This window comes from Tachypleus tridentatus, chromosome 12, assembly GCF_004210375.1.
Source record: "Tachypleus tridentatus isolate NWPU-2018 chromosome 12, ASM421037v1, whole genome shotgun sequence".
Classification (NCBI taxonomy): Eukaryota; Metazoa; Arthropoda; class Merostomata; order Xiphosura; family Limulidae; genus Tachypleus; species Tachypleus tridentatus.
In genome coordinates, this window is record NC_134836.1 from 10,964,410 (window position 1) to 11,036,498 (window position 72,089).

At 33.0% G+C, this 72,089-nt stretch overlaps 1 protein-coding gene and 1 long non-coding RNA gene across 2 annotated transcripts; both read right to left on the minus strand.

The window, feature by feature from the left end:
- Window positions 1-1,384: 1,384 nt before the first annotated feature.
- LOC143235390 (protein PTHB1-like) lies at window positions 1,385-42,985 on the minus strand. The gene is made up of 23 exons (XM_076473503.1): window positions 42,889-42,985; window positions 38,615-38,799; window positions 37,566-37,728; window positions 37,351-37,415; window positions 36,152-36,265; window positions 33,090-33,264; window positions 32,403-32,481; window positions 29,090-29,177; window positions 18,503-18,598; window positions 17,613-17,742; window positions 16,880-17,055; window positions 16,546-16,619; window positions 13,392-13,451; window positions 12,486-12,687; window positions 12,144-12,284; window positions 11,702-11,797; window positions 11,157-11,329; window positions 10,643-10,795; window positions 9,170-9,352; window positions 8,104-8,305; window positions 7,116-7,280; window positions 6,362-6,468; window positions 1,385-2,543 (listed from the first exon to the last, which is right to left on the minus strand). The coding sequence occupies exons 2-22, from the start codon at window positions 38,724-38,726 to the stop codon at window positions 6,374-6,376; spliced, it is 2,742 nt and encodes a 913-aa protein (XP_076329618.1). The 5' UTR covers window positions 38,727-38,799; window positions 42,889-42,985; the 3' UTR covers window positions 1,385-2,543; window positions 6,362-6,373.
- Window positions 42,986-51,268: 8,283 nt separating this feature from the next.
- Window positions 51,269-57,953, minus strand: LOC143235102 (uncharacterized). Its single transcript, XR_013018918.1, has 3 exons — window positions 57,893-57,953; window positions 53,451-53,485; window positions 51,269-51,896 (listed from the first exon to the last, which is right to left on the minus strand). It is a non-coding gene; the product is annotated as an uncharacterized LOC143235102 (long non-coding RNA).
- Between the last annotated feature and the right edge of the window lie 14,136 nt (window positions 57,954-72,089).

Below are 72,089 nucleotides of genomic sequence, written 5' to 3' on the forward strand. Positions count from 1 at the left end.
AATATCAAACCACAAGCTCCAGAAACATTTTTTTTTTTTAGCATATACTGTGACTCAGTTTCTCTTTGAATTTCATCAAGTACTTTAAACAGGGCTGCAACTATTCTTAACATTATTATCAATAGCACTAATTTTAATGCAAACAAGTGACCAAATTAATTCTTTAATTTCCAAAAGTGCCATTTAATACACAACAAAGATTGTAAAGTGACACTCACCTATACTCTTAAGATATTTATGTACTACTGAACATAAAGACATGGTCCCACCAGTATTGATTATGGCTATTATTTACAACAAAAGTTTGTTTCACAAGTAAAAAAAATAATATCACTTTCCTTCTACTTATTTTGTTGCCTTCAGTTCTATCTCCATAACTAAGAGCGACTAACAATTCACGTATTGATTGTTAAACAGGTAAAGTTGAACTAAGACTTGTACTTTAATATTCTTGTGGTTGTCTGAAATAATCTGTCAGGAAACCTAAGTTTTACGATAGATAACAAAAATATGATCTTCTTGAATTACAAAACATGACAAAAACAGTTGTATTCTGCAAGTTATAAACCTATAACTATTTTAAAAATTAAAAAGAATCTAGCTGAGGTTTTAAATTTAATTTGTTAAGACTGATAATACGCTTCAGTAACAACCAAGATTACTTGAAAATATGTACATTTCATAAATATTTTAAATCAATGAAGAAACAGCAAAATTCAGAGAACTGTGCACTTAGAGGATGGCACCTGGTAGGACGGCTGCTGATCTGATCATGCTCTGAAATGTATATAGATTAAAATCAACTCTTGTTTCTACGACAGCATAATTACATATATTCTCAAAGCATCCTTATATTATAAGAACTTCACTTATTGTTTTAAATTTCTGAACTACTGTCCTTCATTTATGGCAAAACAATATGATAAAAAAGGCTCAATCTATTCAGAAACTTGTAAACAATTATTATAGAATAAATGAGCTGATGACTAAAATTGAAGGAACTTAAATAAAAGTCATTTCTCAATTTAAATCTACATGGTACATTGATGATAAACCAATCATATAGTGATCAACTGTATAGTGATAAAAATAAACATCCTAAACTGTTGTTGCACAAAGTGAATCTAAACAACACACTGATGTTGGACAAACTGTATAATGATGAAAAATGAACATCCTAAACCCTTGTTGCACAAAATGAATCTCTATGGCATATTGATATCAGACTAACTGTATATTTTCAAACAATAGAACATCCAAAACCCTTGTTCCACAAGGTCATCCAACCACTTGAGACTGTAGTTGTCCAATGTACGGATATAAGTAAGGTAGATTAAATTGTAGTCATGGATCAAATATACTAGTAACAGATTGAATATCAGACTAACAACAGAATATAATTTTATTCTTCAGTTTGCCTCTAAATAATACAAATCAGCGGCATTATTTAATAAAATTATAAATTATTACATACTAGTAACTTAACCTTACAAACAAATGTGATATGCTTTTGTAACATTCAAAATATACAAACATAATATATCCTAATATTGCCAAACATGAGGAGATCTGTTACATGTTGAGAATGCCAAATGTTACTACACCTGTTATATCCTTACATTGAGAAACATTAGTAGATTTGTTACATCTTAACAATACTAAACATGACTAGACATGAAACATTCTAACAATACCGAACATGAGTAGACCTGATACATCATAACAATACCCGAGTAAACCTTATATGTTTTCACAACACTAAACATGACTAGATCTGATGTATTCTAACACAGCATTTCTTAAAGTGTGGTCCAAGGACCCCTTCAGGGGGGTCTGCAAGGTCAAAACTATTTCATAATATAATTCCTTCAATGAAACGTTTTTGAACCGAGCGAGAGAATGAGAGTGAAAAAGGGAAATAATTTCTTAGTACGTTTTCAGTCTTGGAGAAGGAAGGTTGTGTCTTCAAGTTCTAAGATTTCATTCTCATGTTTTTGCATATATAAGCGATATTATTTTGGATCAAACTTTTTATTGAATTTATCTGTGATTTAAATGAATTTTAATCTGTATGATCAATAAATATGGACTTTCTCTATTCTAGAAATAAATACATATAAAAATTATACTTAAGCTTGAATAAATTGAAATCTAACACTAATAGAAAAATTTAGAAGGAGAGATATAAGTGCAGAGAGGAATCAGACAGCAAACAGTTGTTCAATCGTTTGAGAAGTAAGTACACTTTGTTGTGTTATTTTGCAATAATATTTAAAAAAATGATTTAGAAACATTTCTAAATTTTTAAATTGTATCTAAATCTTTTATAATTTAATTATATTTTATTCTAAAGCAAAAATTTATAAAATATTTTTCTTATATTTAAGGATGGATCATTGGCTTAAAAAAGGGAGATTAGAAGACTCGTTTTCTCAACACACAGCAGCACCATCTACGTCCAAAGATGCTGAAAAAGATGAAACTGACATATCAGTCTCTGACTCATAGAAGGGAGAAATCTACTCCAAAGAAACTGGGCAAAGCTGTAAATAAGAAACAAAAATATGATTAAAGCTATCTTTCCCTCAGCTTTATAGATGTTAATAAATTACCATGCTGTGTCTTATGTAACAGAACATTTTAAAATAGTATTATGGTGCCAGTTAAGTTGCAGCATCATTTTAAGACCAATTGTTCAGAGTTTAAAGAAAAAGGAACTGAATATTTTAAATGCAGATGTGATCAGCTCTTTAAAAGCCAAAAATTATTTATTAAAGCTTTTCACACTAGAAATAAAAAAAAGCCACTGAAGTATCTTACAGGGTAAGTTATCGTATTTCATTGGTTGGAGAAGCACACACAATAGCTGAGAGACTAATAAAGTGCTGTACAGTTGACATTGCTGAATGTATGATGGATGAAAAGTCAGTAAAAGAAATCACAGCAGTGCCACTTTCCAACAGTACAGTAACTCACTGAATTAAAGAATTAGCTGCACACATGAAGACTGAGTTAATAACTCGTCTGCAGAATTGTACTTTTGCCTTAAAAATAGATGCATCTACAGACTTCTTTGGACTTGCCATTTTGCTTGTATTCGTCTAGTATCAGCACCAACTAACAATCGAAGAAGATATTTTACGTAAAATTTTGCCAACAAACACAACTGGTGCTGAGATATACAATGTGTTGAATAACGTTTTTAATCTCTTGGTTTATCCTGGAACAACTGTGTTGACATTTGCACTGATGGTGCAAAAGCAATGGTGGGTAAAACTGCTGGCTTCTTAGCACAAATCAAAGTAGTGGGACTAAATTCTACTAGTATTCATTGTATTCTTTGCTGCCATGCACTTGTGGTTAAAAAAAATAAATCTTGGCCCTTGAGTGCATGTCTTTTTAATATTCTGTGTGACGAAATGGGAAGCTTGCACAAAGCATCACTGCTGCATACAGAAGTACGATGGTTGTCTCGAGGAAAGAACTTGTGTGATTGTTTGAGTTGCGAGCTGAACTAGCTGATTGTTTTCATATAACACTATTTTTACTTGAAAGAATGACTGACAGACAAACTACAGTTATTCCGACTTGGATACTTGGCAGGCATTTTCTCGAAAATGAACGAAGCAAGCTTGTCACTCCAAGGAAAACAACTGACAGTATTTGTTGCCAATGATGAAATTTGAGCCTTTAAGCAAGTCAGAATTTTGAACAACTTGTATCTGCCATCCTGAGCTTAACAGCTTCCCAATACTAAAAGATTTTTTTGACAAGATTAGTGGTGGTATTAACAAATGTAATTTTTGATATTATATAATGAAATTTGTCAACATCTGTAAGATCTGAATAACTCAGTGAACCAATATTTTCCAAATGACCAATGCATGATGCTACAAAATCATACATGGGTAAAAGATCCATTTAAAGTACAGGACAGACCAATGGATTTTAATGTAACAGAGTACAAAAAGTTCAGTTATAGGGTTTCAGATTCCACATTGCAACTAACATTTGAGAACTTCCACTTATCAAGTTTTGGTGTAGTATCAAAGAAGAATATTCACAATTATCTGAAAAAGATGTTAAAATACACCTCCCTTTTCCAACTACATATCTGTGAGGCCGGATTTTCTTCATATGCTTCAACCAAAACAACATATTTCAAAAGATTGAATGCAGAAGCAGATATGAGAAACCAGCTGCTTTCTATTAAGCCAGACATTAAAGAGATTTGCAAAAATGTAAAACAGTGCCACTCTACTCACTAAAGATGTTTTTTGTTTTGGAAAATATAGTTAGTTTTCATAAAAATATGTTACGATTAATGCGTAATGGGTTTATTATTGTTATTTTTAAATGAATTAATAAATAAATATTTAAAAAAGCTGTCAGTTTTAATTTTTAATAAGATAAATATTGATACATGTAACCCCCATATATACGAAAGCTCTTTGGGGGTCCTCAGTCATTTTTAGGAGGGTAAAGGGGTCCTAAGACCAAAAAGTTTGAGAACCACTGTTCTAACAATACCCAACATGAGTAGATCTGATACATTCTCACAATACTAAACATGACTAGATCTGATACATTCTAATAATACTAAACATGACTAGATCTGATACATTCTCACAATACTAAATATGACTAAACCTGAGACATTCTAATAAAACCCAACATTAATAGATCTTGTATGTTCTCACAACAACCATGACTAGATATCACACATTACCACAATACTAAATAAACATGGATAGATTGCATATATTCTCACACTACTAAACAGGACTGGACCCGATACATAATAACAATACAAAACATGAATAGATATGGTATGTGTTCACAATACTAAATATGACTAGACCCAACACATTCTAACAATATTAAACATGACTAAACTTGATAATTCTAACAATACTTAAGAGTAGACATGATATGTTCAAACAATATTAAACCTCACTATATCTGATATGTGATACCCTATGTGCAAACAGACCATAACAGTGCCAAATAAGAGTACTTCTGATATACCAGAAACATTGTAACACTCTAGAATTAGGCAGGATTAGTCTACTGAGGCCAAACTTGCTAGGAAAAGTAATAGCTTTCTCAACAAAGATTTATTAAACAATCGTTTCTTTAAATTATACATTAAAAAAACTAGAATAAATTTTCATAAGATTAACATTTTTCTTACCCCATTCTATAAACATGTTTACAACCAGAAAATCTTTTTACTGATGATACCATAACCCACTTACACTTGCTGTGACACACAGTTTGAAAACCACAAGCTTCTAGGCTTATAAGCACACAGTAAAAAGACTGTTTCATATCCTTACAAATAAATATAATTATATATATATAAAAAGACACCTAGTTCAGAATTAAGTTCCTGACAGTAAATGCATTCTATAATACAGTGGCTAACTTAGTATGTGTGTTTGGTTATACAGTGGCTAACTTAGTAAAGGTGTTTGATAATACAGTGGTCTAACTTAGTATGTTTGGTTATACAGTGGCTAACTTACATAAAAAAGTTTCTTGCAGTTTCTTATTTATTTATACTAGAACCAATCAATAAATTTAAATGAAAAAACTCAAAGCAAAATTTGACAAAACAGCCAACCAGTCAACTAAGCAATGACGTTTTTGTGATGGAAAGTTCAAATTTTAATGAGTGCTACAGATAATGTTTTGTAATTGTCACGTTTTGTTATGATTGTAGCTTAAGACACCAGATTTTTAATTTAAAGAAACAACTTTGTACTAGTTAGTACACTTTTGCTTTACTGTATAAATGTGATGCTTTTACCACACTGTGTGATTGTTTGTCAGGAAGATTTCTTAAAAACAGCTGAATGGATTTCGATGAAAGTTAGCATACATTTGGAATGTGAGCTACCTCAGAAGAGATTCCCTTTGTAGGGTCAAAGTCACATGAAGATCATATAAATAATAAAAAAAAACCTCTATTAACATAAGAGTTGATTTTTCACAATAATTTTTCTCTTAGAACTCAGTTAAAAATATTGGACTTTGATGAAACTTGGTTGGCATATGTAGAATATTATTCCTCACTGTTCTGCCAAAAATGGCCTGTGTACATTGATAACAATGGACAAACAGACATATTTTCATATCTCTTGAGAGCTGAAAATAATCAACACTGTGATGGAGGTATGTGCTCAACTGAATGATCCTCAAGTTTACTGTGTTATACCTTTTGAAATAATTTTTTTCTATGCAGGAAAAGTTGCTTATCTGTATGATAAATAATGCAAGCATAAACATAAACTACAGTTTAAAAATCAGAATGGAGGAGGTATAGGTATCTATGGTACATGAATGTAATGCCACACACCTTTAACTGAACTCAAAAGAAAGAATCATCATCAATGTCATCCTCATTTTTAGGTCCTTCAATAACCGCTTTACCTGCATCTTCAGAACTATTAGTTGGTGTGTTTTCTGGGAAAAAAAAATTCATTAGCAAATATACTCAGAATAATACATTTCCAAGAAATAAAGTAATATTAAGATCGCTATCACTTCAACAAATATTAATCATTTGATTTCAAGATAGTTTACATTGTTTACTATAACAAGCACTAATTTGACTTGTTTTTCAGAAGTAATTCCAGATTAACTTTCTCTAATATCAGATACTTTAATACATCAATCACAGAAATATCTGCATTACCCATCGAACTAGAGATGGCCAAAATAAAAAGTTTAGACTTATAATTATTCAAGTTAGGTCACAACAATTTGTATAAAAACAAATTTTACAGAGCATCACACACACTTTCTATAAATATTAAATCAAACACTAGAAAAAAAATCAACACAAAATCCTAATACAAACAAGTACCAATAAATTTCACTTCCAAAAGTCTTCTGACATGCAGCATTCTGTATTTTCTCCAGTTCTAAACAAATTATTCATCTCATGTCAGCAGAGTCCCTTTAAAACAAATTGTAAAATACCTGCTATATAGAGTTAGGAAACTTATGTGGTAGAATTAGTACACCTACAATTATAAACCAGTCACATCTAGAAAACAAAAGCTTTTTTTTAGACACAGACAGTGAAGACTGAAGTATAATGGCTTTACCTATCACAGCTGCAAGAGTTAATTCATTTACATTTCTTTCTTTTAATGCAGAATGTTGAGTCCTGTCTCCAGAAGCACTTTTCCTCTCTCCAAATCTGCTTCCCAGAGGAGTATCTGTATCCTCCTCCTGTATCTCTGTATCAGTTCCTTGGAGTTGGTCCTCACCTACAGAAAAAAATTATGTTTCACCAACAATAATACATTATAGCCCTCTACTGGTACAATCAACAGAAAACTATCCATTTCTTCAACTGGTAAATGTTGATGTTAACAGAACCAAAAAAATTCTTGCATATTTAATATTTTTGATTCAGAATGGATAGCACATAGGTTTTACAATAAGTTGTAAACTTTACAAATAACTAGTAAATAATTTTTCCTCTATAAAAGAAAATCATGTCAGCTCACAGGCAGGAAACAAGTAAAATTCATTAAGCTATTCAGGTAAGTAATTACAGAAAACATCATACCTCATTCTCTGGATATTTAAGAAGCGTTATTGCATATAAATACAAATACACTGGGAGAGTTTAATAAATATATTATGTTGTTAAATACAGATAGGTCAACTACTCTGTCCTCCACATGAAATTTCTAAATACACTTTGTTGTTAAACACAGATAGGACAACTGCTCTGTCCTTCACTTGAAGATACTGAGTATACCATGTTGTTAAATATAGATAAGTGAACTACCCTGTCATTCACTTCAAGCTGTAGAGTATACTGTGTAGTTATATAGATATGTCAATTATTCTTTCCTTCACTTGAAGCTAGTGAGCATACTGAGTTGTTAAATACAGATAAGTGAACTACTCTGTCATTCACTTGAAGCTACTAAGTATACTGAGTTGTTAAATTCACATACATATACAAAATATCTCAACTCTTTTCAAAAGTGTCTTGAGTCATGCATTTTAACAAACATTCATACTTTAAATGTTATATAAGAGATGATATTAGTGACATGATAGTTTAATAGCACTCACTCTCAACCTTAGCTGCAGGCTCAAGACGAAGATGTCCTCCTTTATTAACTCGATCCACCAAGGTCGAAATGTGTTTTTTCAACTTTACGATATCTTTGGGAATAGTAAGGGATGGAGTAGATGCATGCATTTCTTTTCCTGGACGAGCTAAACAAGTTCGTAGAAGATAACTCACTGCTACATCTGTCTTTTCCTCCCATCCCTACCAAGTAAAGTAGATTTATGTAAGACATCCAATAAACCCTCCACATTTCCACAGCACATATGAAAAGATGCTCTCAAAACATATGACAGAAATTGAACAGGTGGTATTTACAATCATCAGACTAAACACTACATTTATTACAAAAATTACTTCATGTAATTAATCACAAGAAACATGTTCTTTTAGCTTTTCAAATAAAATTATTAAAAATGTTCTAAAATGCAGAAAAACAAACTATTAAAGTAAAAAGTTTTGAGTACTTTACAAATCCTTTCAAACACAAAAATATTACTTTCAGAATTACCAACCGTTGGAAGTTTAAAATAACTTGTTAGTTGAGAAATGAGCAAAGTTTTTTGCATTTGTAGAGCACATAAATCTTAGCATGTGAAAGCACAACAGTGTCTAATCTTATGTAAACATCTACAGTTTGTAACGTCTGAGCACGTGCAAACAAGAAATTCTCCAACATGATATCACCATCTCAAGTTTGTGATGTCTGAGTATGCAAAACAACAGTAAAAATTTCTATTTTATGTTAACATTTGAAGTTTGGAATATCTGAGTATATGAAACAACAACAGTTTTTTTTTCTGATGCAAGTATTTGGTGTTTTACAATTGAAGACTTCTAAAGATTTCTGTTTGAGAAAACAGAATCACCTACAAGGAAATTAAAGTGTAAAGAGAAAGAAATGACCAACAGAATGTTGGTGAACTGTAGAATTCTTGAAAAAAGATTTGAGAAAAAAAAAAGCCTTTTTATGAAAATCAACCACCAATAATTCAAATCCAGATTTTTTTTCATTAAAACTGTAAATACCATATACACTTGATTTCAGTATAGAACGTTTTATCTTACTTCATCACAGTCAGCATGAGCATTAGGGGTCAGAGCAGCCTGAAGTACACTGAACTCTTCATCAGACATATGAATGGTAAGTCGGAACAATGTCAGGACTAGGAAAGTGCTACAGCTGAGACTACAGCTTGAGGCTTCAAGAGATCGTAGGTTATCTTCTGCTGTCTCAGTTAATGACAATATCTGTGAAGAAAAGAAATTACAAACTTAGCTAAATCACAGCAACTGTTACAAAAACACTATTATAGACATATCCAATTACTGGATCTGTACAAAACCACACCACTACTGACTCAGCTGCACCAGAGGTTATGGAAATATTACACAGACTTGGCCAATAACAGCATCTGGGAATTTGTTACATACCACCAAAAAATACCAAGGAAATTAGTGAGAAACTTTACAGTGAAATTAAGATTTCAGCTCTTAATCAAATTATAATTATGGATGATTTTTATTTCAGGCATATTGATTGAGAAATGTTAAGAGTCAAACTATGATGGAGAAATGTTTTTGGAAACAGTTCAAGATTGTTTTCTTCACCAATTAGTCAAGGAACCTACCAGAGACAATACTAGTTTAGATTTATTGTTAACTTCAAATACAGAAATGATTGAGATGGTGGAAATTAGGGAATATCTGGGTGCAAGTGACCATTGCTGTATTAGATTTGATGTCTTGCTACATGTGGAGATAAGGAATAATGATATTTTGGTTATAAACTGCAAAAAGCACATTTTGAAGGAACATGATAAAAATTATTTGTTATGAATTGGGCAATTGAGTTATTTAGAAACACTGAACAGATGTGGAAAATGTTTCAATGTGAACATGTTCCTTATAGAAAGAAAATGGTAGCTCAAAGAGAGTTTAAGAGATAAAATTCCATGTAGACCCCTACTGCATAATCTCATGTATACCCCTACTGCATAATCTCATGTAGATCCTACTACAGTATTATTCCATGTAGACTCACTACTGCATAATACCACGTTGACCCACTTCTGCATAATACCATTTTGACCCACTTCTGCATAATACCACTTTGACCCAATTCTGTATAATCCCATGTGGACCCAATACTGTATAATTCTATGTGGATTCACTACTGCATAATTCCACGTGGACCCAATGCTGTATAATCCCACGTGGACCCAATGCTGTATAATCCCACGTGGACCTAATGCTGTATAATCCCACGTGGACCTAATGCTGTATAATCCCACGTGGACCTAATGCTGTATAATCCCATGTGGACCTAATGCTGTATAATCCCACGTGGACCTACTACTCTGTAATATTTATAAATAAATAACTTACACAACATAATTTTGTCAACAGTTTACATCATATTTCCTGATAACTTATTCAACATTCAGTTGTCCATTAGACTGTGATTCATGAATATATAAGCATTTATGAAAATGTCAAAATGAAAAAGAATCTGTAACCTAGTTGATTATTTTCGTTTACCTGTCTGTGAGTGGCTTCTAGAAGGGAGTCAATATTATTTAAAGGTGTGGGTGTTTTATCCTTCATTTTCGTAAGTAGTCGTTTCTGCACGGCTCGATACTGAGCTGCTTGTTGACCTAATAGTTCTTGTGATTTTTGCAATGAATATCGACACTGAGAAAAGAAAACAAATATCTTGGGAACAGTTTCAAAGATACTAAAAACTGAGTATAACTTAAGTTAATAAGCAGCAAATAGTTACAAAGAACAAGATATTATGTGTTGGTGACCAGTAATTAAGAACCAGTTTTTCATTAATTGGGCACTTTCTAAAATAATACCTAGGCCTACACAAAAAATTAACAACAGTTTTTTCTGTTATGTTTTTCTTTCCTGACAAAAAAGTTTTCAGGTATGTTAAATTTACAAAAAATAATATGGAATTAAAATATTAAACTGTAGAATTCACAATAATTAGTTTCTGAATATCATAAACATAATGAAACAATTAATCAAAATATATCAAAAATTTTACCTCCAAGTGTTCTTTTATAACTTCAAAATACTCTTGCAGCGGAATATTTGAAGAATATGACAACTTAACATCACTTCCACTACCACGTTTGAAATGTCTGTTTAGCCGTTTCATTAACTCAGAGATTAAAAGCCACAAAGCAGGAAAGCTGTCACTCTGTAATCTATAACGCTCTGAAAAACAACAGTTCTTTGCACATGCTTCTTAACTTAATGATAATACAGAACTCTCAAAACCATTATCACTATTCCACAGCTTTTCTGTACAAATGCAAAATACTACGAGCAAGTACAAACCTTTTTGGTCATGACATAAAATGTTCAACACATACTAAAATAAAACTTCATATTGAAAAATCTGAGCTATATCATAAAAGTAAGTAAATTTTTACAAATAAGTCATCTTGGCAAAAAAATATATCACCAAAGAAAAACATCTAAACCAAAGAAAATGTGAACATTTAATAAATAAGTTACTCAATAAAACTAGATATTTGGACATGATGATATTTAATAATCATGTTTATCTTAAAATATTATACTTACGAGAAGTTTTTGAAGCAAGTACTGTGACTTGCTGACCACCAAGAAATTCAAATCCCATGGCATTACTGGTAGTGGTTGAAGAATCACCCAGAACATCTAACAAAGAGACAGACAGAGCATTACTGTTATTGGTTCAAGAATCACCCATAACATCTAATAAAGACACACATAGAGAAAGCAATACAACTATTGGTTGAAGAATCACCCATAGCATCTAAAAAGAGAGACAAACAGAGTACAGTATATATTTTTCTGTCATTTCAAAATACGTAATACAAACAGAATCAGAGAGAGACCAAAACTGTATTCATTAATCTTACATCCATTTAAAAACTAACAGTACAAAAGCAATTTCATGAGATAAGTAACCATCATGGTTAACCAAACAACAAGTTATATTCCTCACAGTCTAAGAGGTATGTAGGTAAAAGTGATTTTTCACCTGGAAATAAATCGTTGATGGCAACTGCTGGTTTGTTGGTGTCAACTGTTAACTTGTGAGTAGCACTCTTCTCTGGTGGACAAGGCTTTACAACCAATCGAAGAGGGAGGTCTGCAGAACTTTCAGTGATTCTCGGAGCTCCTGGATACAACAATTGATAACTGAAGTGTTATTTTATTAGAGGCTGAAAAAGTTTGATCTAAGTGAGGCAATTAAAGAATAGCACAAAAAAACAAAATACTATATCAAGTACTTCTAAGATGTAGTTTCTGATGGGATGGCAAGTGAGAAATATCTGTGAAATCAACAAACATTGAACTTATTTAGGAATCAATCCCTTACCTCCACTGTTAATGTATGCAACCAAAACTCTTAACTTCAAGCTCGCAGGTATGTGAAAATCTTCCATTCTTACTGAAACCATGGTTTGAAAGAATTCTGATACTGATCCAAAACTAAAGACTTTCTGTGAAACAACCAGAGGCCTTTGAACATCAAACATAAGTCTCACATCTCTTACTGTTGTTGTTGTCTTTATCTGCACCTAAGTTAAACATTATATACACTTAAGTTCTGGATAGAGGCCTTTGCACAATGTTAAAAAAAACCAATAAAAATTAATCTAAAAATGAGTAAATATAATTTATCTGCAAACTGTTTATTATTCCAATATCAATTGGTAAGCAATGTCTATTTTGCTGGATATTTCTTATAAAACTGCACTGACTTCAATGTTTACATACACATCAGTTACTAACCACATAAAACTAGCTGTGTTTACATACACGTCCATCACAGAGCACAGAAAACTAGTTGTTTATATACGCATCTGTCATTATTCATAAAACCCTAGCAGTATTTACATAAACATCAGTAACTTAACATAAATAACTAGCTTTATTTACACAAATCAGTCACTGACCACAAAAAGTGTGTGTTTACATACGCATCACTCACTGACCACAGACAAATAGCTTTATTTACTTGCATTAGTCACTAATCAAGAACTAGCTGTATTGATACATACAGCAACCATTGGCCATATAGAACACATATACACTACACTTTCAACATGTTGATCAGTCTTCTGATATGGTGAACAGAGTAATATTTTGTTTTGTTTTTACTGCTTACAGAACCAAATTACTTCCTACTGTTAATTAAACCATACCATAGCTTAGAGAAGGAAAAACATTTCTCTTTATTCCATGCTAGAAATTGTTATTAAAGAAAAATTTATCACCATACCTTTACTGTTACTACTGGTGCATTCTCTTGTTCATCTGATTCATAATTTTCATCCACTGGCTACACCATTAAAAGAAAACATTATGTTTCTTGGGTTCCTGTTCCAACATACTTAGTACAGCTAGATGCTTACATTCTATTACCACAGTTTAACACATTTGTATGCATACTTTATAATTGTTTTGTTAGGTTACTGCTAAACATTTCTGTAACTATACCAGTTTAATCTAATTCACATCATGACAACTGTTATTTATGTAATGGAACTATCTGAACAACACCTCATCCAGTTCTGGCAATGTGCAGAAAGTCATGACATCAGTGGATATTGATGATATAGTGTGGTTGTTCACATTATTTTACATTCTTATTTGCTTTCAATCATACGTTCTTAAAACGTATTGAAAAATTATAAAAAACATTCACATGAATAACAACCAAAGATACATCAAACTGTTTCATTACACTAACCTTCACCTACACATGCTGTTACAAGTGTCCAATACAAACATCCCATTTTAACCCTCACCTATACATGGTTATTCTGTTACACATACCCATTATAAATGTCCTATTAACTCTCACCAATATACGGTAACACTTTTTGCACATTACTAATTGACTGACTAGACACGAGGTATCTCAAAACAAAATCTCAATGTTCTTCATCTTCTCCCATTTAGAGTTTTGACTCTCACTGTCTACTGCAAAAAACTGTTAATTAAATGATTATAAACAATGCAATGAAATGTAAAATAAATAAAGATTCTATAAAGTGTTTAAAAGGTTTGAAACAGCTTATTTGACTCTCACTACAGGCTTGTTCAAATTACCCAAGTTCATGACTCAATATTGATGTTCAGTGTGTCCATATTATAACTTTTAATAAGTTTTGTGTATCTTCATAAAAGTTTAAAAGCTTTCAGTAACCATTACAATTCTTTCATACACAAAAAATTTAAATTTTTAATGAAATATTTTCACAATTTTCTCCAATTGTTGCCTGCTCAAAATATAAAGTGGTTTTTATGTTAAGATTAAAAATACCTTTCTTTGCATGAAAATAGTCAAATTTCAAATATTTTTTTCAGTAAACTTTAACATCTTATCTATCATTTACTCTACCCTAACTCTATGAAGTGTCCAAATTGACCAACCTTGTAACCACTATAAAAATATGAAATAAATGTAAATTATTCTTTTTTTCATCGTGGAATTATTTCAAGTTGTGTCATGAAACTACATCTGTTTATTGTAAATAGTTTAAAGCTTGTAACAGTATACATGTTTCTACTTAAGTTTTGTTTTGTTGTCCTTTAGATCATGACTGACTAATAACCCCACTACAAAGATTGGAAATCACTTAGCTAACATGTGGCTCACATTTCAAATTGAATAATGCACGAGCATACATTGTGAAATATTTTATATTATTATTTTGTCTTTATTTTATCTAATCAAACCTCTTGCATTTCTAATTCTTACATTTTAGATACTTTTATCATAATAAATAAAGAAAACACATGAAAAACAAGAAATATAGTACTTACCTGGGTGTTGTTGTTGTTGTTGTCAATGAAATTTAACATTACTTTTTTATACTGATGCTACTGTTGCACTAAACAATGTTTTATTTAATTAAATAATACACCTAAGAAATAATAATACACACAAAACAGACAGTATTCTTTACTCATAATAAGTTTTCTAGTTTTATAACTGTGCAATGAAAGTCATAAAACTTCAGCTGAGCTAGACAATGTGTTTCCTATGGGAATAAAACAATCTGGTATAATATGACATTTGATATATTAAAACTGTGCTTCCCTTGGTTATAAATAATATAGTAGTTAGCATAAAAAAAAACTTTGCAATTTCTGAAAGAGAGGAAGTGACAGATGGGCATGACAAGAGTGGTCTGATGTGACAGATCGGCATGACAAGAGTGGTCTGATGTGACAGATCGGCATGACAAGAGTGGTCTGATGTGACAGATCGGCATGACAAGAGTGGTCTGATGTGACAGATCGGCATGACAAGAGTGGTCTGATGTGACAGATGGGCATGACAAGAGTGGTCTGATGTGACAGATAGTCATGACAAGAGTGGTCTGATGTGACAGATGGGCATGACAAGAGTGGTCTGATGTGACAGATGGGCATGACAAGAGTGGTCTGATGTGACAGATGGGCATGACAAGAGTGGTCTGATGTGACAGATCGGCATGACAAGAGTGGTCTGATGTGACAGATGGGCATGACAAGAGTGGTCTGATGACAGATGGGCATGACAAAGTGGTCTGATGTGACAGAATAGTCATGACAAGAGTGGTCTGATGTGACAGATGGGCATGACAAGAGTGGTCTGATGTGACAGATGGGCATGACAAGAGTGGTCTGATGTGACAGATCGGCATGACAAGAGTGGTCTGATGACAGATGGAGCATGACAAGAGTGGTCTGATGTGACAGATGGGCATGACAAGAGTGGTCTGATGTGACAGATAGGCATGACAAGAGTGGTCTGATGTGACAGATGGGCATGACAAGAGTGGTCTGATGTGACAGATCGGCATGACAAGAGTGGTCTGATGTGACAGATGGGCATGACAAGAGTGGTCTGATGTGACAGATGGGCATGACAAGAGTGGTCTGATGTGACAGATGGGCATGACAAGAGTGGTCTGATGTGACAGATCGGCATGACAAGAGTGGTCTGATGTGACAGATGGGCATGACAAGAGTGGTCTGATGTGACAGATGGGCATGACAAGAGTGGTCTGATTTTTTTAACTTAAGGGTTTGTAACCAAATAAGATTGAAGACTATAAACTTTATGCTATGCCTGCATAATAAATATATTATAAAGCATAATTTACCTCAAATCCTCTACTTCTTTGAAGTCTAGTAAATAAATTAGAGATGAGACCAAGAGAACAAATGTAACAATTCTCATAATTGAGGGAAAGAGTATTTTTCAAAAATATTTCCATGTAAAATAAAGAACTCAAAACTTATATAATATTAAAACTTGATATGTTAGCTACATTTTGACACTAAGTATATTTCACATACAATATAAAGCAGTTTAATCAAATTTTGAAAGTGACATTCACAGAAAAAAGTACCTGTATGGAGGAACTTAAAAAACTTACAACAATGTCCACCTGAGAAGCTACAGCAATGTGTACAGTGAGTTCCTGTTCTAACCGTGTACTTCCAGGGAATTCTGTACAAACAGAACACAACAAAACATCACTTTGAACTGAACAAATGATTTCAACCAAGAGTTTACTAGTTAATAAGGTACCTAGTGAATTCTAAGTGCATAAAGATTAAACTATTTTGTAGAAGAACAAACAAAAGACAACTTAATTTACTTTAACTTAGTGTACTTGAGATGAAGTGAAGACATGTACAAGTTCAAATATTTTTATTTAATCATATTGTAGCAAAACATCAGTTCCAACTGTTTCATGGGAAGCTTACTTTGACTAGAATTTTTTATAATCTTCTTTAGTTCTTGCATTTCTTGTTCTGCTTCTTCAAAATCAATTTCTCGAGATTCGGTTGATGGAGCAATAAAGAGTGAAGGATCAGTACCAAGGTAGCAACATAGTAAATCTCCAGACTCTGACAGAATAACCACCACACCTTTGATATCGCTGAAGAGAAGCATAACATTAACATCATGATCTATTTCATGCTATACAAAAGCTCACCAAACATGAACACCACCCTTCCCACCTTGTAGTCTCCAAGGAGGAATACAGGACATTGTTATCACAACATATTTTAAACACAAAAAAACTCCAAGCCTTGACAGAATAACAACCATGAAGAAAAAGCGCATAACTACCTAATTTTTATAAGCAGCAAACTTCAAAATTCAAATTGTATTGAATTCTTTAGAGAAAACTTCTAGCATTGTTAAGATTTTATACCTCCTTAAGTCACATATACTCTACTTTTCACTCTCAAGATTACTGTAGTAAACACATTGACAATGTCTACTCCACACAAAGGAACATGTTTATCTTCTTTACATTTATGGTGCTGATTTATTTTATACAACATTACAAGTTACAAAGTCAGATAGTCTTTTATCACACTTAAAGACTTCTGGAGCAAATACATAATTAAATATCTGTTCTATAAAATGGAACAAGTTTACACTGTTTACCTTGTCAATTAAAAACTTAAGTGTTTTTTGTTTACTCACATAAAATTTGCCCGTTGAATACAAACTGGTACGAATGGTACTTGGGCAGCCCAACGTAAGGTCATGTCTTCGTATACTAGCAATGTTTTGGTATGTGTTGCTACTAAGTTAAAAATACTATCTTCCTTGGCTGAAATCAAAACACAAACTTAATTCAATTTTTCAGATTAATGAAAAACAAAACTGTTAAATTAGTTCATTTGTTTTAGAACATTTAAATATGAACAACAAAGTTAAACAGTTTAACAATCCCTTTAATGGAAAGGAAAGCTCTTAATACACTTTTATGACAATACTGCATTAGGGAAATCAAAAAAGAAAACAACATGTATAACCAAGGCAGAAACTACTAGTGATAAAATATTTGCAAAAGCAGGTGCTACTGAACCTAACAACTGAGAAAGATACCCTACATGCTTCAAGCAAAGTACAAGGAACTTACTGAAACTCAAATGATAAACTGTCTGCTCAATTACAAAATGAGTAAACTTAATTTAAATTCAACATTACATTTGTAGTTGCATAACAAACATGTCTTGTTGAAAACACTGCAGACCTAAGCTATTCTTGATGACAAGAAACCCACTTGAAATAAAAATGTATCTCAAAATGGCTGGTATGGGTAATAATACTTATTGATAAGGAGAGAACAACATTGTTACTTATTTAATTACAAAATAAACATGTCTAGTTGACATATTTTACACAGTAAAATCATGAACAATATAGATGAGGTATTAATGTGTAATTTAGCTATTCCACTATTAAATTTGTACTCTAACTTTTCAACCTGAATAAAATTATTTATGAAATAACATAAAAATAAATTAGAAGGAATCAGTAGCAAAAATTCTTCTGTTCTTATATGTTGAAATAAAAACAAAACTTACAGCTCTCATAGGGAAGAAAGCAACTTGGATTATAATCAACCTTTTTCATGTAGCGTAAAATTCCACTTTCTTTAAAAGCAAATATGTTTCTTTCTCCTAAAAAGAAGTAAAGAAACACAAGAAAAAACAGAAACTTCTACCAAAGTACAAAACATTATCTGTATTTTCTTCCTTCAAAATCAAACTATATATGTTCAGATTCAGTTTGGCTTAAATTTTATTAATGTGTTTACTTTGGATAAAATAAAAAATATAAGAATGAAATTTTCTAACTTTAATTTTAATTTATTTTATCTACAAACTAAAAATCTTGTTTCTTCCATTTGCATACATAAAGTATATCAATTCTTTTCCAAATATGTGGCCTTTTTACATGCTTGTTTCTCAATAATAGCTCAAATAGTTTGAAAATAGAATATTTTAAAGCTTGCAAAACAAAACTCAAACAAACTGAAAGCTTTATAATATCATAATATATTATCTGGAAGGTGAGGTTGGTTTCAGTTGAGCTTCCTTCCTTTCTTCTATGGATTATGAGTTTCAAAATGTTTAGTTATTAAACCATAAACTATTTTAGTTGAAACTAAGCCTCAGTTTAAAGAGTAGTGTGTGTGTGTGTGTATGTGTGGGAGTTCATTGAAACAGCTTTACCCTATAAGGAGATAAGCAAGATAAAGTAGAATAAATACAGCAGTTCTTGTTATAAAGTAGGCATTAACTCATTGACTGTGACCATATCACTGCTTGTAAGAACTTGTGAAACCTAGCTTCAAGTCCATTGGCTTTCTGCATTTTGCATAATGACCAGATATATAGTGTTGTAAGCTACATTTTCAATGGTTTAATTTAGATGTTTGAAGATGAATGACATCAGTATCAAACAAGTTTATAAAAGTAGTCCTAGAATATTCAAATATGTTAGTGATTAAAAGACTTTGTTTGCAAAGTGTCTAGAAACAAAGCTAAATTATAAATATAGGAATCAGTGAGACATTAATTCAGTTTTTCAGTTAAAAGAGTGCCAGTATTTTGATCAGTGTTAGGCACTGTATATATTCAACAACTTGGTTGTTCAACCCATACTATATAAATATCAATATGCATGTTTATATTTGTTCATCATTCTTCAAATTACACATCACCAGACATGACAAAGTGATAGAAGATGGCATGTCTTGACCCATATCAAATTTTGAAAAACTATCAATATTGGATGTCTCTAAGCACTAAAATGCTTAAAATTCTTGAAAACAGTTTGTCTTTCTTTTCAGTATTGGTAACTTTATGTATTTTTATTGCACTTTTAATGCTATTTTTTGTTAAGAAAAGCAAAAAACAACAGAAGCACAATTTCCTGTCCTTTCTTACAAATAATTTTTTATTTCACCCATCCAATAGACATGTACTCCCAGACAATACTAAAACTGTCATAACATTATTAGAGTATATCACTGCTGAATTTGAAAGTGAAAACTATATATGTGAAGTCAGGCCTACAACTGTGTATAATAAACAGTAGTCTGTAGCCAACATTAAGGAACAGATAAGCTAAGTTGCTATCATTAAGTACTTTAGATCTATCCTTATTTTCACAACATACTCCAAAAGTACCCATCCAATTTTAAAAACAACAACAGCTACATCTGGTGGTTGTTTTTATTTCATAATAAAATGTAAATATACCAAAAGAAGCACCAAGTTCAGAAGCTGTACTGCTACTGGTATAGAAAGAGTTAGTCAACTACCAAGTCTGAACATATACAAAAACCAGGATAGAAAGGATTAGTCAAGTACTAAGTGTAGAAGCTGTACAAACAGCAAGATAAAAAGGGTTAGTCAAGGACCAAGTTCTGAAACTGAAAATGTTAGAGAAAGCAAGTTACACAGCTGTTACTACTGGGGTTAAAATAATTCAAACTTATCACTTACCCAAAGGGCAAGTGAACCATCATAATTGACTTGCCCACTGCTGGTAAAGCTTGCCCTAAATATTCAAGAGGAAATAGCTTACTTTGCACCATATTTTAAGGGTCTTACAAGGATTTTAGTGAATAAATCAATATTTGTTACTACTTTTAGGTGATTATTTCTTTATCAGACATTACACACTTGATCAGAATAAATCAAACCATGTAAAAATCTTCAAGAATGAGAGAGAAAACAAATTTTAAGCATATGATATTTACTGTTCTACTTTTAACATAGTCTAGTGTTATGAGCTTTTGTGAGTTATTCACTGTCTACTGAACCTGAAGTCAAAGCAACTTCATCTGTCCAGCCAGGTGAGTTAGAATCATATAAGGTTATCTAGAGAATCAGATGAAGTCAAAGCTATCTTGTATTTCTTCTGAGGCTCATATGGTCTTACACATGGCTACTTAACTTGCTTCCCAGCTGACAGCCACATTAGTGTAGCAAAGTCAGGATCATAGTTCACTACCACTTAATTTGTCAATTGAAGATACACAAGATTACTGACTGTACTTGGTGGACCAGTCTCATCTTATTCATCAGGACTGCATTTAAACATTTCAGTACTGATTGGCAGCACTAGAATCAAAGAGCATATCTAGCCACCTGTGTTTGACATTCCTTAGAATCCTTTCTCATAAACCTAGATAGCGTACAGTGGGGTACTGTTCTTATTGGAAGCTCTCCAGCACTTTTTCTGTGCATTATTTCTGCTCCTCTCACACATAGTGACAATTTCTCACTTCCAGGATCTGCATGAAATGTGTGGTAAGTTGTTCCTGGCCATAAAACCTAAATGCTTCTATATCCACAGGCCAACTGGATGGGTCAAGAATTCTGGCTGTTATAAAAACATTATCATTGATGCCTGAAAATCTGCCATTATAAGCATACAGTATTTTTTGAGCTGAATATGGTTGGTTGGTTGTTGGTAAAATTATTAAAATTTGTAAAACGGTGTGTCAGTTCCAGATAAAAGAAAACAACACACTAAAAACCTGTGACCAAACTTTAGTCTAGTTAGAACAACTTCTTTCCGATCCTTATGGAAACAAGACGCCCAAAGTCCAATAACGTTTTATCTGGTAAAGCTTGTTTTCATGTTGCTCACTCCAAGTTGTTGGCCAACCAGCATGGAGCTGAGTCTTGAATATTGGACCACAGCCCATGTATGGAACAGGTAGAGCTGTGACAATGCCAGAGCAGACAGACTTAGCTGAGGTGTCAGCGAGCTCATTCCCATGAATACCGTAGCCTGGTATCCAGAAGAACTGGATAGAAGTAGATGTTAAAGAAAAATGCAACAGTCAGTTTTGAAAATTGCCAAGAACAGGGTGAAAACTAATATGAAGCAATTCCAGGGCCAGTAGAGAACTAAGTGAGTTGGTATAAATAGTGCAATTCAAATACTTTTTACCTTCTTTGTGATCAAGGGCAAGGGAAATGGTGAACAGTTTCCCAGTGAACACAGAAGCTGTAGAGGGGATTCTGCACTCAACCACCAAACTACAACAAACCATGGCAGAGCCCACACAGAGTAACCTGATTTCAAGCTATCCGTATAAATGGGAAAGAAAGGATCGTTCAAAAAATGTTTGGTAAATAAAAGACAGTACTTCCAATTGGGAGTATCTGCTTTTCTTATATGACTCAAAGAATGGCCACATTTGGGGATGGCAATAAGGTATGGTGGGATGGGCTGACCAGTGGATACAGCAATATTATCCAAGGACAGACCCAATTCATCCAATTGTGCCTAGATACGAAGGCCAAAAGGAACAATGGCAAATTGTCTGTTCTAAAAAAACATGGCACACCGAGGAATGAAAACACAATTAAAGGTGGGATGTTGTGGTAAGGATCGAAGTTTTGAAGCATACAGTAAAGACAGTTGCAAATGGTGGAGGTGAAGAGGCAGTTCATGAGAATCTGCATACAAACTCTGAACTGGGTAAGTGCAGAAAGCCTCTGTGCAGAACTGAAGCTCATAATAATAAATGGGGTCCAGCATCTTCAAGGCTGAGGTCCCAGTAGACACACAGTCCAGTGATCCATAGTCTAGTTTAAATTGAATGAGAGCATGATATATTTGTTGCACAGAACATCAATCTGCTACCCAAGAGGTGGAAGAGAAGACATGGAGGATGCTCAGTGCCCATGATCATGACATGTAGCTAATTGATGTGAGGAATGACATTCAGCTTACAATCAAAGATAAGCCCCAACAACTTTGCCTCAGGGACCACAAGAACAACGACATCACAAAGATGGAGCTTGGGATCAGAGTGTATACCTTGTTGGTGGCAAAAGTACATGCAAATAGTTTCAGAGAGAGAGAAGTTAAAACCGTTTGCTATATTCTATTTCAGTAAACAACTGATGGCAGTCTGTAGCTGCCACTCAATAAATATCATGTTTGAAGACTGACACGAGGTGTGGAAGTCATCGACATAGAGCCCATTTGCAACAGTAAGAGGGGGTTGTTCAGTAATGGCATTACTCTTTATACCAAAAAATGTGACACTCTAGACACAGCCCTGAGAGAATCCAAGTTCCTGGAGGAAAGAACAGGAAAGTGTCAAACCCATACAAACTTGGAGTTGCCCACACATTAAAAATCTTTTAATAAAAATGGGAACATGGCTATGGAACTCGTATAAGTTGAAGTCTTGCAAAATGCCATACCTCCACACAGTATCATAAGCCTTCTCAAGGTCAGAGAATACTGACACAAGATGTTGTCGCTTCAGAGAGAGACTTCTCTGATTGATGTTTCAAGTCAAATCAGGTGGTCCACTGTGGAATGCTGTCATTAAAACACACACTGGGTGGGCAAGAGGAGATTGTTTGATTCGAGGAACCAAACAAGACCAGCATTAACCATCCTCTTTTAGGTCTTACAGAAACAGCTTATCAAAGCAACTGGATGGTAGTTTGAAGGAATCTTGGAGTATCTCCCAGGCTTCAAGAAAAGTAGGATTACAGCCTGGTGCCACACATCAGGAAAAATTTTCTCCTGCCAGATCCAGTTAAAAACAACCAGAAGAATAGCAAGAGAAGCAGGAGAGAGATGGCACAACATCTCATAGTGTACATCATCAGGTGTGACTGATGTAGTGCCAGACTAATGAAGAGCCAGCTTGAATTCCACCAGTGTAAAGGGGTGATTATAGTCATAGAGGCGACCAGCCTAAAAGGAAAGAAGCGATTGCTCTGCCTGAGTCTTGATGGCTAAAAAGTTGGAAAATGAAGCAGAAGTGCTAAATACCTGGTAAAAGCTTTCATCAAGAGTATCAGTGATGCTCTGTGCCTCAGCAACTTCCTGGACATGAAAGAGCAAGATCAAGAGGGGGACAGAATTATACTGCCCACTGACCTTCCAAATTTTGTCCCATATAACTTTGGAACTGGTGGTAGAAGAGATGCTGGTTGTGAACTTAATCCAAGACTTCTTCTGGCTCTGAGGTCTTACCTGCTGAGAAGGTGCATGGAACTGCTGAAAAAGGATGCAGTCTGAAAGTATGGGATACCTATGAAAGGTATCCCAGGCCTGTTTTTGAGACTTCTGTGCCATATGTCAGGCAGGGTTCTACCACGGATGTGGATGCCATGGAAAACGTTTTGAGAATTTGGGAAAACATTGAGCAGCTGCCTGGATAATATAGTCAGTCACTGCTACCATGAAGTCGTCTATTGATGACTTACAGATGATGGCAAGATCAAGTTCTGTGGAAGCAGTGAAAGGGGGCCAGTTGGTTTGATCCAGCTTCTACCAGGGCATGCAGATTAGGTGGTAATGATCACGGCCAGTCTCTCTCAAAACAATAGGAACATGACCATTACCCAGATGGTTACTGTCAACCTTCCATGAAAAGTAGGAGAACAGTGAAGGGGAGAAGACTGAGGGATCAAAAGCAGTAAAAGACTGACTAGGTGCATGAAAATAAGTATAAGAACCAGTACTGAAGACAGAAAGGTTGTGATCTAAGTGCATATGCTCTACAGAGTGACCCCCTCATATCAATATCAGCACCTCCCCAGAGAGGATTATGTCCATTAAAGTCCCCCAGAATTAAAAAGGGCAACAGCAACTGTTCAACCAGAGCATCAAGGTCTGATTGATCATAGGTCTCTCCAGGAGACAGGTAGAGAGAACAGTGGTGGCTACAGTCTCCAAGGGTGTGTCTAGTGGCAAAGACAGGGTAGACACAAGCTGATAGATCAGCAGTGCCCCCCCCCCATGCATTCGTCCATCACACAACCTGTCATTTCTGTACAAAGAAAACTGCTGAAAGGCAACTGCATCGACAGGTTTCAGAAATGTTTCCTGTAAGGAAAAACACACAAGATGGTAAGAATTAATCAGTGCTTTGATGTCATTCAGATTAGGATGTAAACCTTGACAGTTCCATTGTATCAAAGTGGCCATATTTACTTATGTATACACAAATTGGGTGAAGAGCTTTTCTGTTTTTGACTATGTCTTGTTTTCTTTATTTTCTTTATTCAAGGAGATATATTGACCTCCGTGTATCCTGCCCTGGGCCGATTGGGCAGGTCTTTGTTGTTGGAAAAAGATTCCAGCAACTGAGGGCATGAATGAATGATCGTTTTGCATCTTGGGGACCAGAGAAGAAGATGGACCCGAGGAAGCACCTGTACCCAAAACCAAAGGAAGTGGATCCAGGGATCTGCTGGAAGGAATGGTAGGGACAGAGATGGATGTTGACATTGATTCATCAACATTCTTTACCATGGAAAGCAAAATACTTTTTCACATGGTTTGAGAACGATTTTTTTGGAGGCAGAGCAAGATCCATTCACAATCCCATTGTAGCTGTGGAACAAAGCGCAACAGCATATGTCTGATATGGAGTGGTGGACAGTGACTTTTGTGCCTCAGAGTTAGAAATGTTGTGAATCATTTTCAAACACTGTACATCTTTAACTTCCACCCTCCTAGGGCATGAACGAAAGTAAGATGGGTGAGAGACATTACAACTTAGGCAATGAGGGCCTATTTTACAATCACAAGCATTGTGGTCCTTGCCACTGCAATGAGCACGCATCAAGGAACTATAACATGATGTCTTTGAGTGAGCGACTGAACTGCTGGTACTGGATACATCTGAGAGGGTTCAGAATATATAGCCTTACCTTGCAATTAAGATAACCTACCTTGATGGTGGCAGATGGACGTGGTGATGTAAATGTCAAAATGAGGACATTGGTCAGCATCATAATTCCATCTTTGCAAGTGGAGATACGTCTCACTGAAAGAACTCCTGGGGTGAAGGCACTAGCAAGGATCTCTGACTTGGGGATGTTCTTCAAACCCCTCTCAGCAATAACTCCTCATGATGAATTCAAAGTAGCATTGGGAGTAACCTTTATGGGTATATCCCCAATGGCCTTTGAATTCAAGAGGAGTTCACTGTGTTTAGGAGTTGATGCTTTCATCAATATGTCATCAAAATGAAGCTTTTTCACTGACCTAGGAGAGCCAGCAAGTCCCTCTTGTCCCTTCTGAATAAAAAAAAAGGGCAACACTTGCCCTAAAGATTTGTTTGATAGAGTGTAATATCAGAAAATGAGGTATAGGTGTTGAAGAAGTTGAAGATTGTTGTTCAGAATCTTCAAGACGTGATCATTTACCAATGGTCTGTTTTTTCAGTATATTTTTTTAAAATTTGATTAGGGGGATCCATAATAAAGAAAGAATGTTTCGGTGCTCATGGAGCCCTACGAGGGGAACAATACAGTGCCAAACAAGGACACTGCAGCACTTCCAGGTTTTCATGAGCACTATTCCCAAACACCAACATCAGATACAATGTTTACAACACCTATTAAGAACATCCAACACTGGTACTTGGTTAATCATAGCCCAAGTGAACCAGCCAACTAACCATGGAGGGGGGGGGGACATCCCAAGGTTGCCCGTCTACCTGAATTCAAGACCAAAGTGGTGTGTGGACCCCTCAACCACCAGGATCCTCTCCTTTCCTTCACATGTCACCACCCACAACAAACATGTGGGTGGATGTTTAGATCCCAGAAAAGGCAAACTGAAAGAACAGAACCTTCTCTGGCAGGTCCCCAGACTGAGGGGGGAGCTGAATATGAGTGATCTGACTTGTGCATGGAATATCTGCTGTTGAGATTGGGTAGCATCAGTTCTTGTTTGCTACTGTTGGATACCTCACTTCAAGTGACATTCCTTTGTAGCCCCATTGTTGAATTCTTCAAATACTGTTTTCAAGAAAAAAATTATTTCCTGAAAATGTTCCTCAGTGAACATACTTTTAACAGCCACATTTGTATTGAAACATCATTTTTCAGCAAAAAAAAGCAACATTCTATGAGCACTCTGTATGATGAATGTAGGAAGGTCAGTTGTAGAAGACATTTAAAAGATTTCAAATCTTGAGAAACTCCTTTGTTTTAGGCTGCATTGTAACTAGTGAGTTAAATGCATTATAATTCGTCCTAATTGCACAACTAGGGCAGGAAAGGTTCTGTTCACAACTTGTAATAATAGACCACCCATCATGTGCCAGTGGCTTTAGTTGGATACAGGAGTTTCAATACCTTTTCTTCATCTTGTAACCCACTCCATCTCAATGCTAAGTAAAGGTACAACTTTTAAAAATCCAGTAAGAGGGATGTGACAGTTTCATCAATGGCTGTCCCATGAAATGCATATTTTCAGCCAAATCTAATCTGTGTGTAAACTAGTGGAAACCAATTAAGTGAAAATCATCTGTTTCAAGTTTCACAACACCACCACTTCTACAGCCAGTGTTCACCAATACACCAATGTCAATATGTTTTGATTTCTATTCTTCTACCCATCTCCCCCATTATTATTCCTTGTGGTTAAATTTAATGTGCCAATTGTATGCTCTGCATCAACATTCTCCTGCAGTTGCATAATTAGAAAAATATTTTTCAATTTATTATCTTTCATCACACAAACATATCACTTCTTCCTCTCTTACACTGCTATCAGTTGAGAATTCAGTAAGATAAAAAATTCATGTTGCTTTGATTTTCTGTTATAAAACTACAAAACACTGCATCTTCTTTAACAGTTCTCCATGACTTCCACTTCATTGCATTGCTAGTAACAGTTTCAGATCAGTAGTTGTTTCCTCATTACCAAGATGGGATGAAATTATGAATATACCTTTAATATCTTAAGGTCAGCTAACTTCATCACCTCTGAGCCAAAAGTGACCACTTTTCAAGGAAGGTTGATACACTCATGTCAGACTTTTTCTTGTATTATTCTGCCTGCTTGCCCTCAGAAATCAACAGTGAGGACTATGCTATTTATTATCAATACTTTTCACTTGAAAAACCAGCACTCAGAAGCAACTAGCTAATTAGGTTTTCAGTTCCATTTATAGCAGAGTTAAACAGCTTCATTTTTTATAAGTTAAACTAGCAAGTGAAATCTTAACTGTGAGAAAACAATAAGGAAATAAGATAATGTAGTACCAAAATTCCTCACATAATCACATCTTTTATCACATTTTCCATTATGTGTTTCTCCAGTGCTACAAACAGTATTATCTATATTAGCCATGTGTTTTCCATTCACGAGTACTGACATTTTGTTATATACATTATTCCCAGCAAGAAATTTGAGATATGTACACTGCATATAGTGAACAGCATGTAGGCTATACCTACCAGAGCTGTATGATTCATGTATTTTGACCCTGAAATGAAACATTAATATTCTGAGTCATTTGCTAAACAAATGTTCAAGTGAAATTAATTAATATTTACTTACTACCATTCTAACGATTTCAAAAGTGTCATTTAGATATCTGAATTAATTTTGACTTCAATTTTATGACAAGGAGCTCACATTTTAGAAAATAAACATTTATTTGATATGCTACTTTATACCAAGAAGCAATTCATCATTGCTAGAAAAGCAGAGAATTATAGACTCTAAACATATGGCACTTTACCAGAAGTTGTTCACAGAACTACTTCAGATGCCAAAATCCTACATGATTCTCTTTTTATGAACAATGGCAGTTCGAGGCCTACATTAAAACAAAATATACCTGCTGGTATAAGGTCTATGTATTCTTGTGAGATTTTCAGTTCTGACTTGTATAAAAGTTTGTCGTGGCCCATATTTTCCTGTAATAAGTTTACTTTTGCATAAAAATTAGAATTGCCCAATGGGCAAACTAAGCTGTACAAAGTACCTGCCCAATTAGGTTGTCATGAGCAGCCATTATGTGGTCCCACATACAATGCCACTTAATACAAACCTAAAACTTGGAATGTTAGCAAAAGTAAGCTACTACAATGCTACCAGTAGAAGTGTTAGCAAAAGCAAGTTATATGGTCACTTTTAATTATTATACTTTACAAACACGTAGACAAACTAAATTTGTTGAACTACACATCACTGTTCTAAAACTGCTCACACGACTTATACTTGCAAATATTTTCTTCCAAAAACGTTTACATAAGTGTATAAACAAATAAAGAAAGCCAATTTTAACAGAAATGCTTTGCAAACTTTAAATAACTGCATGGTTATAAAAACTGAAGTTAACATATGACAGTATTTCTTTATGACCTCACCCAAGACAAATATCGTAGATGGTGCATTACTGAACTCTGCAACAAAAATATCCAGGGCTGCTTCTCCAAGACTAAACAACCAGTCAGCCTGTTGGAAAAAAAAAATCAAGATTACTCATATAATTATAGAATAAACATTCCTAGTTGACCATATTAAACTTCAAGATCACTTATCTAATTATAGAATAAATATGCCAAGTTGACATCACATAACTTCAAGGTTACTCATCTAGTTACAGAATAAACATGTCTAGTTGACATTATTTAACTTAAATATTACTTATTTAATTACAGAATGACCATGTCATATACACTTTGATGTAAAGTGCTCATCAGTAATAAACAATATTTTTCAAATACACTTACTACATCAAGACCATAAAACTTCCCAAAGTGATGAAATTAGATTTGTTTATTTCAGGGAATAATGATACATACGGTGGTTTTATTAGGGAAAAAAATCAAGCATATAAAAATTAATTTGTGCCCAGCTCACACTATAAAATCACCAAGTTACCTGCACCAGATTCGAGTCATCATTATCACTGGATCAACATAACAAGTTCTGGTAAAGAACATGTAAAGGGGGTACACTATATCCAGTCTAAATAGCTCCTGAGAGGCACATTTGTATATATATGGACTTGCAATGCAAGAAACTGGATTTCAATACCTTTGATGAGCTGAACACAGATAGCCCATTGTATAAGATTGTGTTTAACTACAACAAAAACAGCTTATACACATAAGATACTACTTCCTACCTATACAAAGGTACTAATACCAGTCTATACATATTGGATACTCCTACTAGTCTATATACACAGAGTACTACTCTATACACATAGGGTATTACCACCAGTTTTTATACACATGGTTCCAATGCCAGTTTATACAACAGGGTTGATTCCCCTTGGTGGACTCAGCAGATAGTCCGATGTGGCTTTGCTATAAGAAAACACACATACACAAAGGGTACTACCGTCAGGGTATACATAAATATATAAGGTATTTACTATCAGTCTACTCACACTGGATGCTACTACCAGTCTATCCACACATAGAGTACTAGTACCAGTTTATATACAAAGGGTACTAATACCAGTCTATATACACATGGGGCACTAGTACCAAACTATATACACAGAGTAATACTATCAGTCTATACACCCGGGGTACTAGTACCAACCTATACACACAGGGTAATATTTCAGGTCACAGGGTGTACTACTTCAAGTCTGTACACATGTTGTGCTACTTCAACTCTATATACAGGATGTATTTCAAGCCCATACACATAGGGTGCTACTTCTAGTCTGTACACATGTTGTGCTACTTCAACTCTATATACAGGATGTATTCAAGCCCATCAGGGTGTCTAGTCTGTACATGTTGTGCTACTTCAACTCTATATACAGGATGTATTTCAAGCCCATACACATAGGGTGCTACTTCTAGTCTGTACACATGTTGTGCTACTTCAACTCTATATACAGGATGTATTTCAAGCCCATACACATAGGGTGCTACTTCTAGTCTGTACACATGGTGTGCTACTTCAACTCTATATACAGGATGTATTTCAAGCCCATACACATAGGGTGCTACTTCAAGTCTGCATATACAGTTTAATGCTTAAAGACATTGCAATGAACATTTTACTTTTATTTTACATACAGAAATACTACTTCAAAGCTACATGATTAACAATAGTTTAAGACTTCTTAAAACAGAAGACATCTAGTCAATTATTCTTTATGTAGATTAATTTCACCATGATCCTCAAGTCATAGGCTACAGCCAAAAATTCAGGATTATTTTGAAGGAGTTGATCAGTACATTATTCAGAATGACTTTGTTCCATGCCATAGGATGGTAATATTCATGCATTCTATGACGTAGACATAATATAAAGAGGAAATTTCACTCTACTTGCATTTGAAAGACATGTACATTTTACTTAAGGTGACGGATTATCTTTAAATACAGAAGATGAAGTCACTATGTTGGCCAGGCAACAACACTATTCAAAAGTGCTAGAAGATAATGGGTATCACCTTGGAACTACAGGAAACCTTAATCCGGGTGTGACATCATAAACTTAACCTTGCCGATATTCAGTCCCTCATTCAATCTAAGCCATGGTGATATAAAAAAGTATCAAAGTGGCTCAAACAAATGTTAAAACAAGAAAGAGGACCCATTACCACTTTTAATCAATTACCTAGATGACATTATCTTTAAATCTAGGTTTTCTTACTCAGAGAAAATTTTCATATTTGCTAAATATTTGTTGATCATCTGCTGAAATACACTTTTAATTGCTAGTTTGTTAATAAAGATGCATACATGTATTTGAATGACTAGGAGTCAACTTGCACCACACAATGCCCCAAACAATGTTGCACTAGTTATAATACTTCCATAATGCACAATCTTGTAAAAACTTACAGGGATTAGAAAAATGTGAAAAATGTTGGGTGATGTAATTATTTTTTCCCCCACTGTAATTAAATGTCATTTTCTTTAACAAGACATCTATTTAAATGTAGTTTAGTTTCAGTAGAAAACATCTAGTTAAAGAATTTAACTTGTCATTATAATCTTTCTTAAGGTTTTTTTTTTCTTTTCAAAATATACCCTTATTAGGCTTATTTTGTACTAAGGGAATGCCTGCTACTAAAAGTATGGAAGAACATGTGTAATAATTAGATTTGGTTTAACACATTCAGTTTAGGTATTAAACTTGACAGAATATTTCTCACTGTTGAAATATGATACACTAGTAATAGTAAACAGTCTATTTTCTAATATAAAATTAAAAAAGCAACAGTTTAACCAATACTCATGTTACAAAGTAATAAAAATGTCTCAAAAAAAAAAAAAAAGGTTTTGGTAAGATAAGCTACTGATGTAAACAGCCTACAAATCAGCAGCTTAGAGTGTGTCATTAAAATCTGGAAATGGTTAAATAAAGTATTATTTGTATTTTTACAGTTTTACATTATGTTTTATTTTTCAGAAAATAAATTCCCATTCTCAAGTTTTCCAATCAAGCCACTCAAAAGTTCCAGTCACATATCTTTTGCATCTGAGGTCAACCCAAGCCTACATTTAGGCAATGCCATTTCATGTATTACTTATACATATGAAAATGTTATCCTACACCAATATAGAATAGACATAAAATATATTGAATGTACACAAAAAATGTTTATCAACATCTACATAGCATATATAAAACAAATTGGTTCTTACTCCTTGAACTTGACTAATATGAACATCAGTTAACAGTAAGAGACAACCAACTTACTACAACTCTTTTCCCTTTTGTCATGTTCTGAGATTCATCACTAGTCTCTCCATCCTTAGCCACTGCTAAAACTTGGAACCTGTATAAATATTTCAGTGTCTCCTTGTACAAAATCTATGACAGAGGTGAACCTCTGAAAAGAAGTTTCTTCAAAAACCAACTTTAATTTTGACTTATGTATGGCAAATGCAACATTCTCTAAAATCCACTTGACTAGAAAACGAGAACACTAACAGTGAAAACCACCGAGTATCTGTGAAACAAATTCCTGCAATAAAGTAAAATAAATAAAAAACACCAACTAAACAAAGAACAAATACATTTTTACCCCAGCCTTCTTTAAAAATCAGATTTCACACATTTGTGAATTCCCTTACAAATACATAGTGAAATAATCAGACTAATGTTTAACTATTCAGTATTTTTCACTCAAACCACAAAATGATCAAGACATTTTAGAAAAAGAAAAAAATCCAAAAATTTAAGTGGAAACTTCTTTCTAAATTATTTTTTATGAATTGCTACTTATTGTTTTGTACATATATATAGATGATGCGTAATTATGCACGTGCTTGACATCATTAAAGTCTACTAGTAACTGTAATGTGATATATTAAGTTCAAGCCAGTTCCATCAACTTCATGAGCAGCCATAATATTTTATAGCAACAGAACTGGTTAGCCTCACCTGTAGCTCTCCAAATTCAAACTAGAAGAAACAGTCACAAATGAGTCAGTCTTGGGGACATAAGTTAATGGGCCAGGTAAAAGAAAGCCAGGAAGGAATCGGCTAAAAGCAAAACTTTCTTGTTCAAAAAACGTCAAAGTTCCATCAAGTGATTGCACACACATGAAGTCTTTTCCTGCAAAAAAAAAAATAAAAAAAATACCCAAAATAAAACATGTTGCTTTTACAGTTTTAACTGCCTTACATGACTGGACTATACTATAGGAAATATTAAAATGTATGCATGTTGATGAAACATTGTAGAAGAGATGGCAACTGCCTGTTGTGAAAACATAAGTGTAGAGGATGACGTTTTGAAAGTCTTCCACCTTCATCTATGTATATTGCAGAGCGTAAAAACATTTTTGAAATGTTTTGCCAATAGCATGTTTTAAAACCTGTGTTTAATTATTTGATTTTTTCAATCTTTAAACAGGCATGCCAATGACATTTATGAAAAAAAGAGGAAATGGTATATAACCTGGTGCCACAGCGTGGCGCAGCAGCCTGATAAGGGGAGTCCGGGGGCATGCCCCCCGGGAAATTTAAAAAAAATGGATGCTATTTGGTGTGATTTGGTGCAATCTGGGACATAATTTCTTAATGTTTTTTGACATTGCAATGTTGGAAAAGTACACAATATATATCATATAAAATAATAAAAGGAAATTAAAAGACTAAATCAAACTAATAAAAACTATAACTTTCATTTACAGTTTTTAGCAGATTGATTTATTCTTTTAATTTGCATTCATTTTTTAGAAGATATATCAAAATATCTAAAATTAACAAATAAAATAAAAAGCAAATAAATGAAATTTAAGATTGTTTATTTGCTATTTATTCAGTTTAATTTTTTTCTAAATCAAAATATATTAGTAATATGAGTTAATAAAGCCAAAATAACTCAGTAAATATTTCAAATACAAATCATTTCATTATTATCAATAACATCATCATCATCAACTACTGGTATGCTGCCAATTAAATGTTTTACAGTCATTGCCAATAACTACTTCTCTGCTGCATATTTTCCATTTATTTTTTCAAATCACATAAAATTACTCTTTTGACTAATCATGACTACCTACAGTTCAAATTGTTCATCTATGCAATCTTGTCATTATACTACTGGTACCTTAATGTCAGTGAATTTTCCATTCTTTCACAAATTAACAATACAAACTGAAACAGCAAATCAAGGAAAGCTTTGACATTGCTTCAAAATAAAATTAATGATATGCTTTAAAATAAACCACTGGCACTGTATGCTGCAGATAATAATAAAATATTTTTCAGTCACTGATATCAACTTCTGCTCTGCTGCATAAATTACAGTCAAATTTCAAATCACTTAATTTCCTTTAATCAATCTTGGCTACTTTCCTCTTTTTCGAGATAAGGGTTTCCAGTGCTCTCTTCCGAGCTTTTTTTCTCTCCTTCTCTGAATGGGCAGCTCTCTGTGCCTCTGCAGCTTTCTGGACTTTTTCTTTAGCCAAGGTGGCTGGGCCAGATTTCACAGAACCATAGGCCTCAAGCCTTTCTGCCCTTTTCTTCTGATTCTCCCTCAGCTTTGAGGTATACTTTGAAGCTGCTGATCTAATGTCCTTACACATTCTCTTGTCTACAGGATCAAAATGAACATCTTTCCTTTTAAGCATTTCAATCGCTGTTGTTTCTTTGGAGCGTAGAGAATATTTTATCATCTGGTATGCACACGATACCAGACCATGAGACCTGCAACGAGACGAAACAAGACTGCCTCCAAGATGGCAGTCAGATTTTTTTTTTCTGCAATAAATATTGAAAAAATACGATTTATCCTCAAAAACCACCTACCCGGCTCTCAAATCGCTCGTATTTTCTCCTCGAATTTACACGAATTTCGTGGGTGATCGTTGGCCGTTTGAAAACCGCAGAAATCTGCGTTTCAGCGGAAAAATGGCACGCATGTTTAAAAAACTCAGAAAGTGGGAATTACATATTGGTGATTCACCAACATTCAAAAAGACACTGTTAACAATGAGACACCCTAATAATTTTTCTAGTGTTAACAGAAACTAGACAATGGAAAATAAAAACCCTGATTTTAGAACTAAGTCTACAACTGTACCTGTAACCCAAGAGGAAATATACTACACCAATGACAACTGAACATGCACTTCACCACTTCAGGTTCCTACTCGTGTATTTATATGTATATAGACTGTTTGCACAAGTATTACTGTCCAGTCAATATTGTAATGATGAAATACTAATGTTTTAAACATTTAGCCAAGTCTGGCTTTCATAACAGTTACTTTCTTATTGTTTAATTACTGTTAACATAAAAAATTGTCAAGAATAATTTTCAAACTTCACATTTCTTTATCTTAAAATAACAAAAGGATTAGTTGTCCTCATATTCAATGAGCTTATTCTCCAATTTTTTTTTCAATCTTACTTTACTGAGGAATTTGATTTAGAAACAACCCTCTCTGCAGCCACCTCCAATCATGCATTCATCTAAAAGTGATAGCTATACCTCACAGCAAACTTAAGCAGTTTACTTTACTTCCTTAAATACTTGAGTTTGTAATACAATAAAACTTAAGTTTTGGACCATTCAGTAAGTTAGAAATGTAACAAATATTAATAAATAAATCATATTCTTTTAATGACCTTATGTCAGTTACTCATCATTTTCCTTTATTGTATCAAACTTCAAAAAAGTTAATAACTACAAACAGTCAGCAATTTTAGCCCTACTATTTTACTTTGCTGGCATTTTTCTGAAGCAAAATACATCTGTCTTATAACAAAATTTTTAACAATATTTATACCTGAGCTACATTACGGTGACCAGCTATAATTAGTGAAACCTTCCTCTAAACAATAATTAAAACCTGAGCTACATTATGGTGACCAGCTATAATTAGTGAAACCTTCCTCTAAACAATAATTAAAACCTGAGCCACATTATGGAGACCAACAATTATTAATGGAGACATTCTTCTAAACAGTATGTAAAACCTAATGGTTACCTTTCACACCTCCAAAGTGCCCTGTGGCCATGCAGTAAGCACTTCGTTGCAGATTATGTTCATAAGTCAATGATAAATAATAGTGGGTACCATGATCCACTGCACCATTAATAACTGGAAAAGGAATAAAACAAATTAATACTATATGACACTTGTGTTTTCAGAATATAGTAATTATATATGTGTGTGATGTTACTACTTAAACCTGTAGTTAAAAATCTTGTTTATTATATATATAAATACATCATATCTAAACATCAGTTGTTTAAATTACTACCAGTAGTACAAAAAGGCCTTTTAGTACAAAGAGAGGGAAAAGTAGTTTGTGAAATAAATTCACAGAAGTTATCTTATATTTGTTTGTTTGAAGTTAAGCACAAAGCTACACAATGGACTGTTTGTGTTGTTTCCACCATAAGTATTGAAATCTTTGTTTCTAACATTTAGGCCAACTAATCTTAAATAATAGCAGTTTTAAACAGGCCTGTAAGGAGAGAGAAAGGAAAAGTAGCTTATGAAACAAAACACAAAAGTTCTCTTAAATAATAATAGCTATTAAACACTTAAAGAAGTTTCTAAGTTCAAAAGAGGGAGGCATAAAGAGTTTATTCAGAAATATAAGTTTTCTTACATGAAAAAATAGTCATAAAAGAGCCTATATGTCAAGAGATAGAGAGAGAGGAATAGGAATTTGTGAAGAAAAACTATTTTATATAATAACAGCTACATAAAAAGGCTTACCTTACAAATGGAGAGAGAGAAATGAAAAGTATGTGAAGGAAGAAGTAAAAGGTTTTACCTTTGTAAGTTGAATACATTTGCTAATTCACACAGATGTTGTTGTTTAAATACTGTTTAAAATCTAGAAGTTTTTATCCTTCAAAATGAATGTTTCTATTACCACATGTAGCCAGTGCACTTAAAAGCAATTGGACAATTAGAAGTCTTTATGCAATCACTGTTCTCTTATTACTTATAGGTGGCACAGTTCAGAGCTGCCAAACCACTAAAGATGCAACTTTATGTTAATGTGTTTTTTTTAATTAATACTTGACTACTAGAAAGAATTATCCATGAGCACATATCCTACAATTCAACAATCAAAACTTTTATTCATCCAAATAAGCATTCCCTTTAGTTGCTGGAAATCTCAACTAAAAGCCAGCTTTAACATGTACTCTTGACATCTCTAAACAAACCTGATATGGTGTATACAGATAGCTTCCTGGGGTGTAAAACTGCTAGGTGAAGCTGACTAGATGACCTGAAGGGATAAACAAGTTCTTGTTATAATTTGTCTTCATCTTATATATTCTTAAAGACACAGTGAATTAAAGACATTTATTTAAAATCTCTATGTGTATACTGATCACATTTAAAATAAACAGAGAGAAAAACCAGAAGTAGAACTTACGACACAAAACAACCACTTGCCACTTGGAGGATGGGGAAATGGAGCTGACTTTCTAACAGAAGTTCATCTGGCCTAAAACCACTTAAAGAACCATCTTCTTGTCTTAATGGATGAGGACTATACACTCTCAAGGCTCCTCCATGGCTTCCAACAATGATCTTATCTAATAAGTCACAATACAGCATGCTTCATTTTCAATGTATACTTTATGCTTAGTTTAGTTTATCAGATAGACATTTGTTACTAAACATGATTAATATCATTGGGTATGAAAAAATTTCAGATGATGTTGTATATTTTACCATGAATAGCATCATTCATGGTGCTAAGTACGAGTTACTTGATCTGCTTGTCATCCAATAAACATGCCTAGCAAACACATGATGAAGTTTAAACAATCATTAAATATTCTTAAAAGAACTAATAAATGGCTTAACAACATTAGTTACTATTGACAACAAGATTCTGTGGAGAATTTGTTTAGCAGTTTTGACATCAATCCTTGTTTAACCAAGCAGTAACCTCATCTAGTTGCACAACAATAAAAATTATGCTTTCTTTAAATGGCTTTTTGTTGTTTTTATGTTGTTATAAAAAAACAAGTTTTTGTTGTTTTGTTACTATGAGAAACAAGGTTGTGTTGTTTTTTTATGTTGTTATAAGAAAAAAAGTTATGTTCTTTTATGTTGTTATAAGAAACAAGGTTGTATTGTTTAATGTTGTTATAAGAAATATGGTTATGTTTTTTACACTGTTGTAAGAAACAAGGTCATGTTTTTAAGTTGTTACAAGAAATAAGGTCATGTGTCATAAGAAACAACTACTTCTAAGTAATTCACTACCTGTCAAAATATACACACAACTACCTGCAGGTAATTCACTACCTGTCAAAAATATGTATAAGCCAGATCAAAGTAATTCTTTGATATGGTTTTTGATATTAAATAATTGAAGTCTAGTATACAAGAAAATTAAAGAAATATATATCAAGATTCTAAAAATGTTGAATACAAAACCTTCCAAACTATTCATCATTTCTTGATTCTCACCTGCTCCATCTTTACTATTGTCAATATTTGCAACACATAAGCAACCTTTGTCAAAACCTTCTTCTGAACCACATGATACTCTCCACCAATCACGAGCCTTAAAAAGAGACATCACTTGGGTTACCTAATTTCTTTATGTGGAGAAACAAATATTCACACTTCTGCTGGCCCACATCATGTTCTATCTGAAAGAAACATTTATTCACATTTAAGTCATTTCTTTTTCCATGACAGAAATTACATTCTTCATCAGGAAACAAACTAAACTGGTTAGTTCTCTTCAAATAGCAAAGTTAAAAATGTTTTTGAGTGTTAAACATTGTCTTTTCAATAGCAAGAATTCTGAAACTTAATTCAATGGACAGCAATTTCATGTTGTAGGAGTTAAAGTATACAGAGTGATATTTTGAAAGTCTTTCATCTTCAGGCAGGGCTTTTGAAGCATCATCCTCAATACAACTGCCATCTATTCAACAAAGTTTCTTCATGAATATACTGCCTAAACAATCTATCAAAGAACACAATTTTCCTTTAGATATATTTGAATTGGTACTTTTTTTTTATTTATGTTTAAACAACTGCAATCCCTACTTTGTGCTACTGTCCAGAGAGAGGATAGTTTGCAGCACCCATTAAATGATGGACTGTCACTCTGATAACACCCAGATCTTAGAAGTAAGAAATATTTTGTAGTATCACCAGGATTCAAGTCCTGTTTGTATTTTTGTCCTTAAGAAAAGCTAATAATGCTGTGTTCTACCTATTCTAATCTCAGGAATAAAGCTGCTATAGATAAAATATAAAGCTATAAGTCTTGATTTGTGTGTTTCACATTTAAAAATTTCACCATCATTTTTAGTCAATACACCTAGAAATGGTTGTTTATATTATTATTCCCACAAGTGTTATAAGTTCTATGTTGTAAATGTTTCATCAGGTTTATATGGCACCATCACATGATGTATGAAAAATTAATTAAAAAAAAAACAAAAAACATTTAGAAACAATCACATTTTTGATTCTTCTAAGGTAAAAATCAGCAGTGGAGTCAATAACAATAGATGAAAAATAAAACCATGTTGTAAATGTTACTGTCATGACCACTATTTGTCATTTCTCAGGCTTCAGATTCCACTTGTTCAGCTGAAGAGGTCCTGGCTTCAGTTTGACAATAGCTTCAACACTATATGATACAGCCAGCTTCTATTCATCTTGGACAAGATCTTTCTTTTTGGAAGAGTCTGATTTTCATGATGAAGACTTTAGAGAGCTCCCCCCCCCTCTATGCCATGTAATCTGTGTGTCACCTGTGGAAGATGCCAGGCCTCAGTCAGCAATTTTGGACTGGATTTCACAAATATGTTAACTTTTTGTCTGCATTCCCTGTCACATAAGACCCTTCTCATTCCCTTTTACACGTGACTTCTTCATCACAATACCTTGTTTTTACACACTCCTCACTGTGTATTATATTCCTGGTGCTTTCAGTCTGGTTGTGGATTATTATGGAGTGGTACCTAGACCCTTAGTTTTTTTAGTGGTTGAGTACTCCTTATTTGAATGTTTTTGTAACTGATCACAACATTAAATTATCAATGCTGTTATCACAGGTACCTCATACCTTGGCTTTAGCTCTAGATGTTCTCAAGGATGGACCAACCTGTATCTGTATGCCGACCCACCAGTCCTTCTCCTATGCAGCAGATATCTATTCACTGTATTCCATGTTGAATATTTTTGATAGCATCTTTCTGGTTGGCACAGTCCTGATTATCACCCTCCTCCAATCAACACTCTCATTACCTCTTCCCCTTTCACCTTTCTGCCTCCTCCATCAAACTCCATTGCTGGTTTTTCATTCTGCACTTACCACACTCCATCTTCATATGTGGCTCTTGACCAGTCCTTTGCAAGGAAATCTTTACTATCCACATATGTGGTATCATTTTCATCCCACTCAGTTTGGCCCATCACAGAAAGTATCCATAAATGGAATATAACCATGTTGGATATGGTGTAGGTGGAAGTTTCAAGGCAAGTTGCCAGTGAAAAGAGTTTGCACATAGAGTAGAGCAATGAGAGATGCTGTTATGTAAATAAAAGTATGTACTTATCAGATAGATATTTTCAGTGTTAAGAAACCTTTAGTTTTAGTTCACCTACAAAAATTTAACTATCATTCATCATATTTGTTTTTAATATTTCATTTATGGGCTTACTTGTATGAAAAATTATAAATTTGACTGCAAAGGTGATACTTCACCAACACATTATTGGTCACTCATTTTTATTTTAATGAAAAAAATGAAACATTACTAATTTAAACATAATTCTGCAAGTTTTTTAAGATGTTTTTCTCTCTTAAAAAATCCCATTTTTATTTTCAGTGATATATCTAGAAATAGTGATTTACAGTCATAACAAAAAAAAGGCTTTACAGGTTTATATTTTAACTGTGATTGTTTTATTCCTGAGTTACATAAGACATATTTGGTTAGGTTATTAGCAACTAGATCACAGAAGACAAATAATACCTTTATCAGTTCAGTGAAAAAAAGAAAGAAAAATTAATAACAGTAAAAAGTTCTTGATAAAAAATTAGCTTGCACTACAGTTAATAAACATTGTGTTGATGTTTTTGCCTTCTATAGCAACACTGTTTTGAAATGAAAAGAACTTAAATTGTTCAAAACATGTATGGACAAGTTCAGTTAATGTTAAAATATCACAACTGCCAAATTATGAAATGACTTATCAAATAAAATGTAGAAGCAGATTTTACAGTTTAAAAATAAGAATCCAGAAATAACATGTTGAATTAAAAATGTGAAAATAGTCAAATATTCACACATATTAAGTGAAGATGATAAACTGACAAATCCAAATTATTTTGAAGTTATTGCTGAAACTAATGATGAACTACAGTTAAGCATTAAATGAAATTAACAGTTCTACAGAATTACTTTTAATGTTATAGATGTCTGTACTTATCATTTCCATTTTAAAATAACTGGTTATCTGTAACAATGATTTGCCTGATGATGAACTCTGTACAAGTTTGGAAACTTGAGACTGATTAAGTAGCAGATGGTTGTTTCATGGTGTATTATGTAACTATAATAAGTTTCTGCCTTTAGATTCTAATTCAATGAGTAAATGTATTCATTAACAATATAAAGAGTTCTCTATTAAACTACTGTAATAAAGTTTTAAGATAAAACTGAGGCTAAAAATTAACTTAAAATAGCTAAAGGTCAACATTTCATTTTAGGTAATAATTTGACCAGTTTTAAGGTTTTATTTATGTGTGTATGTATATACTGATGATTAATAAGGTTAATTACATTCTATATTGACTATGTTAGTAATGTATTTTCTACTGTGTAAAATGTCTGATGCATTGCAAGTTTTCAATAACATTGTAAGTGCAAGATGTTAAATTCACAGGCTTTCATTGTAACATACATATACACACACACATGTATGTATATATATGTACTGAGCCTTTGAAAAGATTCTAATGATTAATTCTACTGGAAATAAAATGGTCAATATCAAATTTTTTAAAACAGTTTCTGATCATTAACTAAACTGTACAAAGAAAGTTGTTTCGGACTAGTTAAGAGGCATAGATTACCCTCCATGGTAAAACTCTAACTTTCAGATTCAGAAAGATGTAATCAATTATATATTATGCCATAAAATATTTTCCTGCATTTTAAGCCATGAATACATTATAAGTTAAAAGTCAATCCTTTAGAATGGGTGGTAGGTATTACCAGCTATATATATTTCCTCTGGTTAATAATTGTTACATAAAATTAGTTATGATTTTAATACATACAGCATACAAGATAAACAGTACTTTTACTAGTTTAGAAAAGGATATAACGACATTAAAAAACCTATTCAAAAAACATTCGACATGAAATGAAAAATAAAGTTCATTAGGATTGTGTAAACAATCAATACTCGTTCTCAGAAATAAATATAAGTTAATAACGTACAACCTTGTTTGAATAGTTAAAAAGTGTCTTACATGTAGTTTCTAATAATTTAACCCGTTAGTTAATAAAACGTGGTCTTATTATAAGCAATCCCAAGTTATGTTCATAAGAAACACAAAGATGGGACTACTAAACTAAATTCTATGTTCTACTTACTCTACAAACCATGAAGTTTAACTACAAAAGAAAAGAAACAAATTAAAGGCTAAGTATAGTAAATATGCTCTCGACGTTTTGTCCGAGAATTCAAACCGAAGAAGTTACATACTCTACAATCTTAATATTATTGAAAGTAATATCTAAAAAAACATATTTTTCACTTCTCTCTCCAACACAGATATAAATTTTCAAGTATTGATTTTAGCGCCATCTAGTTAAATACCATTCACTTGAAATGAATGAATCAATAAATGACTTTAAATTTAATAGAAATAAACAAAAATATATTAACGCGTTGTTTATGATACTAACATCAGGATTTCTTTTTCTTTGTCCACTTCTTTTGTAAGTAATGTCGCCTTCTGTTATCTGTATCAATAAATAAAAACAAACCGTGAAAACGTCTTATTATTTGAAATTTAGTTTCTAAGCAAATACCCTATTTTCCTACATGTGTGTCTCAATAGGTACATGAGACATCTATGGGCATATATATTTTGCATAAATTAAGTGGCTGTGACTGCTTTTCTCTGGTTGCGAAATAGTGATGAAATCACAAAATCGTCTTTTATCCAGAACACATTAATTTGTTCCCAATAGCACAGTCTGTGGACTTGCTCAACGCCAAATAAACGCATTCGATATTCTTGATGTATTGAGCAGCTATCACAGCCATTTTGTAGCTTTGTGCTCAATTCCAAATAAACGCATATATTGTTTTTGAGTATACAGCGGATGTATTGTGCAGCTACAACGCTAAAATCAGCGGTTCGATTCCTAGCGGTGGCTGACAGATATTAATGTTGGAAAAGATTATGTAGGTATATTGTCACATAAAATACAATCTCGTTGTATAACAACTAAATAAACATACTTCTTTGGTCTTGAAAACGGATAAGCCTTTTACGAGATATAATTAGAAGGAATTATCGCTCGATATTGTTCTTGATGTTGAGAATTAGTTTGATTTTAAAGCAATGTGTAATTCTATATTGAATTAATTTCTTTTTCTTGTAGCTCTTTTTCCTAATTGTTTAAATATTACTCAAATTAATAACATTGGAATTTATGTTGCAATTTTATTAATGTTTCTACCTAATCCTGAACAAGCATGGTTTTTGGTTTTGAATTAATAAAATATGTAGTCTAGTTGTTTGAATTTTTATTGTTTTTTTATTATTATTATATTGAATAAAAGGTTTTGTTTCATTTGGTTGCAGCGGCATTTTGTTTATGCCGTTATATGGCCATTGTAATTTTATTCTTATATTGTTCATGTTGAATTTTCGCATTTAACAGTTTAACTATATCTAAATGGAATAGTAGATAGCACTCTAAGTTTTTAATTTAAAGGAGTGCGTAACTCTAGGTAAAATTTTCTCCGATTAATTAAGAATGTAATATCGGACTGTACTATATGTTTTTACTTCTGTTTTGTTTACAATTAAACTCATTAAATTTCTTTTAGTTTTATTTTAATCCCTGAAATTGGAAAAATAGCATTGATCAATAAGTTTTTAACTTTAACTCTCCCCAAGAGCTAACTGTATCAAATGAAGACTTGTCTCATTCTTTAACTGAAATAACAACATACTTTGATTAACATGCCAAGTTAATAAAATCATTCTTATCAGGAAATTGGACAACAGTTGCAGGTGCACTCGCCCATTATGTTTGCTGCTCTTTAGCAAATTAATCTAGTAGACACTGCTTTATTGTGCCAAAAACTAGCTTATTGTCATATTTAAAACAATGAAACCTGAGACAAAGGAGATTTCTCTAGAATTTTTACAGAAATTTTGTACAGATTTCTTTCATAGTCTTTAAATAAAATTTTACTTAGATTTTATTTCACTAACTTTTGCTAAATTTTCACCCAGATTTCCTAAATCTTAGTTGTGATAATGTTAAAAGAGATATTTAGTAGAATATCAGTAAGATTAATTTCAGGCTTGAGCAGTGTGTTTGTAACTTTTGCGTGAGAACTCTTTAATTACTCCTTCCCATTTTCAGTTTGTATATTTTTATATAGTTTTACTCTCCAAGAAACTTTCAAGCTCTCCTGCAACTTTAAAATTAACTTTCATTTCCGTTTATGTGAGTTCCATTTCATTTTTGCTTATAACTTAGTTAAGAATATAAGTTCGTTAGTTAGAAAAAATTGTATAATTTGCCACACAGATAAGTGAGGCATAGTATTTTATTTAAAGTAAGGTTAAGGTGACAGTTACCTTTGTCTTACATTTTTATATAAGCACATTCTCCATTTGTAATTTTTTTATTACGCTTACTGTAATTACAGGAAGAAACACATGCATTAGCAATAACAATATTTAACAAAGTCTTCAGCACTCTTACTAGACATACATACATACACATAGACGCGCGTGCACGGCTACTTGCCTTATACTGTGTAGCAGTGCTTTGTTGTTTTTGCGTAACCTCTCAAGGGTTCAAATGAGGTTAGTTCCTTAATGGCCAGTTTTGATGTAACCTCCCTCTTCACAGAATTCCCAACAGGAAAAACTAACCAAATAGCATTTCTTAACCTCAAGATCACTAGAACTGATACACAATTCGAAACAGAAATCTACAGAAAAATCACCCATACTGGATTATACATTCCCTGGGACTCAGCACATGAAACAAAACAAAAACTCAACATATTAAGAAATCAAATAAACACAGCCGCAAAACGATGCTCACTGATAAAATGAACGATGTATAGTTTTATGTACTAACTCTGATGGCGAAACACTCACACTGTTTTTATATTGGCACAGCGGCCTACTCCACTAAAACTGGTTTTCGTGGCACAGCGGCCTGTCTGGGAACTCACACTGTTTAAAACTGGTTTTCGATACCAATGGTAGACAGATCACAAATAACCCATTTGTAGCTTTGTGCTTAATTTTAAGCAAACAAACGTTATATTATAATTATCTGGATCTTAAAGGTCTTTTTTAAACTTTATTTTTGAAACCTTGCTTGGAAACAAGTTTACACTTATAAAACAAATATAAATTTAACTATGTTATTATATAATTTTAAAAATTTGTATTAATACTTTATTTTCTAGAATTCAGACTTTTCCATACATCAAATTATAACTTTAAATTGTTTCTCTTATCCAATGGCTGATGACATCTCAGTAGGTACCTTTCCCATCTCTGTGTGCATGATTTTGTGTGGCAGTGGAGAATTCACTTGATGTTCCTGCTTCAATCAGGAATGTATCCATCCAAGTTTTTCGTTATACAACTTGATGTTATTATTGCACTGTGTCTGCACTGTTGCAGTAGTTGCTGGGACCTGTTTGGGTCACAGGTCTCCTTGAGTGCCTACTTAAGTGGCTGGTTGTAAATTCCTGTCCACAATAAATATAGGTGAAGAAGGACTACAGCCCCTGGATCATATCCTATAATAGTACGTGCCTGTAGTGCTCCCCTGAGAGTCTTCCACCACAGGAGTAGTACACAGTATTTCGAAATTCTATTACTTGAATCCAGTTCTCGGCTCGACTGGTGATATAAACTATTATTGTGATGGCCAGAAAAGGTAATGTACTGAGAATAATCCCTTTATTATGGTGTTCTAAGTTCTTTCTTCTTCTGCAAAACTTGTCAATTCCATTCGTTCTTCTTGGACTATGGTTTTAAAAATTTGTTTCTTGTTTTGGATTTTATTTTAATTCGTGTTTGTAGTCATGGTAGATTATCTTCCTTCTCTGTAGTCATGGTTTATCATTTCCTGCCTCTTTACAATTCGGTTATTCTGACTTTCAGAGTTTCAGATTATGTTATGCGCTGTCCAGGAACACAGAAGAGTAGAGTTAGGTTTAAACTCACGTTAGTGATGCAGTAGTTGTAGAATTGTCTCGACTAAAACAAGAAGAAAGACGAACAATATGATCGGTAAGTTTCTGGTTTGGTATCTTAGTGATGGTTTCTTGCCTTATGTTTAGGCTTGTTGGGTAGGAAAACAAATGAAAGTGAGTGCAACAATCTTCTAAAGTAAAACTCTGTCACTGTTGATTTTCTGGCGTGTATTATTGTATTATGCTTATTGAGTACCTCGGTTATCGAAACTAGTCTACCAACTCTATAATTACTGCTCCGACTCTACTATCATTAGTATACCTGGCTGTGGTGGTGTTTACCTGGTTTAACATTAACCACACTGACATGTTTTTGTAAGGTTATTAAACTGTTGGCTAAACTTTAAATAGTTCAGATGATTGCCACAGAACTTTTACTAAAATGTAATACATTGCCAACCAACATTGTACTTCGTGTCTATAAAATATAACTACCACAACAATTATTTATAGATTGAATATATAGTTATTTTCTGTCCAAATAACCCTTTGCAACCAAGGGCTTCACTTTGACGTATTGGTCTCATTTCAGTAAATAAAACTGACAAATCTTTTAAATCGACTCATAAACTAAACTGAATCAAATAATTAGAGTCAGTAATATGAACTAAAATGATATACCAATCTAAATAAAATATGGAATATAAAAACATTGTCATTTGATATGTTACAATATATGTGATTAAGAAATTATTTTGTTGCATTAAAGTGTACACGTCGTTCACTGCAGAAAATTTGAATTTCAAACGTAGTCGAAACTTTTCATTTTTAAAAGTGATTCATAGTTATATAGCGTACCACTGATTTTTTAAAATTCATAGAAAATTAAAAATTTAAATAGTTTAGGTCCTAAACTTGAGGGTCCGGCGGTTAAAGCACTCGACTCGTAATCCGAGGGTCGCGGGTTCGAATCTCCCTCACACCAAACATGGTCGCCCTTTCAGCCGTTGGGACATTATAATGTTATGGTCAATTCTACTATTCATTAGTAAAAGAGTAGACCAAGAGTTGGTGGTATTACTAGCTGCCTTCCCTCTAGTCTTACACTGCTAAATTAGGGACGGCTAATGCAGATAGCCATTGTGTAGCTTTGCGCGAAATTCCAAAACAAACAAATAATCCTTTATACAACGCAAATACATATTAACACAGATGTGCAATTTACTATGATGCACTTACTCAAAATATTTACTAACCTTATTTTACTTTTAGTGGTTGCTTGGTGATCAAACAGTAGATCGATGGCTGGCTTCGGCAAGTCGTCAGTTAGTAGTGTATGTTGTGGTTGTTTGGAGGGTTTAGGTATACTGGGCTTGTTTATACGAGGTCTGTTCAAAAAATACGCGGACTGTTTGAATTACGCGGCTCCAGTTGGTTCCAGGGGAATCCGCTTGGTGTCGCTAGGTTTGCACAGATCAGCTGATTACGACGTCATTTCCCGAATGCAGATATCTTCATTTGTGTATTAGCTACGCGGTTTTAAGTGAAGTGCGATTTTTTTGTTTGACGGATTTCAGAATGAATGACCTGAAGGAACAACGACTTGCTGTGAAATTTTGTGTTAAACTTGGAAAATCTGCGACTGAAACTTTTGCTATGCTTAACACGGCTTACAGTGATGTTGCAATGAAGCGTACGGCATGTTTCAAGTGGCATGAACGTTTTAAAGATGGTCGACAGTTCATTGAAGATGATGATCGTCCTGGACGTCCTTCCACGTCAACTGACGACCCACACGTCGACAAAATCAACACCCTGGTGCGGGCAAATCGACGTCTGACTGTCAGGGAGCTTGCTGAAGAGTGTGGGATATCAATTGGATCTTGTTACGAGATTTTGACCGAAAAATTGAAGATGCACCGCGTTGCTGCGAAATTTGTGTCTCAGAACTCGTGAGTTTTTGGCCAAACACTCGATCACTGTTCTTCCCCACCCCCCTACTCACCTGACCTTGCTCCTTGCGATTTTTTCTTGTTCTCCAAACTCAAAAGACCCTTGAAAGGAAGAAGATTTGAGACGATCCCCGTGATTAAGACAAATGCGACGAAGGAGCTGGAGGACATTACAAAAGAAGCATACCAGGACTGTTTCAACAACTGGAAACACCGTTGGGATAAGTGTGTGCGTTGGAGAGGAGAGTACTTTGAAGGGGTCCCAGACCTGTAACTTCTAAATAAAATACATTTTGTTTTATGACGTCAGTCCGCGTATTTTTTTGAACAGCCCTCGTACAGCAATGAGAACGTTTGACATTAAAGTGGAATATGTGGTAGTAGCAATCATTATGTAGAATATAGTCGGCACTGAAATTTGAGGTAGTATCTGCTTTAATAAAATGGGTGGCTTGATTTGTAGTTTTGGAGAAAATACAGTGAACGGCGTATAACTCGATTTTGGTTTGGCTTTCAATAGCATGCTTGATTTCTTCAGGGTGAATTGATGGGTTGACGTCTCTGAGGAAGACAGAGAAGAGGTTCATAGGGCTTTTAATGGGCAAGCAGCTGACACTAATTTCTGTGTTCTAGGGTATGCATAGATAAGTTAGGTCTGTGGTATAGAGGTCTGGAGAAGAATTCTGCCTTGATGAAGGATCAGGGTTAATGGTGGCACCAGGCTTGGTTTGGGTGATAAAGGCAGCAATTTGTAGCAGTATGAAGTGTGATGGGAGTCTGTCAACGATTACTGGTGATGTTTCTGTGGGCAACACGTTTATGCAACACTACCTAAAATTTACCTATAACTTTCCTACTTCTTAAACATCATCTTCCTTCATATGTTTGCTCTAAGCACGAATGGGGCTCAGGTGACATAGATAACTTTATATCACCCAGAACTTTGTGCAAGGGAAACTAGTACGTATCATTATTTTATTTATAACATTTGCCAATGACATTAATTTTTTAGCTTTATGTGTTGATTTTACTATTGGAACTTGGCCATAGTCTACATTCGATTTCTGCTCAGAATTTAAACTCTTATCTATATTGAGTGACTTTAGATCATTACTCCGGATAATCAAGTTTGTGTGGTTGCTAGACTCCAAGTCAGTACTTGACCATGCAGACCTTTCCTTTCTCAAAGAGTCAGTTTCTGTCACTGATCTGAGTATTCCGGGCTCCCCTCCATGCACCCAACACCCGCCACTGTGATGAACTATCCACTTGGCAGCTAATCACACAAGAGTTCCTGCGTCATCCACCGCCAAGCGCCGTCCATCACCTGACAAGCCCCAAAGTACGGCCTGTACCCTAGGGGTAGGCTTACAAACTCTATCTCCTGTATCCTGCCTCCATCCCCTCAGCTTAGATAATACACTAGCTATGGGTCATTTCATGTCAAATCATCCAGATTTTGGAAAATTTTCCAGGTTACCCCAACAGAATGCCTTGAAAAAAACTCACATGTGCTCAAATACCCATATAATGAAAAATTGTCAAAGATTAGATCAATAAAAATAAAATAAAATAGATCGTAAACTTTCCCGTTTTTTTACTATCAGATGCCATGGTCAGATCGTCGTGAATGTTTGGCAGTCACATGACTATCCGGGAAAGCACGGATAAGGCGACCTAAAAAGCGCATTTTGTGAGCGTTCACGACCGTTTTTTTTAATTTGTTTTTTTTTTTGTCTTAAATTAAATCTTAAATTTTGCAAGTTATTTTCCACTTATTATAGAATATACGTTTAAGCAAAATCTTTGGTCTGTGCATACACAGCTTTTGCCTCACTTATTTTTGAGGGGACGATGTATTTGTGTCTGATATGTTGGGAATATGACCACCGGTCACGATGTCCGGTGATAGATGGGAAAGTGCCGGTCAAACTTGATTTTTTAACGGACATGTCCGGCTTTAAATAGAAAATTTTGAACCCTGATTCTCTGAAGTTGAACCGTTCATAATGTTTGAATTCAGTAAACGTTCTTGGTCAAATTTGGTAGTTTTACAATGAATAAACATCATTCACAATTACAGTTTCCAAGGCATCTAGTATATTGACCATAGCAACCAACAATATAATCTGTCTCATGGCATGTTGGTTTAAATAGTTTCAAGTGAGAATCTCCAATGTTCAACAATGTTCAAAAACACACTGACATTTTCATAAAATGAATGCTGTTGGCTCTTACTCTCTAAAATCTTCTACAAATTTAGAGAGTAGTCAGAGCTGGCACAATACATATCCAACAATACATGAACATGTGTCATACAGAAACAAGAAAAGGTATCAAAATAAACATATAATGGTAAATACTTTACAAATACAAAGTTCACACACATAAATCATAGTGATTTAAGTTATTAACGTAAATATAATATTACACAAAAATTTTTTTTAGTTTTGTTGTATTTTTTGCACTGTCTATATTTATAACAGTTAAAAGTTAAAGAAATATTTTTTTAAAATTGCCCATTTTTTGTCCTATCAATGTTACAGGGGTCAGTTGCACTCCTTTGTTTTCCTTAAACTGTACAATGAATTTTTGATTTGCATTCAATGCTATACATTAAAAGTGCCAATCAGAACTTCCTCTTTTAAATTTAACAAATCTATCAATATTGCTCTTAAAAATAACAAATTTAGTATATTCCTATTATCTGGTATTCACACTTAACTGTTTTGTTTTTTTCACCTGGTGAATAATGTAAACTTAATTGTCTGGATCTTTCTTCCTTCAGTGTCAAAAAAAATTTGAGGTTAAACCATTAATTTTACAATTTGGATTTCCAACTTCGCACAAGTACCCGTAGATATCTGGGGCAACCACTTACTCAAGATGTTAAACAGTGTCTGTATAATGCCTTGGCAGACAAATCAGTGGCAAGTGGTTTTACTGACTTATTATCTGTTAACATGTTACATAATAAGACATTCAACACAACATACAATACAACATTCTACCCATAATAACTCTTTCCCTTCCATGATCACCAGTTTTGTGACCACACAAATCAATGCAAAACTCTAGAAGACTGACAACTAGTAAAATCAGAATGGTTTGGTTCTCACCACAGTTACATGGGTGTTGGATCTTGACCTCCTCAGATATTTTGTACATAATCTAACCATTAGATACTTACTTGGCTGAAGTTGTTGGTTGAAAAGTATCTGTGGTTAAGTATTAGAACTACAAACTGTGGTGGGATAAATGTTCTTCTGCACACAGAAGGAATTGTCACATACCTGAAGAAATTCATGTTGAAGATGGAAAAAAACTCTTCCTTGATTGATGTCTGACTACCAGTAAGAATAATAAACATCACTTTAAACAAAAACTTTAATAAGGGTCAACAATGATAGAGTTGTTTTCCTAGCTCTACATCTCTTCCTACACATTGTCTTTTAAAAATATTCATAATTCTCTGTGACATTTTTAAGTATATTTATATTTATAAGTATATTTTAATTTACTGAATTACAAACAGGCTATCTCACAATCACTACAGCTGTTGAATTATTCTGGCTACAGGCTAAAAATTTGCATTGCTGAGTACACCTTGACCAAGGGATGTATTTTAATACACTTATAGCTTAGTTAGAAAGCTACTTAAATAATATTAATTATAGGATATTATATAATGTTTGCATGTTATTATTTTGTGTTCCTAATTTAATTCAGAAAAGTATTAACAAGTGTTAACTTTTATCCAGGCTTACTACAATAAAGTACAAGATCCACAATTAAGTTCTAAAAGTCTTGCTTTTATAAGTATATTTCTTATTTATTGTTACAAAAGTGAATACAATGTGAAACTCAGAATATTATTAGAATAGACAAGAAAACATGAGTGAAACAGTTTCTCAGGAATCTATGCATGTAAAATGCACAAGTGCTACATAATTTAGTTTTGTTTATTTTACTCTAGTTACTTGTCTACCAGGTGTTTATAGGTGCATACTTACGTAGTTCAAAGAATATTAAAACAATAAAACTGAATGAAGACAAAATTTAAATTGTTAGAAGTCTGGGACTATTTAGGATAAGTAACTTATTTTATGTAACAATCTGCAGTTATTCTAGAAGAAAAAAATGGTAGATTTACCTTGTTTTTTTTTTGGTCATTAAAAGGTTAGTAAAATGGACCACACTTGTACAGAGTTAGGTTATAGAAAATAACAAACAAAATATGAGGTTTAATCTTAAAAATCTTTTTGACACTTTAGAAAATTCTAAAGGCTATGCTAATTACAAGTAAAAACTGTAAGATGTATAAAAAGAGTCATAACTTTCACTAAATGCTTGGAAATTTTAAGAAGATATACTTCCGACATTTAAAGTTATTGTAGATATAGTTTCTTGGTTACATGTTGGTTAAAGTGTTGATGGGTAAAATAACGAGTAGTTTGATATGAGTTTCTAATAATCAACAAAACAAATACAACAATATCTTATATTCTGCAATGCTAGAGAACCTTCTAATAACCATCCAATTATTTGTGAGCAGAATGGAGGTTTCTACTAATACGAAAAGTGATAAACAGCTTTTTAGAATATCTAGACAGAAGTAAATCTATTGTTACTGTGGTGAAAAATTCTCAATCAAAAGCAAAGAAATAATCACCTTCATCTAAAATATAAAAATGTAGCTATACAGACATTAAACTGATATCAGTTCTCAACAAACTTATAATCTGGTAACAAGACAGTTAGCTGGGGAGTTATTCCACACTTACTCAAAGTCCAAAATAGTTTTATATGTATTATATATAACAGTTGAAAACACTACAAATAATATCTCTACAGAAGCGTACTATTACTAAAAACAATAAGCACAGTTGTAATGTACACACCTGATTTATCCATTCTTCCTTCCTTGATGAAACTGCTGCAATGGCAGAAAACAAAGAATTTATACAAGACATTGAAACACAGAAAACAAACCATAACTTTTATTTTTTGTGTTTATGATGTATTAAAAATTACCACTTGTTAAAATTATTTATTTTTCAACATAACATATACTGGAAGTGGAATCAGATTAACTCACTGACAACTGGCACAATAAAGAAGATCCAGGGTTTAAAGGCACAAGGTCCTGGACTGAGTTACCTCTTGGCAAGTAATATAGGAAAAAACAACATTGAATTACCGAAATGCAACATAAAAGAAACAATCCCTGAAGAAGGGAAAGAACAGTGAATATGCTCAACAGACTACCAGAAGCTGGAGCACATTCAAATGATGAGATGAAGCATTAGTGATCAGGTACAGACTCATCTTAGATAAAGATAGTGGCACATTGATGGTGATGCCAGAGAGGCAAGCCACCAATACAAATCCTGGGCTGGAGGAGGGGGCATATGAACTATTTTAGGTAAGATTTCAGTAATTATTCTGTGCATGCAAGATTCAGTGGAGAAGATGCACATGTCTGTGTGTGATCAAAGAGTTAGTTGGTTTTCGTGAACCCATGGTCCCCATCACCAAATTATCTCTCATGAACTATAAGTTGAACAAGTGTAGATTTTGGTGACTAGTCACTCACAGGCAGATGGAAAAAGGCTGAGCAAAACTGAGAAAGGGCTTAAGAAACACTCTCAAGTGAAAATTGAGTGTCAGCAAGGAAAACTTCAGAAGTATTAATGAACACCACATCTTTGATATACTGCAGATAGAAGAAAGTGGTTGGAGGAGAAGAGAGAGAGAGAGAATTTGGGTAAAAGACTACAGGTAAAAATACAGAATTATCCACCTGTGTACATAAAAGTGTGACCCAAGTGGATTTAGTAATGACTGACAACCTCAATGAATCATATACCAGGTAACAAAGTTGTAAATTAGAAATTCTTAAACAGGAAATTGGGGACTAAAGCAAGGTATAGTGGTGGAGGTTTCAGTTTGCAACAGTGTGTAAACTAAGGGCAAAATGAAGGATTGATTTTAGCTTCTGATTAAATTTAATTAGGATTACCACAAAAAACTGTGGAGAAAAGAAACAGGGAATGATAATCACCTACAAAAATTCTAAGGAGCATGGTGCAGCACCTCAGGCTTTGGCCCAGAGATGAGAGGCAAAGTATGGTGAGAAGAATCAAGTAAAGACAAAAATACTGAGAACTAAAATGTGAAACCAATACTAAATAATCTGACCACGTTCTGCCATAACAAACCTAACAAGAGAAATTCCAATTGGGGGAATTAAGGAGAAGGAGTTCAGAATCATAAAAATTGAAGATATAAGAATCAGACAGATGTGAACTTGTAAGAATACAGTTGGTCAAGGAAAGATAAAACAAAGATTATTTATGGTTAGGATTAGGAAGAAGCAAATAAGACTAACTTCAACTTTTCCCATCACTGGAGATGGGTACTGTTGCTTGTCCTTTACTAATCTGTTTGCATGGCTTTATGAAAAACCATATTTTGGAAAATTAGCTGTTGCGTTAAGGTGCAAGTTTGTTACTTTTTTAACCCTGATATTTCTTTGTACTTATTATCCATAAAAAATATTTATTTATTTGTTTTGAATTCCTTTATTTACCTTTTATTAACATTTATATTTTAATCACGTTTCATGTCATATTATTATTTTGCTGTATAAATGCCCATAATAGTTTCCCTTTTAAGTTAAATGTTTTAAATACTTTTTCATACTCTTTTATACCTAAAATTGTTGTTCCATGGTTTATTTTTAATCATAAAACACAAATAAAATTAGTCTCATATGTCAAATTATTTCAGTATCTAATCGAAACAATTCTGGTGTGTCATGATAGTCTTCTTTTTATAACTATTATGTTACTACACCTTTCTTCACACTTAATTTAGTAATTTCCAATTTTCCTACAACAAAGAAATGTTTATTTTTTAAAGATACCAAGATTATATGGCTTATTATTTTTGTTGTTCATCGATTTTTTGAACTTATATATTTTCTGAACATCAGAAGCTGATTAATCAAAGGTATCATTATGATACCTTTGTTATATTCAATTAGTCTCAACAGGTAAGTCAGTTTTTATAGTATCTTTATAATCAACTTTAAAACAACAATGATTCTGTATCATAAGAAACAGTTTACAAGTTTATGTTATAGTCTATAGAGATGAAAATATTAATTTATAACTCCCATAAAAACAAACAAACTTGTATATATAAAAAATATAATAATGACCCTTTATCTATTTAGCAAAAATATATCACGTCTTTTGGCTTTGTAACACCAAATATGCCCTCGGTGAATGAAAACAAAGAGTTGGGGAAATATCTTATAGCATTATATTTGAAAAGTAACACCATTTGTCTCTGATTATCACAAAGATGCAAAATGTAAAAAGAAGAAGGTTCAATTTCTATAGTATTTTGGACATTATAAAAATGGCATCCACATCACACATGCAAGATCAAAACTAATAAAACACAAAATAATATAACAAATGGCAGTGATAATGTACAACTATTAAGCTTTGAAACTGATAGTAATGTGGATCCTGCCTGCTACTGACTACAAGGTAGATGCCCTAAGCAACTGGGAACTGCCACAACACTATTCACAACCCAGTAAATAGTGTCTTACAAATGGAAAAGATTGGAGAGATGAAGTCCTAAAATATCCTCAAATGCCTGCCAGTGCTGTATACAGAGGAAGTGGAAGGAGAGGAAGATCTGACCAGCTGTAGCAAGCTTCTGCAGTTGTAGCACAGCCTCTACAAGTGCAACAACCTGCAACTGATAACTAGCAGGGATGCAATAATTAGATCTATCTGAAAATAACCGGCTTGAACATAACATTCAACCTGTTGATTATTTTCATTTTTTTTTTCAAGATGGAGCTTTCTAATTTAGTTCTCAAGAGAGGAAGAGAAGAATCAACCTGTAGACTAATGGAAACATTTTAGCTCACCATCTGTTTGTTTAGAAATGTCCAGAAATAGTTTTGAACAAATAACTTCCTTTCTTCACTTCATAGACAATGGTATTCACAAAGTACAATGAGGTTAGCTTTGATTTTATTCTATCTGGAAAATATATCCATTATACATATCAGTTACCATTATTATTATAACATTGAATTTGGTCCTAGTAAACACTTAATTATTGATGAAAGCATCAAATTCAAGAGTTGTGTAGCTTATAGGCAATAACTGTTATCTAAACCCATCAGTCAGGGAATAAAAAAGTAGGCATTATACAGTAACAAATATAGTTAGGCTTCAAACTTTATCACTTATTGTGTTAAAAGAATTGTTGTCACTTCAGCTGTTTTGTTGTTTCTGAATCTATTTGTTCAGAATTACTGTAAGGATGTGAATACAGAAGTGCAATAATGTACACTGAAAGTTTCTATTCATCATCAGGTTTATTTGTTAAACTACAAAGATTGAAATTTGTCAGATAATGTTTTCTTTCATTTTGGAGAAAAATCTATTCAATGCTGTAACACTGAGTATGTACAGTTTCAAATAAGCAATACACCAGTTTATCCATATTTGATAAACTGAAAAAAATGGTAATTTGTCTAATTTTAATAACTTTCTTATTTGGGAAATGAGTAATAGCTGTAGGATACAGATATAGAACTTTATCAGTGAACTTTCTAAAAAGCTAGTACATTTAAGTAGTTTACTCAATATATCAATTAACAAGCAACCAATATTAACTGTAGAAAAGTTGACTCCCTTTTAAAAGTATGTGTCATACATTCATTTAAAAGAGCCCCAAAAAAAGGATGAAAATTGATTAAAAATAATAAAATTGAAGTAAGATACAAAGCTGTTTGCAAGAAATGTGAAATTCCTTGAAAAGTATGTCCATCTTAGAGCATGATCATTCAAGAAATAGCACAAACACTTTTTGTAAAAATGGCTGAAAATTAAGTAATTCAGACCAAAATAATAATGTAAACACAAACCAGGGAATGATGCATTAAGTAACATAATTGTAAGAAGCTAAAATCAGGGAATGATAATAATGAAAAAACGCTACACTTTACCAATGAATAGTGAGATTGACCGTCACTTTATAACAATCATACGGCTGAAAGGGCCAGCATGTTTAGCGCGACAGGAATGCGAACCCGCGACCCTCGGATTACGAGTCGCACACCTTAACACGCTCGGCCATGCCGGGCCTATCGTATTGTATGTATAAATATATATTCCTTAATTTTCATTTCTCAAATATAATATAAGTGTGTTTTTTTTTATTGCACCAAATAAGCTACTCTCTGAGTTCCATATTCTCATGGGTCATGTGGACTTTGCAAACATCTACTAAATCAAAAATACGATACCTAATATCCGAGAGCTTTCAAAAGGGGGACATTTGTTTTTCATTGGCAAACTAGAAATGACCCTTCCGAATAGCTTCTGTCACTCTGTGAACTTTAACAGAGTTTATGTCTTATAGAGTAACCCATCAAGAAATATCGGAGAGACAGGAGAAGTGACCAGGGGGGAGGGGAAAGTTTTCTGAGTGTTCATGAAGCAAAATAATCGTGAGGTGTAACTACTAACTAAAAAAAAAGGAATACTAAACAGATGTAATAGAACTATAACCCGAAAATTATCATAAATAGATGACAGTTTATTACATTTAGCACTCCTATATGATCAACAAAAATAAAGATTATTGAACAATAAACTTATATGGGAACACATTTCTACGCATTCACGCGTCCCTTGGAGCTCAACTTTCGTTTATAAAAGACTCAATACTGAACTAATTTGGTGGGTATTTTCAAGGGTGGTCTTAGTCATTGTGAAGCCCCGGGAGAATTCAATAAATGGGGATCCCATAATGATGAGAAAAGTCAAAAGTATATTAACAAGCACAGCATCGTGGACCCTTCCATGTCTGAGGACTCGAGCAATTGGCGAGTATGGGACACAGGTAAGACCACCTGTGAGTATTTGGGTTGTAAGATCCAACAAGCTCTTAAAGAGCTTGATAGACAGACGATCAGGAGCGCTAAAAGTGTTGTTTCTCTTTGCCCAAAGACACGCAGACACAGTCTTTTTGTAAGGAAAGCTCGAAGCTACTTCAATGATGTTAAAGATCCGCAATCTTTCTATTAGAGCATTTTCCCGTAATTCTTCAGACATAGTTTCTAGTATTATGCATTATCTTGACTTTAAAATTTCAAACTCATCAGAGATGTTCCCTGTGAGTATCATGCCGACATAAGACTCATTTATGTTACTGAATGTTGATGTGATATAAACATTCCAGCTTAAGATGTTTAACTAACTGATGGTTTACACTTATAAATTTACAAAAAATTATAAATCGTTTATAAACAGAAAAGGTTAACTAGACAATTTCATATATCGTCATTAAAACTTTGTGTTAAAACATACAGAAAAGATTGTTTAATATTTTTCAGTAAAATGGTTAACTTGGCATATTTTAACAGTTTTATTTACTTTTTATTTCAGTTTATTCGTCACCAGATACCAACATCACTTGTCCATATGGATACATGTTAGGGAAAAGTGATAGCTGTAAGTTGTGAATAACGATTTACTTTTGTTTTTCTTTCTTCTTATTTATTTATGGGAAAAAAATCTGTTTCGTAGAAACATGTGTTTTCATTAATTTAAAGATAAAACATGAAGTACATTTGGATTCATCACAACTCAAATGTTTTTACTGAAACCTTGTAAAGTGTTTTTGTTAGAATATTTCTTCTAGAATATTTTTCACAAGAGGATGATGAAAAATCGGCTTTGAATTTTTTTAAATTTCTTTTTCACAGAGACACAAAGTAACTTGGATGGACACGATATGTTTTAAGATAATATGTAGAGTAAGCAATATATGTAATAAACTTTTTGTGACTCTCAGTTAAAACGAAATATCACAATACAAAAATACCTGAACTAATTACATTATCACATAAAATATTACCAGTTAGGTAAAATTTCTATTAGACCTGCAAGTTACTATACGTGATGAAAATGGCAAGTGTTTCCAAATGAATAGCGTTGCGGTCTACTATTCAAATTGCCCCAGGTTCATTTGTTTTCAACTATTCGTTGCATCGTGTTTCAGAAAAAGTTTACAAAAATACAAACAATTGCCCACAAAATGTTCACAAAACCATTAATAAGTGTGTTGCGGAAAATATCGTACATTAGAAACATTTTTCAAATATTTAAGTTGTGGTATTATTGTGAAAAAGAGGTTACTTTATGAATATAACTCCCAGTGGTACAGCGGTTTGTCTGAAGACTTACACCGCAAGAAATCGTGTTTCGATACCCATTGAAATCAGAGCACTGATAGCCTAATGTGTAGCTTGGCGCTTAATTCCAAACAAACAAACTAAATTATGGAAACTATTTTATTAATTAGTAAATATTAAACCATACTAAATGTTTCATAATTTAACGCAGAATAAATTTAAAACACATATAAACCTTTTATATGAAAAATCTTGGAAAGTGTTTTCAGTGTTATGAAAACTGTAGAATATCGTTTGAGATACGAAATCAGAATTTTTAATTTATTTTTGTGTATTTTTATGTAATATTTTTAAGGTAACAAGAATAAATCGATCTGCAATACATAAAAATATATTTTTCATATGTATACACATAAACATTATTTCTAATTGATCGTCACTATTTTTTTTTTCTGTACGTTCGATGTATTTGACGATTCTTTTGGAAAATGTATTAACAAAGCAGCTTTTACAGAAAACTTATAAATACTATAACATATTTGTCTATAAAACTAAATGTTTACGAGCTTGTGTTGGTTCTGTTACACTATTTAATTCCCTTGTTTTTGTCAGATTTTTGGTGTTTAGTATATGGTTAAATACATACGTTAAAAATTATTCCTTTCATTAAGTTCCCTGCCCTCCTGGACAGTTCAGAAGCAAAAAACAGGAAAAATTTTCCCGTGTCCTAAGGATCATTACAGTAATTATTTTGGATCCTACAAATGTTCGGCTTGTCCCGAAAGACGATTTACAAACCCCGGAGCCTCTTCACGGGATGCATGTAAACGTAAGTTTTATTAGATACTTATAACCGCACTAAGAACCACTTTATCTCAGTTATATTTAGAAATTCTATTGCTGCAAATGCTTATCTCTCAAATAACTTTAGAACTTCTAGTCAGTATCATTGACAAGTCATGTTATTTATGTAGTTTAATATTATCCACTTCTTATATAGTGAGTAAACCAACTTACGCTATGAACTTAATACCAAGTTCAGCCAAGTGACCTGTTTCTACTATTCAGACAAATTATTTTGTTGTAATTTTATTCTTTGGTATCCCTGATTTTATTACATTTTTGTTTGAAACAGAAGTTTGACTGGTTTTTGTTTCAATGTTTTTTATCAGTTACCTTCTAAGATTTTATTTTCTCTTTTTTTGTTAGTTTTAATATAACTGCGTTATTTTTATTATCACCGTTTGTTCTTAATTTTCTCCGACTTTCCTGTTTTTTTTGTTTAAAAATACGTTTATCTCTTCTAACGATCTGAATTATACGTTCTCACAATACAGAATATAAAATACAGTAGCGTATTGTTGTATTTGCAAATTATGGCACATTAGGCCACATGCTTAGCATCTTATATCCGAATGATTACAAAATATTTCCGAAATAAAAATATTCTTATGTGTGATGGTTGGTAACTACGTAGAAGTGAGGACAATGTTTTAAAAGGGGGCTCAGTTTTCCAATAAATCAGAAAAGACTTTAGAATTCGACAAGTTAGGAGTGTAAGGAACTCTAATCTATCCTGCACAACATCATCATTTATAATGATTACTGAAGAGAAGAAACAATTGAAAAACAACAAAAAAGTATTGTGATGACGCTGGACACATATTTCTATTGTTTACAGAGTAATAAACAATTTGAGTTGACAAAGGATTATAGGCTAAAAGTTTACAAATCAGCAACTGTTTTCATTTGAAAAATGATTGAAACAGTGGGAATCACACTGTATCTTCAAAGTCTACAGTATAAGTATGCAATGGACATTTATTCATTTAGCCGTTTTAAAACTGGTATTAGAATCCGATATACAGAGAAGAGTCTATGTAAAATTTGGAAAGTGTAACTGGTCTAAAACTGACATAATCAGCGGCTACTAATAATGGTAATGAAATTGTGTACGATCGGAATAGCCCTTCTAGCTTGTAATACCTACAGTTACTTGGACAGATTTTTAATTTTAATTCAGACAAAACTGAAGCAGAAAATATAAACTCAATGGAACATAAATTGTACAGCCACCCTCTGAAACATTCTTCGTACGTCTATGATTTTGGACATAAATTATTTTAGTAAAACTCCATAAATATTTATATAAATGTTTGTACAATGATCTGTATATATGGGATGTCTTTTCGACACATTTATTTAAAAAAAGATGCTATATATCTAATTTAATAAAAACATCTTCTGTAATTTAAGTTTGGACTGGGATTATAACAAATGGTTTCGACGCTTCATTCTCGTTGGTTGCCTTTAGTTATAGGTATTGAAATTTGTAATGAGTTGAAATTAAATATTTTTCACAGGTTAAATATAACCCAACTGGTGCGGTTTGAAAATATTTATTGAGAAAGAATATCAATGTTAAACAATGATAACATTGTTTTAATTTCAGCACCAATCATAGAAAAGATATTTACGCCTCCACTTGTTTTTGCCACGGTGGGAATAACATTCCTAATACTTTTATTACGGTAAGCATAATATTTTTGTTGGTTTAATTTGTTTATTGTAAGGTGGTACAGAGGCATTCAATAGAATCGAATTCCCTCAAGTTTATAGGTAATTGGTTGAGCAGGGTAACATTTTAGATATATTTCAATATCTGTATGGTTTATTATAAATATTTTGAAATTAATATCTTATAAAGTAAATTTAAAATGGCACTTATGACTTTTATACTGATTAAATATTTCTAACATGTCATAAACTTACAAATAAGGAAGGTGTGGAGTTTTAGAACTATGCAATTAAACTCGAATTTTTAACTAGAACTTACAGTGGGTGAAACAATTTAGATTTAACTGCTAATTATCAGTATTCGTCAGAGATATTTAATCACCACCTAACTCATTTAATATACAATTAATATTTTCATTTTTTTCTTTCCCTAATGTTGAATATAATTTAAAATTGTTCTTTTAGAACATAACTCTGCGGCGTTGATTAAAGCAATTACGAATCTTATTATGAAACGTGTCAATTACCGGTGGATGTACTAATATTCTACTGTAATATTGTAATGACTTTAAAGCTCTACAAATTATATTAAGATTGTTGCTACTAATCGGTTAGCTCATGTTACTTTTGATACATGTGTATTGATAATTTAAGCTACAGACATGTTTATCAAAATTAAACTGTTCTTTTTTTCAGTATTATAATTCGTATACAACAGAGTCTCAAAGTATTACTGTGTTGCCAAAACAGGAATTCAGGAAGAGAAGGAAAATTCAATTATGTAAAATATTCACCAATTTGAGATTCTAGTGTAGAACGTGAAGAAGATGCAGAAAAAAACTGCAAGAGGTTCCACAACGACAAATTTATCAGAAATTTGTGACGTGAGTGTTAAGAAATTTAGTTCAAGATCTTATTAAGTAATTATGCAATGAATGCAAAATTGTAGGTTGCTTTTTCTTATTGTGAAGCATAAGCCTACGCAATGGGCTATCCAAACGAAATCCGGTTTTAGCATTATAAGCCTTCAGATTCAACACTGAGGTACTGGAAAAAAAACTTGAAATATACAGTGGCGAGATCGAATCTCGTCATCGAACATGACTGTTATTACAGCCTTATAGGCATTATACTGTGACGATCCGTTTCACTGTTCATTAATAAAGAGTATTAGTTGTTTTATACTAATCTAAATTTTTTTTTTTTTTAAAATGACAAAACACTATAGATTTATATATAGAACAGATTAATATTTACACTAAATATTGCTAGGAGAAAATATTAAAAACTACACATCTGATATTTAAAAATGAAATGAGTTTAATGTATTTTTTGACATCAATGTTAATACATTTGAGTTACTTAATTGCGAATGTTTTTTTCTGTTAAATAAGGATATTATTTATATATATGTGACCGATTTTGTTTGAGACAAATATATTATTAACATATTTTTGTGTTTATTTCACAAAGTTAACAAAAAGCCAATGATTTCTAGGGATCTTACAAAAAGTGAAATTGATGGATTGACGAAAACTGAAATTACCAACCAACTCTTTAAACCTGTCGATGAGAATCATTCAAAAACATTTCTATTATCTGCAGAATCAAAGACAAAATCTCCTTCACCTCAATCTACCCTTTCTAAACTCAAAGCTCTTGCAGATTTTCTTTGCCAGAATCCAAAGTACAGAATTAAAAACCAACCGAACTTCAGTAGCACCTCTTCTTCAAAACAGCTACAAAGAAATTTCTCAAGTAATGTAGAACCAAAGTTGAAAATAATACAAACACCTTATCTGTAGAACAGGAGACAAAATATCCTTTCACTTTCTAAAAGGACTTCTTGTGTTTCTCCTGTGACACGAAAGAGAGGTGCTTTAGTTAAGAACGGAACATTGAATATTCTATTCAAATTGAACCTGAGTCGCTCTTCAAACCTGTACTTAGTCAATGTATATGCTGTAATGTAAATGCTAATTTTCTAGCTTGTACACATTGTCTACAATTTCCAGTATCATGATGGAATGAATCAACAAATAGTTTCAATCGATTTTATAGAAAACAACCATTAATCTTCCTGTTGTTATATAAAAAACTTCATAAAATAAAATACATTTAAATGTCTGCTGTAATTTATTTAAAAGTAGTGCAAAAGTATGTTTAACTAAAAATAGATTTCGATGGTTGAGTAGTGCACAAGATAACAAGATGCTAGTGTCATTTAATTGGTGTATTGAAGTGAGAAAACTGACCAGTTACACAATCATGTACAATTAGTAAATACTTATTTTGATTATTAATGTATTTGATGATGTTTGAATAAAGTGGAAGGTAATCGATTACATGTAACTGTAATATTGTTTCAAAACTATGTGAAAAAAACATTTGAAACGTAAAATAATTTTCTGAGCCGACAAAGTGAAATCTTACATGTTTAGTTTATTTTGAATCCATTATTCGTTTATTTGTGTATTTAAATATGTTTAGTATGATGTATCAATGTTTATTTTCTCGTATTGTTATACAGATGTAAAATATTGACTTTATCTGAAACCATAATAAAAACATTGTGTCGAAAAGTTTAACGAACGTTGAACCAGTATTTTATGAATTAAGGTGTTTATAGAATAACAGTGTATTTAGAAGTTTTATTAATAAATGTATCAGTTTTATTCTCAAGCCTGTAATTTCACATTGTTATTGTAAGGTGTGTTCTGTAATAATAAACATAAGTATATTGGATATATAAATTGGGGAAGAATAATAGCTTGATTTATGACTGAAGGTTTTTTTGATCTGATGATTGATAAGTCTATTTTGGTTATAAGCTATATTTAAGTGTCAGCAATATTGCTGAAAGAGTCCCGAACGTTTATAGATATATTACTGATACTGGTCATGAAGTACACAGCAACTGTTTGATTATAAGAATATTACTAAGGCAGAGTTATGTCTAATAATGTTTGACAATGATAATTTATCGAGCTTTTAGTACAAATGCAAATAGTTTTAGTCAGCAAGAAACAAGTTCAAATGAAAGATTTCTGAAAATATCTACAGAAAGACAAGAATATACTTTTTGTTTTATTTTATACAGTATTAGTGATTAAACATAATTATTTCTTTAGATAGTTTCTTTAAACTCTAGTGTAACAAATCAACTTGTAAAGCTAAAGATAAGATTTAAAAATCGTTCCCGATTAATACATTGATTGAAATATCCCCAGACATAACTTAATACTAGGCATTGTACATCCAGATTTTAACTATGTTATTGAATTGTGAGAGATAAAAATAGTTAATTATACAGGGTTTGATAGGGAAATGTAGGATATTCTCACATCTAACACCCAAGAAGATCTGACACTTGATTGAATGATTTTTGCAAATTCATTGTAATTCTCGGAAACAATCAGCGGAGAAATGCCATTTTCTTATATTTGGTACTAAGTTAACAGTATTTCATATTTTCTTCTAATATTATAAAACTGAAGTAAAAACATTAAGACATTGATAATTTTCTGTTTATTTACCAATTTCTCTATTTCACTTGTTCTTGTTTTCTTTTTGAATTTTGCGCATAGCTATTCGAGGGCTATTTGTGCTAATTTAGCAGTGTAAGACGAGGGTCATCACCACACCTACCGCCAACTCTTGGGCTACACTTTTACCAACGAACAGTAGAATTGATCGTCACATTATAACGCCCACACGACTGAAAGGACGAGCATGTTTGGTGCGACGTTGATTTGAATCCGCAACCGTCGAATCACGAGTCGATTGCTTTAACCACCTGGCCATGCCGGGCCTGTCTATTTCATAAAAAAATCATTTTTACTCAACGTGTACTAATGATTTTTATCAAATTTCATACCTTTACCACTGAAATGCGAATGTTTAAAACAAAACGTAAATGTAATTGATACTTGAAAAAATACATAATTTATTACGACCAAAGTTTCGTCAGTAATGTGTTTTGTTTGAATAGTAGACAAAAACAAAATCACGAATAACAAATATTTTTATTTCTCGCTTTCAAAGTTCATATGTCATGCTCTTACAGAATCCATAATTATTCTCGTGACTAATGGCATATGGAAGTTTTACCAATGTCACGGCAGTACAAATTGCAATTTCAAGCGTCACTCATGTGACATCATAGTAGTGCCTCCTGATTGAGTGACAAACAGACAACACACAGTGGCGCAATTGGTTAAAACAGGTTATCTCTCTAGGTGGTTTTGGTCCTCTGTTATTGTAATAACAATAAAAGAAATTCTGTTCTGGTACAAACAAGAGGATGCTTACCTTCATTGTTTTCGATCTTTCTCTGGCCTACCAAAATTCCGTATAGTTTTCCAAAAGGTTTTATTAGCTCCACTACAAGTGATCTATCTGAGTGAAACTAAATAAGTCGTCCACTCGTGTCATCGGATACAAGAATATAACTTCTGTAACTATATCTAGACCTAGGTAGACTGGAGTGTGGTTTTATACGTCTTGTGAAAAAAAAAAAGAAGTTAATATACAGATTGATGTTTCTATTTTATATTAACATGGGTGAAAAAACTTAAAACATTCAAGTACTGTCATGTCAAGTTTATGATACTAACAAGCATAAAACACAAGTCATGGTTGTTGAAAGATATTTCACAAACATATATGATATAAAAACTCCACACAATTTAAACTTAACTGTGAAATGAATACAGATGACAGTCAAAATTGAATAAAATTTCAGATCATCGATCATCCACAAGTGATGTCAAAACTATTGTATTTTTTACATCTGAAAAAAACACGCTTCTTTGAAACAGATATTTACTAAAGTTAAACTTTATTAATTTATTTTAATATCTTCCACTAGCATGGGAGAGCAGTACATAAAATTCAGCATATGGGGTTGCGTATCTCAATGTCTAAAATTCGAGCCAAGGTGCAGCTAATTACAATCCGTGATTTCTGTTGTGCCTGCGTTATACAGATGACAGTCAATTCCGACCCTAGGCTTGAATAAGTTATCTTATTTCAGAGGGTGCTTCTGAGTGGTTGGTCAGTTTAAAATTAGGAACGATGAGATGATTTTGGCTTCTCATTTAGTTCTCGTGAGGACAGGATGCCCACCAATTAAAAATATCGGTATTAATATATTAACAGAATTCCAGAATGTTTTAGAAAATTATGATCTCTCAGTTTTTAACCAGACAGTATTTGTGTTTAAATGTATTATATTTTAAAACAAAAACCACCTACTAAATATTTACTGGAAGTTCAAGTTAATTTTCCTTTAGACATTTGGTATCATTAGTAGCTCTTTTTTATCACTAGTGCCTCGAAAAAGACCATGTTAATAATACTGAGGCCACTTTGTGGATCAGATAATGACTGTTGTATAAAGAACTCTTTCAATTATAAACTTGGCCACAAACAAATTATCGTCATTTCACCAGGTAAAATACAGCTAAATAGTCAGTATGACTATCACTTGTATGAGAAAAATATTCAAAAGGCACACAACGTTCTCTGCAAAGTCACTTATTCCGAAAGCTTTAGTGCTTAACCTTTGTCTAAAATGTTCACCATGAGAAATGATTATATAGATATATAAGTATAGACAGAAATGTATATTTTTAAGTAGCGAAAAAGCCAGTCAGACCATGTCCTGACCATCTTTTTACAATTACAATTTATGTATTACAACTTGTTTCTTGTAATGTAATACATTATGTTCAGTATATGCTGTATGAAAATTCGATATCCAACTTAAATCATAAAAACCTGGTACTTACGAGTCGTGACGTACAAAGTCCGTCTGGTTGTCAGTATTTCATTTTGTTCTTCTGAAGCACGTGGGAATCCTCAGCCTTTTAATAAAATTATGTGATTTTCTTGACCTGCACGGATTTTGCTGTCTTTCTTCTTTAGCAGGCAAATCAACATGTTCTCTGCTAGAAGTGTCTTGTACAGCGTTCTTGGCAGATCTTCTAAAGACCTGGAGCTGCTTCTTCAGTGACTTTTTCATGAGATCGATTCTTTGTTCAGGTCATTGTAATAAAAGCAATAATTACAAATAATGAATTTGTCATTGTACATTTACACAAAATGAATCTGATAAAAGAAGATATATATATATATTTATTTAAATAAACAACTAAAAGCAGCGATATATAATATACATAAACTGTTACACATTGTTCTCAAGCCGTTTGAGTCCAGTTTCATTTAGAAGATATTTAAAAACGTCTTTATAATTTTAAAATATTTATTGAATACTTCGCTAGAGTTAGTAACGTTTTAAATGCTTGGTTTGTTTTGAATTTTGCGCAACGCTGCATGTGAGCTGTCTGCATTAACCGTTCTTCATTTAGCAGTTTTAAACTAGAGAGAAAGCATCTGGTCAACACCACCCAACGTGAACAATTGGGTTACACCTTTATCAACAAATAATGAGATTGTTCGCATATTATAACATCCCTCCATGGCAAAAAGGGTGAGTATATTTGGTGTGACAATTTACGTATGTACGTCCCGCAGACTACAAGCAGAGTGCCCTAACAACCACTAAAGCTAAGAGTCAGGATTTACTTCAAAATACATAAATTTGAGTTATAAAAACATCTGGAGGAACTGGGTGGTCTTGTACATCACGTTATTTGTCTTACCTTTGATAGATGATTTACTGATTGTACTAGGAAGAGATGAAACGCTAGATTTTATGTTTTCCGTAACATCATGATGAGTTGTTCCCACGTGCTTGGTTTTGTCTGATAATATTTCACCTGGAGAAGAAATATTGTAAAAGGGTTTTCTTTAATAACGTGGTTTTGGGAAGCTTCTAACTAATATGTTTTCGAATTATTCCATGTTATTCACACACAAATATATTTATATATACGTATATAAGAGGTGAAGTGAACAATTACATTTTGGTTTAGTCCAAAGATCATAGATGGGGCTTTTATTGAAGTTCAGAGCCTACTATACTAACTCTAGTCTTCTGCCGACATCCTATTCACGCCAAAATATCCTCATGAAATCATTAGTCTCTTTAATATCTTGAGCAGTGACATTAAATAAACACGTTTTTATCTAATCCTAAATAACTCGTACTAAAAAATGAAACAACGCACTCACACACACACATATATATATGAATAAAATTATGAAAAGTATGAAGAAAAACATAAAATATTATGGATAAAAGTTGTCATTGTTGGCTTAACCATGAAGTATTAGAGCCTATGATATTTGTGAACCATTGTAAAATACAACGAGTTAACAAATATAATGAATTTTGGAATAGAAGATGAAGATCCAGCATATTTCCTTGTCAGAATGTGTTGAGACTTCTCATAAACTTTTGTTTCATCTGTGATAGACTTATTAGACATGTTAAGGGAATGTTAATAAATGTTAGACGTGTAAGAACTCAACATGGTATTTACATTCCCTCATTTTGTCTTTAACCTCAGATAATCATTAGAAACACGTGAATGTGATTCCCAGTTTGAATGTTCCTTGGTATGTATGTATTTTAAAAAGATTGAAGTAAATTATTTGTCTGATGATTTTTACTTTTCTTCAATCCAACTTTACTGGATACTAATGCTGTAAACCGGTAATCAACTACATCTGCGGAACTGACTTACTGTAATGTGACATTCGATTTTTGATCTATTTGTTATGTGTGTTGTCTATTCCAGTAGACAGGTCATTTCGTAGTCCATCAGAAGTTGATGGTAGCTCATGCTCAATCAAAATATAGTTAAGTAATTTAGTTTAAACTCTTCTAATGAAACACATCTGCTAGATCGCAACGATATTCTGAACTAGATTTTCCTTTCGTCTTTAATATTTTTGGCCTATAAGAAACATGTTTTACACTATATTTTGACCCTTTTTAACTAGCTTCAGTTTGACAAGAGCCTTGTTAGATCTACCGAATATAAGATATGAGTTAGTTTTCTGCTGCTTGGGATTTTCTGATGGTCATACATAACTGTGGCTTGAAATATCAGACGCATTTGGTCTTAATTTGCTCTAATAAGAAAAGTGTTCAGGACGTGTGTTTACTAACTCTACAAGATTAAGTGATTGATCGTTTTTATCAGATGAATATTCCGAGTATATATTAGGTTTACGAGCAGGAGATTAAGTTTTAAAAAGTGGAAGTTTTGCGTGTATTGATAAGATATGTTTTCTTTCCAAATTTATTTTCTCCATTTTTGAATACAAATTGCTTAAAAAACATTTCTGTGGTTATTTTAGCGAAGAAAAGTAAATGAAATTTTAATTCTATACTTTCGATGTTTCCACTGAAGATCTACAACTGTGTTAATTTGGAAAGTGGGGAGGAAGAGGTTTTGTTCTTGGGTCTACAAATAAAATAAACATTCTAGAAAGATTTTCACTGGAACTTTAAAGATTTTACAACTAGTTTTAACAAGGAAAGGAAAAATAGAGATATTTTACATTTTTCTTTAGAGAGTTTATGGACATTTCAAGGCTTTCAGGTTGGTTCGAAGTCATTGGTTTTGTGGTATTCTGATGAAACAAATATATATACAAATGTAACCAAAACTCTGTTTCATTGATTATTTGTAGTTAAGCCAAAGCTACACAAACGGTTATCTGCGATCTACCTGTCACGGGTATCGAAATCAGGTTTCTAACGTTGTAAGTTCGCAGATATGCTGTTTCTTTATTGATGTATTTTACTGGTTTCGTAATTTCAAAAGTCACTGTTTAGGAAATAGTCTTACTGAGAATCTTTAACAGGAAAACATTCAAATACTGCTTTTCAACTGCATATAAATATTTTAAAATACACACTTGCTCAAAAAGGTTGTTACATGTTCGAAAATGCGATTTTTGGTTATTTGTATAATTTTAAAATTAAATTCACTTTGTGTATTGTCCTTAAACTTTCAAGTTTTATTTATCTATTACCCTGCATTACTGGAGTTCATTTTGAGTCGGTTTAATCCCTTGAACATTGGAGTGTTCTGAGAATTGTCCCAAACGCAGTGTCTGGGGTGAGGTATAAAAGCCAGGGATCTTGGTGTTACTTTCGTACCTTTGCCTCGGTCAACGATAACATTAAGAGTGACCTCCTTCACCCAAAAAAGAGTAAAAAATTATTTAATAAATAAATAAATAAAACTAAACCTAATAACCTTTCACGAAAGGGGACGAAGAGGAACCACAACGTTCCTGAACACCCCAGTTGGAGAGAGAATTCTTACGATTTCTCTCTCTCTAAACTAAACCCCTACCACGTTAGTTTGCGTTTGCGTTATTTTCGTACCCTACCTGTTAGTGACGCGTTTTCAACTCTGTAAATATTCTAAACATTATGCTAGGTCCTACTAACGTAGATTTGAGAACTCAGATGGTCACCTACAACAACACTGGGTTGAAACAAGGTGATATTGCAAGACGACTTGGTGTATCCAGGCAGACCGTCAACAGAGTTCTCAGAAGAGCTCTAACAGAAAGTGTAAATCCTAGCAGACCTACGGGTCGTCCACGTGCCACTACAGCACGTGATGATTGCCGGATTCTCACCATTGCTCGTCGAAACCGTACGATGTCCTCCATGTCTATTGACTCTGTGTTTCGTGCGCAACAACCGATCTGAATTTCACGCCAGACGCTTAATCGACGGCTAGTGCAAGCTGGACACAAAGCAAAAAATCTAAACTGATAGTTAGACATCGCAACAACAGACTGCAGTGGGCTCAGCGACACCGTAATCTGACGATCACACACTGGAATTATGTAG

Excerpts from the sequence above, each read along its gene's own strand:
- LOC143235390 (XM_076473503.1), bottom strand. The coding sequence starts at position 38,726 with ATGTCTCTTTTTAAGGCTCGTGATTGGTGGAGAGTATCATGTGGTTCA. Across the intron at positions 18,599-29,089 it reads ATCTACGATATTTGTCTTGG|GAGAAAGAAACATATTTGCT; the intron begins GTGAGGTCATAA and ends ACTTCTTTTTAG. Across the intron at positions 17,056-17,612 it reads ATTCAACGGGCAAATTTTAT|CGATATCAAAGGTGTGGTGG; the intron begins GTGAGTAAACAA and ends GCTTCTCTTCAG.